The sequence below is a fragment of the Monodon monoceros genome, unplaced genomic scaffold (assembly GCF_005190385.1).
Source record: "Monodon monoceros isolate NGI ecotype Baffin Bay Population unplaced genomic scaffold, NGI_Narwhal_1 Super_Scaffold_8, whole genome shotgun sequence".
In the NCBI taxonomy this organism is placed as follows: domain Eukaryota; kingdom Metazoa; phylum Chordata; class Mammalia; order Artiodactyla; family Monodontidae; genus Monodon; species Monodon monoceros.
In genome coordinates, this window is record NW_021703785.1 from 32953361 (window position 1) to 33025449 (window position 72089).

A 72089-nucleotide genomic window follows, 5' to 3' on the forward strand; every position below is an offset into this window, starting at 1 on the left:
TTCTGTTTCTCTGGAGAACCCTGACTAATACAGACCCTTAATTCTCAATACTTTAGAATGTGACCTTATTCAGACATAGGGTTGTTACAGATGCAATTAACTAAGCTAAAATAAAGTAATACTGGAGTGGGTTGGGCTCTTGATCCAATATGACTGGTGTCCTTGCAAGAAGAGGGAAATTTAGACACCGGCACAAAGACAAGACATGTAAAGACAGAGACACACAGGAAGAACACCACATGACAATGGAGGCAGATTACGGAATGATGCATCTACAAGCCACAGAAGGCTAAGGATGGATGCATCATCAGGAACTAGAAAGAGGCAAGGAAGGATCCTTCCCTAAAATTTTCCAAGGGAGAATAGCCCTGCTAACACTTTGATTTTAGATTTCTAGCCTCCAGAGCTATGATACAATAAATTTCTATTATTTTAAGCCACCCAACTTGTGGTCCTTCATTACAGCAGCCCTAGGATGCTAACACAGAGAATAGTCAGGAGACTTTAAGACCAGATATTTTCAATATGTTGTCACCATCATTGGTTGTCCCGTTACTTTTAGTCATTTTTGGGGGCCACATGCAGCAGTGTACTGTGAATGAAAGAGGAAGAGAGAACAGGCCCTGACAAGTTTGTGATCTGAGGGAAGATCACCACATGGAAGGAGCCAAAACATGGACATCAAGTATTCCTCAAGGTGGGAAACGGGAGTGGGAGGGGACCAGGGGGACATAAGACAAGCGAGAGTACTCAGATATATTGGAAGGTGGGCCCCAGGCATCCTGCTGTAGGTGGAGTGGATCCTTAAAATGTTGTTGTAAAGAACAACATTTTAAAAGGCTGGAGGGCTAGAAAACACTTGTTCACACATTTTAAAATGTTCAAAGAAATGTGTGTGTTTCAGAGATGGCAATAAGAAAGAAACTGTAAGGAATTCTGGTTGAAATCGAGTAGTAGCTTTCTTGCAGGGACAAGAAGAAAGGCTCTCCTTGGTACTTAAACAAGGAAATAACAGGACTAATGGAGAGTCAGCTTAAGACAGAAGGTCTAAAGGAAACTGAAGAAATTGTGATGGCCAATAGGCACATGAAAAGATGCTCAATGTCACTGATTATTAGGGAAATGCAAATCAAAGCTACAATGAGGTACCACCTCATGCTATCAGAGCGGCCATCATTAAAAAGTCTACAAATAACAAGTGCTGGAGACGGTATGGAGAAAAGAGAACTCTAAATGCCCATGGATAGAGAATGGATAAAAAGATGTGGTCGATATATACAATGGAATACTACTCAGTCGTGAAAAAGAATGAAATAATGCCATTTGAAGCAATATGGATGCAACTAGAGATTATCATACTAAGGGAAGTAAGTCAGAAAGAGAAAGACAAATGATATCACTTATATGTAGAATCTAAAAGATGACATAAATGAAACTATCTATGAAACAGAAACAGAATCAGGGATATAGAGAATAGGCTGGTGGTTGCCAAGGGGGAGGGGGATGGGAGAGGGTTGGATTGGGAGTTTGGGATTAGCAGATGCAAAGTGGTATATATAGAATGGATAAACAATAAGGTCCTACTGTACAGCACAGGGAACTATATTCAATATCCTGTGATAAAACACAATGGAAAAGAGTATGAAAAAGAATGTATATATATATATATAACTGAGTCACTTTGCTGCACAGCAGTAATTAACACAACATGGTAATTCAACTATACTTCAATAAAAAATAAATTTAAAAAAGAAACTGTGAAATCCTCACAGTGATTCCTTGGAACCTGGCCCATGAACCATCTCTCTGTTAGAGCTGGGGTGGCATTAGTGGGGGCCCTGTACCCACCGCCCACGAATGGGGGAAAAATTGACCCTCTGAATTTAGTGAGCTATATTCCTGTGCCCCAAAGGAGACACCAAATGCATTTTCTCTCAGAAACATCATGGTAGAAGTTATTAGACCTATAACTACCATGAGTATTCTGTTTTGGATAAATGGGACATCGAGGACTTTTCTAGAAAGACAAATTCTCTTCATCAGAATGTTTCAATAGGGAAAACGCCATCTGTTGCCAATGCATCTTTGTGATGTGACAAGCTCAGATGGAGCGTTCTCTGAGTATATGTTTGAGTTTGAGTAAGCAAGTTTTGTGGGCTCAAATTAGAGGGCCTAGGTGTTAGGTCTGGTACTGCCATGACTTTGGATAAATTACCTTGGTTTTCCTATCCCTAAAATGGGCTTAATAATTGAACTGTCGATTTCTTAGGATTAAGAAATTTGTCAAATGTGAAAGTGTTTCAAATCCTTCACATTTATATTAATTTTTTTTTTAATTCTGAGAGGATACTTTACAACAAAACATTTCTAGATTGCTCCACCTGAGAAATTTTAAATCATCTCTGTCAAAGTCTGACTAATTTCCATCAGCACTTGTTTTTGCTTCATCATAAGTCAGCGGCCCTATCACAGAGGAAAGTTCCAAATTGTAAGTAGGATCTGCACAAAGTTGTGTTTGTTGCAATCTGTACAAATGAGGAGCAGTTTTTACAGTCCAAGCACACCTTTAATCTTTTTAATAACAAATGTAATTGAATGTGGTTTTAACAGTATGAAGTCATCGAGGCTTTTGGAATAGTGAGGTAATGCTGGACTGCTAGAAAGAACAACAAAGAACCTATGAAATTCAAGATCCAATGAGGTTAACAACTAAGGAACTCAAGGAACCACCTTGACAAACATTATGTTCATGGTCACAGTACACCGACTTATATTAATTTCTCTTTTAATCACTCTATGCTCTTAAGCAGAATTGCACAGGCTATTTACATTGGAAGTTCCCCGCGATGACTTCAAAGTCAAAATTACACGACCTAATTCCCTAATTTGTATTTCATAAAATTTGGATTTCATTGAGAATTCTTTTTTAAAGTAAGACAGGCATAGCTCTATAAATTCAAAAGTAGAGAGAAATCTATTCAAGTTAAATAGCAAAGAAAGAACAAATCTGGCTTTGGGCTGATTTTATATTTCAATCTGGAGTCATGAACCACAAAAACAGCAATGTTTCATATGATGACCTTTTGACCTATGCCTTTTTTTTCTTTTGGTTATTTTTCACCAAGTGTAGTTTTGATGTCTGGCCCTCCGTACAGGTATTTATTCAGCTTCATTTAATTTCATATTATGTCCAGGTTTTCTGTCAATAGTACATTTGGAGAACAGATTTTCAAGATTGTGCACAATAACCTTCCTACTGCTGGCGTCTGGGCAGAAATTGGGATACTGGTGTCAGATTGTTCCTATCGATCCGTGTTTGTTTCTTTTTTGAACGAAGCATCAGAGACATCTATGCTTTTATTTATGAACTCTGTCCCCTCAGTTGTGATGGCAGGAGGTGGTAATTCAAATGGCAGAACTGAGCTCCTAACATCTTGGAACCAGTCACAAGTGCGCTCACATCTGGCGGGGCACAACCAGAAGATGATTCTGAAATTTCCGTTGCAATGGAGCTCAACTCCCAAGAGTTCTAGCTATATTTTTGTAACCTTCAGTAGTTTCTGTGTTTTTGACCTTCCTGAACAGCTGCTAAAGAAATTATTCTTTCATGCTTGGCAGTTTTGTTTTGTGACTATCTTAAAATTCCCCGTAAACAGAGATATAGTGATCTGCACGAGCCCATTTCAGCCGAGTGAAGTCTGACTTTTTATTGCAGACATTGTATTTTATTGTATTGTCCTAGCTTCTGTTATCATCCACCTTTGTAAAAGGATTGTAAATGGAATGCTATGCTGCTGTCTGTCATAAAATTATAACTTTGTATACATCCCAAAATGTGTAGGTGTCTCTCTGCATAGATTCTGCTACTGAAATGGAAGAATGTCTATTTCAACTGAATTATTAGGCTATATATTTATCATCCTCATTTTGGAATGAAAGGTTGAGATGGCTCAGGACAACAGTATCTCATCAGACTGTAAGAGATAAACAGAATAGAGATGACCTAGGGAATATAGGAATAGAAATATTGTTGAAAGTACTGTATAAAGACTGGTAGTATGATGATTGTATATTGTGTGTATGTGTATTGTATATAATTATGTATAATTCTGGTAAACTGGTAATATGATAGGAGCTTCTGGAATTCTGGTTGCAGATATTACCAGTATATAATCAGGATGTGCTACTATTTCTAGAAAGTGTAAGAATAAAGTCTTGGCTAATAATTTATTTGCCCTCAGAGTACTTTCAAATGGAAGACCTTTTAAAAACCTGACAACTACTGAATTTAGAGATTTTTAGAAGTCATTTATTTTACCCCAGTGCTCACGTAAGGCAGTACATGACACCTCACTGCTAGATAATATCGAATCTTCTGGGCCTCAGAAGAAGGGGGTTCTGCAGTGAAATACCCTATGCCAGCACACAGCAACCCTCCCTGCCAGCATGCCTTCACTGTGCTCAGGCCCCACTGCTCAAACTTCCCTAGATTTGGACACCATTGCTCTACCCATAAAACCTTTCATATTCCTGAAGATTTTTAAATCATCTCTGACTTCTCATTTAGAGGAGAAATAATTCTTGTTCTTTCAGCCTTCCCTCAAAGGTATTAGCCTTCAAATCTTTTATCACTTTCATTGCTCTCCCTTGGAACCACTCCAAGTATTTCACAGGCCTCTGAAGTTTTGGAACTTCGGACAAGAAGCCATGTTCTGACAAGTGAGAGGATGACCTCAAATTTAACATCACATACATTTCCAACATTCCTGGAGCAGTGCGTTTGCTCTTGTAAACTACAGTCGATGCAAAGCAAACAATCTCGTCTTCCACGTGACCCTTTGTGAATCTCTAATAGTGCTAAAATGTAACAGAGAGACATTTCCTGTCTCAGAGTTGTGTGTCATATTTTTCCCCCAGGAAACATAGAAGTAGATAACAAACATCCAGAGTCACCAAGAAAAGAGCAGATTTATTCTATTTATAGATACACGACAAAGATGATAAAATAGGAAACAAATAGGAAACAAGTCAGGGAAGGCCTGCTTGTTATATGGGATAAAAGAAGGGTGGAATAAAAGAGTGACAGATTGAAGTGATCTTTGAAAATTATTATTATAAAAATTTCAGCATCCTTTTCAAGAGTCCCATGTGATGCCATTTTCCATTGTGTGCGATGTGATCCCAGCCTTGGAGGAGAGAGCCCACTCAGTGGGTTGTGAGATGGCCACATAAATGTCCGCTCTGGTGAGCTCAGAACTGGGAAAACTGGCTCCATTCTATCTGCCAAAGGTTAATTTGCTGAAAATATGGCTTGGAACATGTAGGCGGGATCTAAATAAAAGTTAAACTTATTTGCACTAAAGAACAAGGATGATTCACAACATTTTTGTTCATTTAGTTCAGTGATTCTTGACTGTTTTTTTAGAATCTTCAAAAGTGCTGTACAAGCTAGTCTCTCTCTACCTCTCCAAGGATCTCCCAGCACCTCTTCAGTCACATGCCACTCTTAACATCCCTGCTGAACTACCTTCAGTTCCTTGGACCCACCGTGCTTATTTCCCTCTGTTCCTTCTGGCAGTGCCAGTCCCTCTGGGCCATTCCTCTTTTCCTTTCCCATACAGCTGACTCCACTCACCCTTCAATATCAGGTTAGTATCAGCTCTGCTAGAAAGCCTTTTCTGAATGCCATAGACTACTCCAAGGACTCCTGCTGTGGGCTCCAATGGCACCCATATGGCCTGTTCTAAAACTTATCCCTGTTGATTGCAACGGCCTGTGAATTTGTCTTCCTCCATAGGCTGGAAGACCTGGGAAGGTTGGATCATCTTGTTCCTCTTGTTTTTCATAATATGCAGAAGAATTAGCACAGTGCTTGGCATGAGGGAAAGTTTTATGCATTTGCCAAATAAACAACTACAAACACCAGCATTATCTCATTAAGCCACAAATATAATTGAGCCAGTTTTCTCTCTTAAAAACCTTGATCTTAAAAAAAAAAAAAAAAACCTTGATCTTCTTAATTGACTACAGGATCAAGCTGCTTTTACAAAACATTTTTTGGTCCTTCACAACATACCCACAACCTAACTTGGTAGATTTTCTCTCTGAATTTTACACCCACATTTTCTGTCTATATATCAGACAACTTATTCTTACCTTATATATTGATATATATTCTACTCAGCCTCACATCACTTTGATCTGACATTTTACTCCAGCCTCTATTGCAGCAACCAGCTGTGCAAAGTTATTCCCATCTCGCTTCCACTGCCCAGAATATCTCTTATTTCCACCCCGGGGTTTCTCTGCCACCTGCACTTGACACACCCATGAGAATCTGCTCAACCAAGGGAGTTAACACACCTGGGGCAACATGTGACCTTGGGGGGCACTAAATAGAGCCCTGTTCCACATGCTGAGAAGAGAAATCTGGAGTACAGTCCACAAGTTCCTCTGAGGGTCCAAAAGGGGCTTGAGCTCCCATTGCCCACGGTGGTAAGGAGCTTAGGAATGCACTTTAGGATTGGCATTTCCGCCTTCCCACTTTACAATTCCTTTTCTTCCACTCATGTTCCACCTATTTTCTTTACAAAATAAACTAGCTGCCGGTAATCTTTATTTGGTTTTGGAAAAACCCAGGGATAAAATATCTTCATAGGCCATGTGTACCTTTATCTTTACACTCCTTGTTCCCCCTTCCTTCTTCCTGCCCAGGCTTCTTGCCCAAGCTTTTTTCTCTTCTTAAGCTCCTAATCATCATGCAGACCCTAACACAAATGGTATCTTTACGGCGAAGCATTTCTTGACTTCCAGACTTAACTACTGCATTTGCTGAGCTCTGATTGCATTTTGTATGCATTTCTTTTATAACTCCCATTATAGTCACATTTTACAAAGCTATGAGAATGTGAAAATGACATATACTCAATCATTTAACAAATTTATTTATAAAATTTTTTTAATATCTTTTTTTTTTTTTTTTTGCGGTACGCGGGCCTGTTGTGGCCTCTCCCGTTGCGGAGCACAGGCTCCGGATGCGCAGGCTCAGCGGCCATGGCTCACAGGCCCAGCCGCTCCGTGGCATGTGGGATCTTCCCGGACCGGGACACGAACCCGTGTCCCCTGCAACGGCAGGCAGACTCTCAACCACTGCACCACCAGGGAATCCCTAACATCTTTATTGGAGTATAATTGCTTTAGAATGGTGTGTTAGTTTCTGCTGTATAACAAAGCGAATCAGCTATACATATACATATATCCCCATATGTCCTCCTTCTTGCGTCTCCTTCCCACCCTCCCTATCCCACTCCTCTAGGTGGTCACAAAGCACCGAGCTGATCTCCCAGTGCTATGCGGCTGCTTCCCACTAGCTATTTATTTTACATTTGGTAGTGTATATATGCCCATGCCACTGTCTCACTTCATCCCAGCTTACCCTTCCCCCTCCCTGTGTCCTCAAGTCCATTCTCTACCTCTGTGTCTTTATTTCTGTCCTGCCCCTAGATTCCTCAGAAGCTTTTTTCTTTTAGATTCCATATGTATGTGTTAGCTTACGGTATTTGTTTTTCTCTTTCTGACTTACTTCCCTCTGTAGGACAGCCTCTATGTCCATCCACCTCACTACAAATAACTCAATTTCGTTTCTTTTTATGGCTGAGTAATATTCCATTGTATATATGTGCCACATCTTCTTTGTCCATTCATCTGTCGATGGACAGTTAGGTTGCTTCCATGTCCTGGCTATTGTAAATAGAGCTGCAATGAACATTGTGGTACACGACTCTTTTTGAATTATGGTTTTCTCAGGGTATATGTCCAGTAGTGGGATTGCTGGGTCATATGGTAGCTCTATTTGTAGTTTTTTAAGGAACCTCCATACTGTTCTCCATAGTGGCTGTACCAATTAAAATTACCACCAGCAGTGCAAGAGGGTTCCCTTTACTCCACACCCTGTCCAGCATTTGTTGTTTGTATATTTTCTGATGATGCCCATTCTAACCAGTGTGAGGTGATAACTCATTGTAGTTTTGATTTGCATTTCTCTAATCATTAGTGATGCTGAGAATCCTTTCATGTGTTTGTTGCCACTCTGTATATCTTCTTTGGAGAAATGTCTATGTAGGTCTTCTGCCCATTTTTGGATTGGGTTTTTTGTTTTTTTGATATTGAGCTGCATAACCTGCTTGTATATTTTGGAGATTAACCCTTTGTCAGTTGCTTTGTTTGCAAACATTTTCTCCCATTCTGAGGGCTGGCTTCTCGTCGTTTATGATGTCCATTGTTGTGCAAAAGCTTTTGTTTCATTAGATCCCATTTGTTTATTTTTGTTTTTATTTCCATTTCTCTAGGAGGTGGGTCAAAAAGGATCTTGCTGTGATTTATGTCATAAAGAGTTCTGCCTATGTTTTCCTCTAAGAGTTTTATAGTGTCTGGCTTTACATTTAGGTCTTTAATCCATTTTGAGTTTATTTTTGTGTATGGTGTTAGGAAGTATTCTAATTTCATTTTTTTACATGTTGCTGTCCAATTTTCCCAGCACCAATTATTGAAGAGGCTGTCTTTTCTCCATTGTATATTGTTGCCTCCTTTTTCAAAGATAAGGTGACCAAAGGTGTGTGGGTTTATCTTTGGGCTTTCTATCCTGTTTCATTGATCTATATTTCTGTTTTTGTGCCAGTACCATACTGCCTTGATTACTGTAGCTTTGTAGTTTAGTCTGAAGTTAGGGAGTCTGATCTCTCTAGCTCCATTTTTCTTTCTCAAGATGGTTTTGGCTATTTGGGGTCTTTTGTGTTTCCATACAAATTGTGCAATTTTTTGTTCTAGTTCTGTGAAAAATTCCATTGGTAGTTTGATAGGGATTGCACTGAAGCTGTAGATTGCTTTGAGTGGTATAGTCATTTTCACAATGTTGATTCTTCCAATCCAAGAACTTGGTATATCTCTCCATTGTATCATCTTTAATTTCTTTCATCGGTGTCTTATACTTTTCTGCATACAGGACTTTTGTCTCCTTAGGTAGGTTTATTCCTAGGTATTTTATTCTTTTTGTTGCAATTGTAAATGGGAGCGTTTCCTTAATTTATCTTTCAGATTTTTCATCATTAGTGTATAGGAATGCAAGAGATTTCTGTGCATTAATTTTGTATCCTGTTACTTTACCAAATTCATTGATTAGTCCTAGTAGTTTTCTGGTAGCATCTTTAGGATTCTCTATGTGTAGTATCATGTCATCTACAAACAGTGACTGTTTTACTTCTTTTCTGATTTGGATTCCTTTTATTTCTTTTTCTTCTCTGATTGCTGTGGCCAAAACTTCCAAAAGTATGTGGAATAATAGTGGTGAGAGTGGGCAACCTTGTCTTTTTCCTGATCTTAGTGGAAATGGTTTCAGTTTTTCACCATTGAGAACAGTGTTGGCTGTGGGTTTGTCATATATGGCCTTTATTTTTTTGAGGTAAGTTCCCTCTATGCTTACTTTCTGGAGGGTTTTATATCATAAATCAGTGTTGAATTTTGTCAAAAGCTTTTTCTGCATCTATTGAGATGATCATATGGTTTTTCTCTTTCAATTTATAAATATGGTGTATCACATTGATTGATTTGCGTATATTGAAGAATCCTTGCATTCCTGGGGTAAATCCCACTTGATCATGCTGTATGATCCTTTCAATGTGCTGTTGGGTTCTGTTTGCTTGTATTTTGTTGAGGATTTTTGCATCTTATAAAATGTTTTTAACAGATGCTTGTATGTGTAGGTATTTTGAAAAAGATCTAAGTAAACAACAATTTCTACTATTGATATTCAGGATTAGATGTTGTATTAAATCAGCTCTCTCTGTAAATTTCCTTTGACTCAAGCTGAACCTATACAGAGCAGCTATTATACACTGAGCAATATCTTACTTTGATTATTTGGTGGGTAGTTCCTTTAAGGGGTCATTTTGTACCAGCTAGTATAAAAAATATTTTTTCCTCCTGGCTGAAGAAAACAGGTGCCTCTGGAGGCATTTGTGGATGCCCCAGTGGCCTTGAGGGAGAGTCGTGGGTGAGGTTGACATAGAGAGAGGTAGAGGGAGTACAGCCCCAAGTGCTGGGCACTGCACATGAGGCTCGAGCTGGGGGGTTATTTTCGTGTCACTTGTGTATGCTATGGTGAAAGATGCCGGTGTCCTTACTCTTCCACATTGCCCTGACACACTAATGGAATAGAGCAAAAGAAAACCACAGACCACAAGACCTGCGAGAAGAGACCAGTGCTTGGCAACACAGAAACTTTCCTGGGTACCAAGGGCTGCTTTGTAGGAGTGGCAGAAAGTGAAATTTCAGTAATGACTCTTTTTATGATGCTGTAGTATCAGTCTGGAGAGGTCCAGACACTCGGTACATACTCAATGAGGTTTACTACGCAGAGGTACAAATTTGATGGCAGAAAAAGAGATTAAAAATACATTTTTCTTAAATTCCTGAAGTATATAAGAAATAATAAAGATTATGTGTCATTTTCTTGATTCTAAACAGAATATGAAAATTTTGTTTTGGCTGAGAACTAGACGTGCTACTTTTAACCTTAAAAATGTTAATGTATGATGATTCCTTCTGGGTATATAGTGTGAGTATATGGATGTGTCTTTTTGTACTGCCTCTGTTAATTGGTACTTTTTAACTTCTCATGTAAAACCACTTGTGAGGCTACATCGCATGCAGAAAACCTGCATGCCTCTTTAAATTATGAAAATTTTATTCCTCAAAAGTCAATAATCTCAGGGCCCTTATGATAAATATTAAGCTTTGAATAATGTAAGCTGATCCTACCTGATGGGATTTCGTTCCCGTCTTCCTCTCACAACCTATTAGAACTACCAATGATCCTCTGGAATAAACCCTAGTGGATGAAAGGGACTTCGTGGGGTGGGGGGTTTCCTTTGGAGGTTTGATGTCTCAGTGGTTGGAGAGTCCTCTCCAGCTAGTTGGCTCATCCACTAAAATGACCTTGTTAGTTTCATAGGGGGTCTCAATCACTCATTAGCATGTTCTTTAACTGGATATTTTCTGAGCCACAGTACTTTGGATTAGAACCAGGAGTTTTAGAAATGATATTATGTCATTATTTGGAAATATCAGTTATTTAAGGTTTTTATCACAAATTATATTTTTGATAAGATAATATGAGATCTATAAATACCACAGAAATATTTTCTTCTAACAATATTATAACATTATCACAGTAATAAGTGCCTCATTACAGAAGCTCAAACACACTTATACATTATTTAAAACAGGAAAGAATATTTCAATAATTTATTTTTTCCTTTAATTGGCATTTTTCAAAACTCAGAGATATTGATTTTACAGAATAATAATATACTCTACACTCCAGGTTGGGAGAGAATGTATATTTTAATTTTTTTTAAATGGTACATTAAAGCATGTAAAAGCTACAAAATAATCCTTTCCACATTCCCAACGCTTCCTGGAATGTAGTATCCAGCTATAACTTCAAAGGTATCCGTGGACATTAGGGTTGTTAATGAAGTGACATAACTGAATCAAACAACATTAAGTTAAATTGGTTGGTACAAGTTTGCCTACATAATTAAGGCTTTGAGACAATGATGCTAAATGTCTTTTTCACTACTGAGTAGAGAACTGTCTACTATAGACTCTCAAAGTCATGACCACTATTCTTTGCACAGCTGTTTAGTCTCCAGAGTGGTCATGGTAAAAGGACAGAGGCTGACAGCTCTGGAATTCCTCAGCGGGACTACTGATCCAGGAAGGAGCATTAGAAGTGTCTGGTGAACTTTTGAAGGGAATATATTCCCAGTGAGAATAAACCCTGACCTACTGAATTCAGATTGCTAATGGCAGAATAAAAGATGGGCATCTTAAAAACATTCTTTATCCATTCATCTGTTGATGGACAGGTTGCTCCCATGTCTTGGCCATTGTAAACAGTGCTGCAATGAACATTGAGGTGCATGTATCTTTCTGAATTATAATTTTCTCTGGATATATGCCCAGGAGTGAGATCCCTGGATCTTACAGTAGATGTGGTATATATGTATATATACATACATACATACAGATATATATGTGTGTGTGTATATATATATACATATATATATACACAATGGAATATTACTCAGCTATACAAAAGAATGAAATAATGCTGTTTGCAGCAACATGGATAGACGTAGAGATTATCATACTAAGTGAAGTAAGCCAGACAGAAAAAGACAAACATTATATGATATTGCTTATATGTAGAATCTAAACAAAAGTGATATAAATGAATTTATTTACAAAACAGAAATAGACCTACAGACAGAAAACAAACTTATGGTTACCAAAGGGGAAAGGGAAGGAAAGGAAAAATAAAGAGTTTGGGATTCATGTATACACACTAATATGTATAAAATAGATAACCAACAAGGACATACTGTATAGCACAGGGAACTATACTCAATATTTTATAATAGCCTATAAGGGAAAAATATAAAAAAGAATATATATTTATATACATTCTTTATATATATATGAATCACTTTACTGTACACCTGAAACTAACACAATATTGTAAATTAATTATACTTCAATTAAGAAAAAACACTCTTTAGTCACCTAGATGAGACCTCTTGGTTATGTATTCTTGCGCTAGGGCTGTGCTTCTCAAACATTAATGGTCAACGGAAAGTACCCAGAGAGCTTCTTTATAGTGTGACTTCCCTAAATATCCTGATTCATAATATCGGGGTAAGGCCAGGAACCCAAATATTCACAAACAATCTGACTCTGAGACAAGTGCTCAAAGGCCACACTTCGAGGGACCAAAAGCTATGTGTCTCACAGAGGAGTGATTTAAAATGACATCCTGTGAGCACATTACCCACCAAAATCATCTTTAAATGACTTCTGTGCCTCAACTGCAAATTTAAGTTACTGTTGTCAAAAATTCAATGGACACTTTTCACTCTTTCCCCACTCTTTTTATTTTTTATTTTAATCAAGAAATTGAAAAAGATTCAAAGAATTCACAAGGTTTATTACAAAGAGAGAGAAAGAAAGAGACCACAAGAGGACAGTTCCTCACACCCATTCCCCCATCTCCATTTTCCTTGCACAAAGGGCAAACATTTTCACAGTTTTCAGCCAGTTATTTTACATCTACAATAGTGGCACTAAATAATATTCTTGTATTTCTATCTGTTCACTTTTCAGCTTTAGTCATTATTTGTTTATTTCCTTTCTGCCCCTACTTTCTCCACATATGTGCAACTTTCCTATCTACCCACCCCTATTCTCTCCATATTGTCAGATCATAATTTAAATTTGATAAATATTCTTGCACAATTTTTTCCTGGACCTATTAGTTGACATTTGTTGCTCCAGTTGCTATGTTTTTTTCACTGATTCTACTCCAAACACTTGTGCCTGTTGTCTAAATTTCTTCTCCATCCATTCCAATGCATCTGGGATATTATCAATTTAATCCTGTTGGAGACATCAGGAGCCTTTATGACGTGCTCCCCTCTGGATGGTTCCATATCTACACATCTGCACAGTTGTCATCTTGGGATCCCCTTCCCCAGCTTGCCCTTTGTTTCTGTGTCATGTTGGAGCTCCTGCACCCTATACTGTGCATCTTCCTTTTTCCTTGCTTTACTCACTCATTTTGAAGGAACGTATCCACAGCTTCTTGCACGGAAGATGCAAAGAAGGTTAGTGTTTCGAGAACATGCATATCTGAAAATGCCTTAATTCTGTCCTAAGAGTATTCATTTACCCCACTTCTAGAGCTGTGTGATACATCTAATCCCTCAGTCTTTTGATGTTTTTTTGTGGTACAAATTGAGTTTTGTTCTGTGTGTTTGTTTGTTTGGGCTTTTCAAATTGCCATTTAGAAGTCCATTCCATTGGGTATAATGATTCCTTATATTGTATACTTATTTCTTTCCAATTTCCAAACTGTTTTGCTGTTATTTATTATCATGTTATCTCCATCTTTGTAGGTTTTTTTCTTTTCCCAAAAATCCTTTTATTTTATAAACTCTCTAAAACGAAGGATGCTAGGAAGAAGTCAGAGTCCATATTGTTTTCTCTGTGCTATTGCTACATGGAAGCAATATATCTCTCTTGACCTCTCAACAGCATTGAACCCTGCTACTCATATTTTTCCTTCTAAAATTGTAGTAATTAATGGGGGTGGCGGCACATTGAGAGAAAGTGAAGACTGGGGAAAAGTCAGTTATCCATCAGGATTTGGTGAGAGGTCAGGGTGAGAAAGGGAGAAGGTGTATATGGGGGGGGGCGGAGGGGTTGGGTGTGGATGTGGTATTTGGATTAAGCTCTTCATGTAATTATATTCCTCCAAGTTGAGAACCTCTGTCTTATAGAACAGGTTGCAAATAAATCTTATTCTCCTCTGGGTTTGGTACAAGTTGTACTTTCTTCTGGCCGATCCTGGAAGCAGAGCACACTTTGACAATTCTTTAAGGTAATTCTTGAGCACAGCAGGGAACGTCTTCAGTGAAAGAAGCTTCTCCACTTTGCCACAGGCTCCAGAACTCTGAGGGACTGCAAACTAAGCAGACTGTTGACATAGAAGGCAAGGGCAGTCACGCTAAAGAGTAAGAAGCCATTAGGTAGAAAGCAGGGAAACCGACTCTAAGCTGTTTCATGGAATGTTTAGTGTAACTGTAAGAAAGAATTTAGTTCTCCTTCAATGTTTGTTGAATTTGAATTAAACTGTTAGTGAAAAAATGTCCAATCTATAGACGACTTCCTTAAAATCAAGGCAGATTTTCATGTGGCCAGTGTGGCAAAGTCATGATCTTGCCTAAAAAGACAAGAAAAGAGACTAACGGTCCATTGCTGGATCCACTGACCAACGGCATCAGCGTTGCCTAGAGTTTAACAGAAGTTCAGAAGCTCTGGCCTCAGCACAGACCTACTGCATTTGAACAAGATCCCCAGGTTACAAATAATGTACAAATACACACATTACCGTTTGAGAAGTACTGTTTGGACTAAACTCATTTTTATGTACCTCTGCTTTTCTGTAAAAAACAAAGCAGGTTTTAAACGGACCACTCTGCAGCTCGTGTGAATGTCTGGCCAGGTTAAACTCTGATCCTTGATTAGGAACATCAACCTTAATGAATTCCCCAGGTTGGCCCAAGATGGTCCTCCCAGGGTTTTGCATCGCCAAAAGGAAGGCTGTATTGGGCAATAAGGAGAACCCTTCAAAAGGGAAGAGTAAAGCTCTCTATGCTGTAGACAGTTTCATCAAGTAGGAAACAGGAGCCCATTCTTATTAAGAAATGATCCTACTGGCTTCTTAGTGAAACTCCCTTTTGCTGTATTACAGTTCTAAGTAACTTGGCTTTCATCCCAGTGTGTCTCCAGTGTTTGAGTGCAGGCTGCAGACACTCTGACCCACTCAATCACGATGCTTCTTTCTTTTAAAAACGGTTTTAGAATATAACAAAACCTCTCTCTTTCTCAGAACGACAGCTGTGGAAGAAAGTTATAGGATTCAGTTCTAGAATAACTGTACAGGCCAACCTGGCTGAACTTGTTTTGTTTAAGAGCTAATCAACTCTGTATCATCATACAAACTTTTCTGCTTGCTTGGTCTTGTTTTAAAAACACTACCTTCAAGCTGTTGAGACTAAATCCAATATTACACAACATGAAGGTGAACCTCTTAGAAAATATTGCTCAGTAGAAACATGAATAGTGGAATTAGGCTTCCACCACGAAGCATTTTCATCCTGAAGAGTTTCTCAATAATTTTTCTGTAGTAGTCATAATTTTAATTAAAACATTTTAATCAGCGTGTGCTTAGAGACAGAGGTAGAAAGCAATTCTAAATGAATCCATAAGAGAGAAGAGGTGATAATGGTCTATGGAATGTGAGGTTCAAGAGTGTTGTTACTTGGTTTATTGAGATGAAAAACACTGCAAAAGTAAAAAGAAGAAGGCAATACTTTTGGCCTTTTGACTTTGAAAATTTTCTAGACCAAGACTTTACTTTGTAAGGTAATAATAGGAATAGCACTTGTCATTGCCATTTGTTGCTCTTTAAATGTTTCTGAAAAGAAAGAATTTTTTTTTAATGAGAAATCCTTACTGATGAACTAATAATTTCATTTAATACAATTTCTAGAAATACAAGAGATAAATTATGCTTGCAAAACATATTTTAGTCTTCTGATTATCTGCTTAAAAATCTACGGAAAAAGGATGACTTTAGAAACAATTTTTGAATTGCCATATATTTTATCTCTTTAAAAATCTCTGTGTATAAAAATGAGGTCCAGAAATTGGCCTGGCAGCAAAGCAAAGAGGCTAAGAGTCCAGACTTTCTTATCAGATAAAACTGGTTTGGGCTCTCACTAAACCACTTGCTAGCTGTGTGACCATGGGCAAATTACCGAACCACTCTGCACTTAACTGACCTCATTTTTAAAAGAGATATAAGAAGAAGTAACATTATGACACATAACACAATGGGGTTTTTCTGAAGATTAAATGAGAAAGTGGCTATAATGTGCTTGGTAGAATGGCACTTAGTAAGTGATCAATATTACCTTACTAACGTGTACTATTATTTTGATCACTTACATAATATAACAGACACAAAAAGACAGGATTTTTAAAGTACATGAAAAAGTTAATTAACAAGTATCTTTTAATAAATGTCATATTCTAGTCTCTGATGGAGATGTTATGTAATAATTTCTTTTAGACCTAAGAAAAAAGAACCTATTTTTCATAAAGGGAAAAGAGCAGAAAAGCTACCTTACATGTTTAATAGAAGACTTTAAGCTGAAATAGAATTTAATAATTTAATTATATTCATTGTAGTTATATTTAAGTTAATTTAATTCAAGAATCTTATTTATGAAAGTGAGGTAGTCAATTAAAATAAAAAATATATAGATAGTTAATATATTTTCAACACTTCCTACATGCCAGACACAGATTACATAGGCTAACTCAATTAATCTTCACAAGGACCTTGTGAGATAGGTACTCATTTTACAGATAAGTAAACTGAGTGACAGGGAAGTTATATAACTTGCCTGAGGTCTCACAGCTAATAGAGGATGGGGTAGCTTTCATGCCAAACATCCTGGCACTAGAGCTTTGTCCTCACCCACCATGCTGTGACACTTGACTAACACCTACAGATTAACAATAGGAAATGCTTATGGAGGAATCAGTGTCACAATTGACTAAACCTCCCAAAATGTATATCCTGACATTTAATTATCTAAGGTTGATATATTTGCTATAGTTTAATAAAATAAGTATATTCCTAATTACAGTAGGTAAAATTTGATTCCTCTTTTCTTTTGTGGCTGGAGTGCTGATTTTAGCTTTGGCTGTAATTTGCCTTATCCAGCTCTCCCACTTTCTACATGTGTCCTACTGTTTTAGTAACATTTCTCAGTTTCAAATGTCAGTGTCAGTTTGTGATTCTCTGTTATCCAAGAATTACCACCTGGGCTGACATCCGATTGTTTCTGAATGCCCTAGCCCTGATCCCCAGCTTGGCCTCATATGCTGTTAAGAGTTGAATTGTGTGCACAAAAGATCTGTTGAAGTCCTACTTCAAGCACCTTAGAATGTGACCTTATTTGGAAATAGGGTCCTTGCAGATATAATTAGTTAAGATGAGGTCTAAGGATTCTGCACCCAGTTACAATGTTTTCCCCACATCTCCAGTAATTCTCCAGACACAGCTGGGTGTTCTGCAATTCAACTCAATTCTGACACTATCTATCCTGAAACAGCATCATATGCCACAGGTTAAACATTCAGTCCCACAAGACTACCCCTCCCCCTCACACACACTTCAGACACAAGTCAAAAGTCCAGGATGTCACCTGTGCTTCTGACCAAACAGCTTTAGCTCAGAGCTTCCTACAGCCCCCTTCCTGGGTTCGATTAATTTGCTAGAGTGGCTCACAGAACTCAGAGAAACATTTAACTTACTAGATTACCAGTGTATTATAAAAGGGTATCACTCAAGAACAGCCAGATGGAAGAGATGCACAAGGCAAGGTATGGGGAAAGGGTATGGAGCTTCCATGCTCTCTCTAGACATGCCACACTCCCCAAATCTCCCCATGTTCACCAACCCAGAGGCTCTCCAAATCCCATCCTTTGGGGGTTTTATGGAGGCTTTATTACATAGTCATGATTGATTAAATCACTGGCCATTGGCAATTCATTCAATCTCCAACCCCTTTCTCCTCCCTGTAAGTTGGGCAGTGGGACTGAAAGTTCCAACCCTCCAATCACTAGGTTGGGTCTCCTGGCAACCAGCCTCCAACCTTAGGTCCAAAAAGTCTCCTTATTAGCATAACAAAAGGCTCTTTATCTTTTTTATCACAGGGAATTCCAAGGGTTTTGCCAGAATTGGGGAGGAACACCAATTTTCCTACTATAAATCATAATATCCCAGGTCATACTGGAATAGAACGGGCCCTTAATCTAGTATAACTGGTGTCCTCATAAGAAGAGAGAAATTTGGCCTCAGACACAGACATACAGAGAGAATGTCACGTGATGACAGAGGCAGAGACTGAAGTGATGCAAATGCAAACCAAGGAGCACCAAGGATTGCCTGCCGGGAGCAGAAGCTAGAAGAGGCAGGGAAAGATCCTACCCTAGTCTCAGAGGCAGAACTCCCTGCTGACGCCTTGATTTTTGACTTCTAGTCTCCAGAACTGTGAGAGACAACATTTCTGTCATTTTACACCACCCAGTGTGTGGTAGTACTTTGTTACAGCAGCCTTAGGAAACTAAGACGGATGCCCCCAATTGTTTTGCTCTTAACCCTGACATCTCATTCTTTTGGATCAAGGATCTCAGAACTCTCCAAGTAGAAAATTAGCTAATTTGAGAGTTGACATGAGAAGGGTAGAAGGTAATCTAAATATAATACTCTTCCTTGCCAGGTAACATAGATCGTTTTCAGCAATGCCTTTTGTTGGGAATGTTTACTCATGTGTCCTCTAATCTAAAGAAGCAGCTCTGATGTCAGGAATCTGTGGGTGGTAGGAGAGAGGCCAGTATCAGAGGAAGCAGGGAGGGAAATGTATTAACTCTCATTAGTCCCTGACTCCCGTTCTTCCAGCATTGATCTTTTAAGTTCACATGATCCGTTTTCAATATTCTTCCCTGGCCAACATTGTGGTAAGGATTTGGGATGAATCTCCAATGTCTTACCTTGTTGCAGAGCCTGGATTACAGGCTTTCTCTACACCTCTTCCCCCAACACCATCTTTAATATACATGTAGACAATATTTCCAACACGTGGACCTCACTTTTCCTTCATCTCCTTAATTTTAGCCACTCTCACTTCTATTCTGTGGTGGTTTTCACTAAGCAAGGCCATCTTCTTGACATTATCATCATTCAGAACCTTTTCTAAAATCTTACATCTTAAAATAATCTCTCCCTTGAATTCTCCAAATCCCTCGGGTTTTTTTTTTGTTGTTGTTGTTTTTTTAAGGGCTTTTTAAAATCCTGATTTCAAGCCTTCAATCCACTTCCTAGAATCTTAGAGATCATCACCCTTCTCCACAATCTGCATTCCTTCCCTTCACTGACTCATGGCCAATCCTTTACAAGACCCTTAACCTTCCTCCCTAATGCCTTCTCTCCCTTATCTTTTATACCAGTGTCTGCCCTGTTTGACCACAACACTGTTTTTCTGCCCATGCTGTTAGGTAGTTGATCGTTTCTGGAGAAAGCTGATCTATTATTTCCTGTATAAACTTATGTTTATCCGACTGAAACTGGGTCCTCACAGTCAGCATTCCTTTACAGCATGACTTGATTCCTAGTAATACTCCCTATAGCATCCTGAGAAATTTCTAGAATTTTGCTTGAAGCCAAAAAAATCCCAAAACAAAACAGCGCACCTTGCCCTCATGCATACATGCATGAGTTACATTGGGTACCTCATTTTTTATCTGGAGACCATAAATTTCCTTGTTCATTTAACATTAAAAACTTAAAAATTATACACATGATATAAATATATGCTGATTCACTCAAAGAGTGAAATGGATTTTGTAAGAAAGTATGGGCCCATTACGTTAATGCAGAGTTGTCTTGCTAAACCGAGAAGTGATAAAACTGAAATAAAGATGACTATAACGAATATTTCTAAGAAATTTATTTTAAACAGTTTTCACTCAAAAGTGCTTTTAAAAATCTTGAAAGACAATAAGGGAAATAAAATAAGACAAAATAATACCACCTACAGTTCTTCAGTTTCCCCTGCTGCAATTATGCTCAAGATAGCTGGTCATCCATCCTGTGGGCAACCATCATACTGATGGGCACAAGTTAGGAAATTAAAAGCTACATTGTGTGAGCACTTAAATGTGGCTTGGCACACCTTTTACCAAAGCCTGTCTGCTTAGTAATTAAAAGAGCAGTGTTTATTTATCTATCTATTTATCTATTTCACTACAATACTCTTTTATAGACCTGGCAGCCAAAGGCAGCATCTGGAACCTTACCTCATTCTCCCTAGGATCCCGGCCTCCACAGCTGTCCTCAATTTTTCTTAGAGTGAAAAATATTGAATAGTTCTCCCGGTGCTTTTTAAAAATACCATTTTACAAAAAACAAACAAACAAACAAACAAAAAAACAGGCTGGGTGTACTGAGAATTAGTATGCTGACTAGAAAAGAGAACTTGTTTTTTCTGTCACGCGTATCTCAAATACTTTGGAAGGAAGGAGTAAAAAATCATTAGCTAATGTCCTTAGAATTAAAACAGAACTGGTGGAGGGAGAACAGAAATTTTGAAAAAGAAATAATTATTAATTGTAGAATAATACCCAAAGAATGTATTCAATTACCATATAGATTCTGAAACAGTTTATAAACTGGAGGATAATATATCTAATCAGACATAGAAATAATTTCTTCCAAAAATAGTAAAATAGTAGATGTTTCTGTCCCTTTACAATGCTTTGCCTGGTATAGAATGACTTTAAGTCCTAATCTAGGCATTTCATTTAAGTATTTTGGCATTATGAGGCCATGCACAAAAAATTCTAAGTCTATTAAAGCCATTTTGTAATTCCAAATATATAAATTAAGAGGATATATCTTTTTCTCTTTTTTTTTTTACCTTTGAGGATTTTGTTATTATTTTCCTAGGTGTGAATTGAAAATTGGTTTGATTATGATGGGTATAAATAATTATGGTTGCCACATATTAAGCATTTACTTACACCAGGCCCTCTGTGAAGTACGTTACATGCATTGCTCATCTAATTCTCCAACAAGCCTATGAGGAAGTAATGTTAGTTTCCCCTTTATCAGATGAGAAAACCAAGTCTTAGGCTAAATTTCCAAAGATAGTTAACCAACCAGTGTTGGGATTTGAACCCATGTAGCCTATCTCTGGAGCCATACTCTTAACAATGATGTTTTCTTACCTCCATGCATGTATAGAGCTAAAGAAATGTATTTGGATTATGTAATGAATCCAGTTTTATCTTCACATGACCAAACAACTGATTTACTTAATATTTTTCCCCAACTGAATTGATGGCATGTTTGACTCAACTGCTTCTTGCAAACCTACTGGATCCTACACATGTAAAAATTTTCTCTCTCTCTTTTAATCTCCCTTCTGGGTGTTTTTTTGTTTGTTTGTTTTGGTTTTGGGTTTGTTTTGGTTGTTTTTTTGTTTTGGGGTTTTTTTTCCAAATGCTATTTTAGAATATTCACAAATTTAATTTTTAAATTCTCTTCAGAACACCTAGACATAATACTTGAGTTCCAGAAATCACTATAAAAGTCTAAAGGTTAAACCAACATCTGACTTAGACTAGAATTTGAAGACATAGGAAGGAACGCATTTTTCAGTCTCCTAGCTTTGCAAATAAACAATTGTTTTTCTCATCTACTTTATTATTAGTGTACTGGTTCCACCATATACTGCTGAGAGAGCAGAATCTGAGAGAAACTTTTAGCTTTGAATCATCAGTGAAGATCTTTGACTGCTATCAGGTTTCCCTAGAGCAGGTAGATCTATCTTCAGGTTAATTTTAAGTCTTCACCATGGTGCTGACTCTTCAAAATGGTCTACAATTTACATGTCTTTTTTTTTTTTTCTTACTGTGTTTTCTTTTTAACATCTTTATTGGAGTATAATTGCTTTACAATGGTGTGTGGCTGCTGTATAACAAAGCAAATCAGCTATATGTATACATATATCCCCGTATCCCTTCCCTCCTGCATCTCCCTCCCACCCTAACTATCCCACCACTCTAGGTGGTCACAAAGCACCAAGCTGAACTCCCTGTGCTATGTGGCTATGGGGCTTCCCACTAGTTATTTATTTTATATTTGGTAGTGTATATATGTCAATGCCATTCTCTTCCTTTGTCTCAGCTTACCCTTTCCCCTCCCCATGACCTCAAATCCATTCTCTACATCTGTGTCTTTATTCCTGTCCTGCCCCTAGGTTCTTCAGAACCTTTTTTTTTTTTAGATTCCATATAAATGTGTTAGCATACAGTATTTGTATTTCTTTCTGATTTACTTCACTCTGTATGACAGCCTCTAGGTCCAACCATCTCACTATAAATAACTCAGTTTTGGGTTTTTTTATGGCTGAGTAATATTCCATTGTATATATGTGTCACATCTTCTTTATCCATTCATCTGTTGATGGACACTTAGGTTGCTTCCATGTCCTGGCTATTGTAAATAGTGCTGCAATGAGCACTGTGGTTCATGACACTTTTGAATTATGGTTTTCTCAGGGTATATGCTCAGTAGTGAGATTGCTGGGTCCTATGGTAGTTCTATTTTTAGTTTTTTAAGGAACCTCCATACTGTTCTCCATAGTGGCTGTATCAATTTACATTCCCACCAAGAGTGCAAGAGGGTTCCCTTTTCTCCACACCCTCTCCAGCATTTATTGTTTGTAGATTTTTTGATGATGGCCATTCTGACTGGTGTGAGGTGATACCTCATTGTAGTTTTTTTGTTTTTTGTTTTTTGCGGTACGCGGGCCTCTCACTGTTGCAGCCTCTCCCATTGCAGAGCACAGGCTCTAGACGCGCAGGCTCAGTGGCTATGGCTCATGGGCCCAGGCGCTCCGCGGCACGTGGGATCTTCCTGGACTGGGGCACAAACCCATGTCCCCCGCATTGGCAGGTGGACCCTCAACCACTGCACCACCAGGGAAGCCCCCACTCATTGTAGTTTTGATTTGCATTTCTCTAATGATTAGTGAAGTTGAGCATCCTTTCATGTGCTTCTTGGCCATCTGTATATCTTCATTGGAGAAATGTCTATTTAGGTCTTCAACCCAATTTTGGATTGGGTTGTTTGTTTTTTTGATATTGAGATGCATGAGCTGCTTGTATATTTTGGAGATTAATCCTTTGTCAGTTGCAAACCCACATCTAACATCATTCTCAGTGGTGAAAAACTGAAACCATTTCCACTAAGATCAGGAACAAGACAAGGTTATCCACTCTCACCACTATTATTCAACATTGTTTTGGAAGTTTTAGCCACAGCAAACAGAGAAGAAAAACAATAAAAGGAATCCAAATCGGAAAAGAAGAAGTAAAACAGTCACTGTTTGCAGACGACATGATACTATACATAGAGAATCCTAAAGAGGCTACCAGAAAACTACAGGACTAATCAATGATTTTGGTAAAGTAGCAGGATACAAAATTAATGCACAGAAATCTCTGGCATTCCTATACATTAATGATGAAAAATCTGAAAGAAAAATTAAGGAAACACTCCCATTTACCATTGCAACAAAAAGAATAAAATACCTAGGAATAAACCTACCTAAGCAGACAAAAGTTCTGTATGCAGAAAACTATAAGACACTGATGAAAGAAATTAAAGATGATACAAACAGATGGAGAGATATACCATGCTCTTGGACTGGAAGAATCAACATTGTGAAAATGGCTATACTAACCAAAACAATCTACAGATTCAATGCAATGCCTATCAAACTGCCAATGGCATTTTTCACAGAACTAGAACAAAAAATTGCACAATTTGTATGGAAACACAAAAGACCCCAAATAGCCAAAACCATCTTGAGAAAGAAAAACGGAGCTAGAGAGATCAGACTCCCTAACTTCAGACTAAACTACAAAGCTACAGTAATCAAGGCAGTATGGTACTGGCACAAAAACAGAAATATAGATCAATGAAACAGGATAGAAAGCCCAAAGATAAACCCACACACCTTTGGTCACCTTATCTTTGAAAAAGGAGGCAACAATATACAATGGAGAAAAGACAGCCTCTTCAATAAGTGGTGCTAGGAAAACTGGACAGCAACATGTAAAAGAATGAAGTTATAACACTCCCTAACACCATACACAAAAATAAACTCAACATGGATTAAAGACCTAAATGTAAGATCAGACACTATAAAACACTTAGAGGAAAACATAGGCAGAACACTTTATGACATAAATCACAGCAAGATCCTTTTTGACCCACCTCCTAGAGAAATGGAAATAAAAACAAAAATAAACATATGGGACCTAATGAAACTTAAAGTTTTTACACAGCAAGAGAAACCATAAACAAGATGAAAAGACAACCCTCAGAATGGGAGAAAATATTTGCAAATGAAATTTGTATGTCTTTTGTGTTTATCTGAATGCTTCCAGAGTAGAGTCATCAGCATCCTAAACTTCTTAAATGCCTGTCACAAGAAATTTTATGACTCTTACAACACTTAAGTGGAAAACTTTTCTGAAAGATTGAAAATTCAGCCAAACAGTAGCTTTCCAGTTTCCTATTCCACCTGAAGTTTGTCTTTTTTTGGAAAGTGGTTTGTGTACACTTTATTTCATGCTGTCTAATAAGGTTTAGATAGATGGTACAAAATCTACTTTGTACCTGTCAGAGAAGATGGTGGCCAACAGTCCAATATGAGCTGGCTAAATAAATTGATATAGGGAGACCTTGATGCTTGACAAATATAATCTGATATATGGGAATTCTTTACAACACTGAAATTTGGACTATGTTTTTCTAGAGGTATTATAAGCAGAATTTGGTGACTTGCTTTTAAAACAGTGTGATTCAAATTTATCTTCAGTCTTCATGGTATAATAATACTTCAAGATTAAGGCTTTAATTTTTTTCTACAAACTTAAAGTAATAATCTCCTGGATGCTTGGTATTTTTAGCTGGTACAATGTTTCCCAGTTATCAGTAAAATATTTTCCATGTTATTCATCATCTTTGCCACATATACTCCTATGCTTAGAAAAAGTAATTAGTGGTTAATGAAAACAATTGGCTCATTAAGAAAGGAGAGGTTCCCTCCAAGGAAGTTTTAGGAAACATGGAAAGACTTTTAAGTCTGTCAAATTCATGCACTTGCCTTAGTTTAGACTTCCTGTGCAATACATTTTTGACAGTAAGACATACTTGCTGTTACATAAGGGTCAGAGAGTGGGGCTGAGTGGAAAAAAGAGGATGTAAAAGGGATAATTTACATATAAAATGCAGAGAAAATTCATAGCAGAAATGGTTGTGTACCAAGCATAACACTGGTTGGAAAATTATATAGAAGGAAACACAGCTTTTTCTAAGACATCATGACAGTATAATATAATATATCGTCATGCCATCATTATGACATCACAGTGGCATTATTAGGACAGTAACAAAACTGGCTTTCTTATATTAAACTAATTCCATTTCTTCTACGTATTTGTATTAGTCTTGTAGTGTTACCGTAATAATTACCATAATCTAGGTGACTTAAACAACAGAAATGTATTTTCCCACAATTATGGAAACTAGAAATTCAAGATAAAGGTATCAGCAGGGTTGGTTGCTTCTGAAGGCTCTTTCTTTGGCTTGTAGAAGGCCATGTTTTCCCTATGCTTCACATGCTTTTCCCACTTTGTCCTAATCTCTTCTTCCTGTAGGGTCACCAGTCATATCGGATTAGGATCCACCCTAATTGATTTTATTTAACCTTAGTTACTCTTTAAAGACTTTATCTATCCAAATACAGTCACTTTCTGAGGTACTGGGGATTAGGATTCAACATACAAATTTGGGTTGATACAATTCAACATATAAAAGTATTTAAATATGTATATTAATTTTGTATATAGATTTTTATTTGTAAAGCCTGTTCCTATCACTCATTTTTTCTTCATATCTTGTGTTTCAGTAAACATGACATGTTAAGTTCTCCTTGGTTTCATAGAAAATCCATTTTATACATAACAGATGTGTGATCATAGGAGAACTATTTGTTAGATTACAGCTTCAGTCATATATTAGATATCTGACATATTTTCCCAGATTTATTTTAAATATTTAATTTACTTTTATGTGTTTAAACCAAATGTTCTTCTTAAACCCTCAAAAATTAATGCTAGCCAATCACATACATATATTTCAGTACAATGGTACCAGCTAGCTTTTATTTCCTAAAGTAAGGTGCTTAATAAATGCCCAGTGAACTTTCAAAATAAAATTTTAGAAAACTCCCTCCAATTCTGTTTAAAAATTAAGTATAATATTCATATGTTGGACCTGTGTGTAAATGGTCTTGTGTGACCATAAAATTGTACTTAGATTTTTTGGTTCTCAGTGGAAAAAAATTGATGAACATACTTTAATCTTATTTTAAAATTAATTTTACATAAGCATTAAAAATATCGATTTTTAGTAAGTTTATTTTTCATATATTAATAATGAAATTTTGACTTGTGATAGTAAATTTTTAAACTGTATACTTTAGAAAAAGTAAACTTCAATGCTATTTTTTTTGTCTTTTTTTTCAATATAGTATTCAAACATTTTATTCAATGTTGTATCCAAACAACTTAAACTAAAAAAAAAAACAAAAAAACACTGAAAAAGTTTTTTTGTAACCTTGCACATTTTACAGATTCTGGAGAGATAATCAATTGTTTCCAGCAGATCTGAGAAATTTCTGCACAAAGCTTGCTAGCTAAAACACCTCTTTTCTGATTAATTTTTAACTCTTCCAGAAAAAAAGTGTTTATAAAACATTAATGGGCAATTTAACTTCAGTTCCCAGAGAGAGATTTCTGCTGCATCAGACCTTCTATTTGCCACAATACAGTATTCCCCATCCCAATACTTGTACTTATTTCCCAGTAGGTCCTACCATCTGCTATTTATGCCTGTCTGAAGTAGGAAATTCCTTCTCAAGCAATTCTTGTTCAAATATTACTCTTTAATACTACCACCTTCTCAGGTTACAAATTCTTCCTGTATATTTGTACCCCAGAGTCAAATCTGCAGATAACTATCTTCAAAGGTATTTAATGACCAAGTGCCTTTTAATCTATTGAACCCAAGAGCAAAAAGGAAGAGAGAGTAGTAGAAGTTTCAAAACTCGAAAGAAGAAAGCCACCTAGGATTTTACATATCACACATTTCTTAAATGGCCCCCCAAATTTTTTCCCATAATATCCTTTAGGAATGTGTTTTGTTTCTATGCAAATGTACATAATTTGAACTTTGGGGAATTCATGGCACTATATTGGATTTTTTAATCTCTCATTTCTATTTACCCTTAAGTTATATTATGCATTTAAAAATTGTCAATAGAGAAGATGTTTTATATATTTTTCTCATCTTAATGACATGGGATTTGTCAGGTGACCTTTGTTTTTGTGAATGCAAAAAAGGGAAAACTGTCATTTCAGGTACCAAAAAGGGAAAACTATCATTTCAGGTACCACAAGAAAGGCTTGTTATCAAGCTTAACTGAAAACAAGAAAGGCTTGTTATCAAGCTTAACTAAAAAAAACAATATTTTTTTTTATTATATGTGGAAAATAGTATGCATCCAGAGGCATGTCTTTACAGGCATAGGGTGAGAATTCCATAAAAATACACATTATTACTTTTGGATGAGATAAAAACTTGAGCACAGACATCAAATTCCACCAATTGAAATAACCAAGTAAATATTTGAAAAGGACAAATTTGTTTCATTACTGGAAATAAGGGAATAATACTACTATGGTCTGAATGTTTGTGTCCCCTCTAAATTCATATGTTGAAATCCTAACCCCCAAGGAGATGGTATTAGGAGGTGGGGGCCTTTGGGAGGTGATTAGGTCATGAGGGCAGAGAGCTAGCTTGTCCCTTCCACAATGAAGTAAAGTTGTGAGTCTGCACCCCAGAAGAAGGCCTTCACCAGAACCCCACCATGCTGGCTCCCTGATCTTAGACTTTCAGCCACCAGAACTGTGAGAAATGAATTTCTGTTGTTCATAAGCCACCCAATTTGTGGTATTTTGTTATAGCAGTTCAAATGAACAAAGAAACACTAACCATATATGTATCCGTTATCAATTGTCATAATAATGCCTGATAACAAACAACCTCCAAACCTTAGTGATATACAAAAATAAGTGCTGCTGTTTGGGTGTCTGGGATCAACTGAGAGTTTATTAGGCTTACCTGATCTTAGCTGGGTTTGCTCACCTCTTTGGGACTCCACTGGCCATTGGCTTATCCAGGCTGGTCTCAACTCAGGAGTTTGAGTCACTTAACCCTGCTTTATGTTTTTTCCATCTTTCAGCAGGCATTTCTCGTGATGACAGCAGAATCCAAGAGGAGAAGCAGAAACACACAAGGCTTTTCAGCTTAGGTTCAGAACTGGCACACTTTTGTATCTGCACATACAATTGCCCAAAACAGCTGGCATGACATTGCCCAGAGTCTGAGTATGAGGACACTAGAAGATTACATTTTAAAGTTACATGGCAAAGGGTGTTACTACAGGGGAGATTGAAGAACTGGTGCCATTTTTCAATCTACCAAAATATTAAAGAACTTTCAAGGAATTTCTGAAAGCATTCCTGGTTGAATAACCTCTTGGCATTTCATCTACAACAGAACTGGAACTTGTAAATATAAAATTTCTAAAAGATGGTACAAACGCAGAATGGCTATTATCAAAAATACAATAAATAACAAGTTTTAGCAAGGATGTGGAGAAAAGGGAACACTAATGCACTATTGGTGGGAATGTAAGTTGGTGCAGCCACTATAGAAAACAGTATGGACGTTCCTCAAGATTTTAATACTAGAACTACCATACCATCCAGCATTTCCACTACTAGGTATATAGCCAAAGAAAACAAAAGCAATAACTTGAAAAGATAGGTGCACCTTGATGTTCACTATGGCATTATTTACAATAGAGAAGATATGGAAGCAACCTAAGTGCCTACCAATATACGAATGGATAAAGAATATTCCATATTCTTTAATGGAATATATAATATTCCATTCTATATTCCATTTAAAAAAAAGAATGAAATCTTGCCATTTGTAACAGCAAGGATGGACCTAGAGGATATTATGTTAAGTGAAATAAGTCAGGCAGAGAAAGACAAATACTGTATAGTTTCACTTATATGTGGAATCTAAAAAACAGAATAAATGAACAAACATAACAAACAGAAACATAATGATAGACACAGAGAATAAACAAGTGGTTGCCAGAGGGAAGGGGGATGGGGGGATTAGAGAAAAGATGGTGCAAACATGGTTATAAAGCAGATTATGTTGCAGCAATAATCAGTTGTTTCCTAATATCCAGTCTTTCCTTTTTCCTTAGAAACAAAACATACCAATTTTTTCAGCAAAATGATTACATTACCTAAAAGATATTCACACCAAGAAACATCATAGTCAATCCTTTGAAAACTAAAATAAAATCATCTGGAAAGCATCAAGAGAGTATAGGCACTATTTATAGGGGAAAGTAATTAGAACACAGTGGATATCTTATCAGGACCCTTGGAGACCAGAAGGTAGTGACACAACATTTTTTAACTACCAAAAAAAAAAGAACAATGGCTCAGAATTCTATATCCAGAAAAATAAATTTCTTCAGGAATGAAGGGAAGATAATATTGGATCTTTTTCTTCTTGAGCCTCTAGAGATCTATATTAGGCCAAAACAATGATAAACACCATATAATTGTAGGATACTTTAACTTACAAATTAATTAAATCCTGAAGAAAGCCAGAACGCTTTAAGTATGACATATTAAGTATAAATCAGCAGGAAGAAAAAGAAGTCACCTAATAGAGAAAGACAATAAGGAAATTTTCCAGGCTTGGCCTTAGCTCTAGAAGAATGAGAGGAGAAACCAGTTGTTGAGTTTATGTGCACTGAGTTATTTATAGTATTTCCTTATCATCCTTTCAGTGTCTGTGGTATCTGTAGGGATAACACTTCTTCCATTACTATACTTTGATCCTTCTCCCTTTTTTGGTTATAGTCTAGCTATTATTATACTTCCCTCTTTAAAAATTTCCCCTCAAATTAGCATATCAGAGCTTTATGAAATCCCTTCTTTAACATAGTCCAGCATTTTTGACATTAGAACTCTTTTTCAATTAATACTGAGAGCTCAGGTCAAGCTGTTCAAGACTGACCCTATTGAGGGCTGGCTTCTGAAAGGACTTGGCCCAGAGTGCTGGAGGCAATCAAACCCAGCCAAGGGCAAGCCTTTGATTCCAGCTCTCTATGTCATCATGCCAGGAAGGGGTGGCTGATTGAAGTCATGAACAAAGATGCGACTCCTTCCTGTGACTTGCCTCTTCCCACAGCTGCAAGCAGCAGGTTAGAATCAGACACCTGATTAAGCCAGGAGAGAGGCTGGACAGCGCCATCCCCCAGCCCCACCCAAATGCTGAGCTGGCAAGAAAGGACCCAGCTAATGTTCCTCCATGTCCTATTTCAAACCCCAGTTCCTGGCCATGCCAGGGTGGGCAGAGCTTCCTCAGTTAAATAAGCTAAGAGGTCAGCTTTGACTTTCATACATTTCTGGTGCTGACCCCAAATGCCATGAGCAATTGGGAGTGGGGGGTATAAAAACTGCTACTTCTTTGTGTTCCTGAGACTGTTCAGATGGACTTATGAACAAGTTCTTTAACATCTTCCAGAAACACGTACTTCCTATGTGTGTAAACTCTTCTGTAGACTAGAAAAATATCTAAATCTTCTTGATTCATTTTAAAAGATAAGACTTTCCTGAGTTTTCTCTTTTTCAGCATCCCCCAGTGGACCACACTGACCCCCAATCTAGCAACTCACTTAGCAAACTTCTACCTTTCATCCTCATAAATTTCCTGTTCATTCCCTAAATCATGTTCCCTAAGAAACATTCCTGATCTCCAGAATGAGTTTTTGTTTTTTCCTTTCCATATTATATTTTTCTTTTGTATGTGGCATTCCTTCAACTGATAATTCAATATTATCACAGACTTAACAACTTCTGACATTATGTTACTCTAAAAAATGAATGTATAAATGCATAAAGTTACTTAGTTAATATCTGTTAGATTTAGGACTTAACAGCTTCCAAATATGCCTTATATATCAAAAAATTAGACCAGCACATAAGGAAGTTTGAATTCAGGAAAAATAGCAATATTTACCAAAACAAAACATAATATAAATACAGTATACATTTGAAATATAAGTACTTTCTAAAAAAATTATCAGCAACTTCTGAAAGTCAGATTCTGAAATTTGAAGACCAGCTTCCTTGTGCCAAGTTTACCCATTTAGAGTCCAAGGAACACTTTTTTTCTTTTCTGGCTAGGATTTCTTCTCATGAGCCTGTAGAAAGGAATGAAATACCTGTTTCTCTGAGTCCCTTGAACTCCCCCAGGAAAGAGTTAACCAAGAAAATAGAAAAGGAGATTCCAATATATTTTTAAAACAATTTTTTTACTTGATAATCAAAAAGGATTTTTTTAAGCCTAATCTAAATCCCATCCACTATTACACCTGTCATTCTATCAGTATAAAGAAAGGCACATGGTAGGTCAGCATAACCAGAATGCATAAGTTCTAGGATATATTATAAAACTAAATAAGTAACAGTGGGAAGACAAAAGCACAGCCCTGTCACTAAATGGCCCATCTATACCTTCACACCCACTATCAATGGAAAGTGATGCAAGAAGGTTGACTTTGGAAGGGTTTAATTTTTGGGGCAATCACCCATCAAAATTTTCTACTCCATGAGTGATACAGCCAGAATCTATTACACTAGACAGAACTTGCTCTTTTTCCCAAGCTTGGGGGCAAATCTTTCAGCCCACAGAAAAGAATTTATCAGTTCCCATGCCACTCAACATCAAGAGTTGCCATGAAATCCCTGTGCCCAGAGCCTGATTGAGCAGTACCACATCTACCCTTAGTCTGATGAAGTACATAATCTGTCTAGTGTTTTCCAGCTAAGCTATTCCTTCTGTAAATACGCATCTTAACATTCCCAGTCACTTTGGAGCTGTGGCCACCATGAGTGTAGGATATGGGGTCTTCTTTTTGTAATATTTGCTCCCCCACAAGTGATACGTGAGTCATATATATTCTATAGTCAACATATTTTCAGAAAACATAATGAAATGGCAGTTTTAATTTTATGACCTGGAAAATGATTAATAAGGTATAATGTAAATATGTAGTATATGAAAAATAAGTAAACCAATAAAAGCCACACTTTAGAGATTTATACATGAAGTGTTATAATTTTCAATAAAAAGCAAGCAGGTTCAGCAAAAATGTGCTAAGAAGAAATATTTTAATCTTGCACTCAAAATTATGGATCATGACATTTTTTCTTCCCTGTATAAGATAATCGATCTAGACATTAAAGATACCTCTGGATAGACCCTCTGGAAAGGCTGGGTTGACAAACATGAATACGAAAACTGACTCTATGGTACAGCAAGTTTCTCAGAAGTAACTGGTCACTCTAGTCAAATAAGGCTGGTGTTATATTAAGAGATATTCTAGGTTTTCCTTCAATAGAAAATGATTTTTTTTCACAAAAATGTACATGTTAATTTGGAAATACAATAGGATGATTTCAATCAAATAAATTATGCTTTTCTTGAAAGTTTCATTCCTGCTTTAGAAAAATTGATTTACTCTCTTGAACCTAAATTTGAAATTTGATGGCCCTTAATTTGAAAGACTGCCATTTCAAATCCACGTCTTTTTCAGAGGAAAGATTGCTTTGTTTTATTCACCTTATGTCTCCATGTTCTTTGATTATTTCAATTGACTATACATTATTTACTTTAGCAAATCCTAATTGCTGTCAGTTGTACATTCAAGCTGTCTTTTAAAAGAAGCAATTAGGGGATACAGGGCTGGCTACCTATAAGCAGTTGCTTAAGTATACACAAAATTATTATGCATTTAATAATCCTTTAGTTTAGTGATTAGACACGTATTCAAAGTACTTAAAGAGTTGTGCATGTTTCCCTAAGTAACAAGATGCACTGAACCCCTAGTGCATGCTCCAAAGTAAATTGGTACCATGAACTTTACACTTCTAGCCCGCACTGAATGCAGTTAGAAATTGAGGCTCATGAACTTCAATAGATAGCTATACATTATCTAACAGTCTATATCTATATAATGTATAACTGTATCTTACAAATGTGTATGTATATACATATCTATCTATCTACCTATTTATCTATCTACCTATGGAGAGAGAAAGAGACAAAGAAAGTTTCCAGTTATCTATTGTTGCATAACAAACAATATCAAAACTAATGGCATAAGACAGCACCCATTTTCTTGTGCCCATGATTTTGGAAGTCTGGAGTTAGAGCAGGGAACTGTAGGAGTGCCTCATGCCTGCTCCTTGATGATTAGGGCCTCAGATGGGGAGAAACAAATGAATAAGTTGGCCGTGTCTAGGAAAAACTGCACCAGAGTTAAGCAGGCAAGGGAGACTTTATTCAAGACTATTGCAATAAGGGAGAGAAATTGAACTCAACTCCACTGAAACAAAAGGTGGGAGGGTTTTTAAATGCTGAGGTGAGCTACTGAAAGTACTGGAGAATATTAAAAGGAAAGCTGGTCAATGTGATTGGCTATCTGTGCTTGCTAAGTTAGACAATTACCTTCCCACAACGATGAGAAGATAGGGGCTCTCTCATTCTTGATGTTTACATTTCAAAAGGATGGCTCCCCAGAAGAAACCTTTCTAATGTTTAGTCAAGCTGAGGTTAACGTTAAGGTTGTCTTGGTCATTTGTCATGATTTGTCCAGGGCCATATGTCTAAGGCCTTGTTTCTGGATGTCAGCTGGTTTCATTAGTTCTTCTCCACATCATGTCTGCTGGCCCTAGGCTATCCAAGATGTCTTCTTTACTCACATCCGGGCCCTGGCCTGGGACAGCTGGAACAGTGGAGGTGTTTGGGCTTCTCTCCTCACAGCCTCTCCATATGGTGGCATCTGCTTCCTGATAATGTGGTGAACTCTCAGTGGTCATATTTTTCACAGGGAAGTTAGCTTCCCCCAGAGCAAGTGTTCAAAGAAACACAGACAAAAATTGCAATACTTTTCATGAAGTCCCACAATGTCATTTCCATCACATTTTATTGGTCAAATGACTAAGTTAGCCTAGATTCAAGGGGTGGGGAATTATACTTCACCTCTCAATGGAATGAATATCAAAGAACCCATGGCCATCTTTACTCTATCACTATTACACATATGGAGCAACACAGATATACTTCCATATTTTGTTATATGTTGAAGGTTATATGATGTAAGTATATTACCTGAGCCTTCTGTACAAGTATGGAATCAGGTAAAAAGCATAACTGAAAAAGAACCATACTTCAGAAGTGACAAATGCAACAAGTGTTGAATGGGCAATTGACTGACCTGAATCCTAGTGCAGGGTTTGTTACTATTAGCTGTCTGACCTTAAGTAAATTAGTTAATCTTGAAGGCTCCTCTTTAGTCTAAAATTCTGTTACTCCAATTACCAGTATTGCCTTGATTTGTATTGTTAAGCATGCACTGAGAACACATATAAAAGGTCCAGCAACCACCCTCATTAATTCACCATTAAACCTTTGATCATGATAATTTAAGTACTTTGAAATCCTATGAAGAAAAACAATGTATCAAGGATAGATGTAGCTATTGTAAACAGTAATAGAAGATACACTTCTTCTTAATGAATCTGTTCCAGATGAGTTTCATCAGTGCATTCCTGCTCCTCAGTGGGGAGGTTTCTGTTTGGTTTTGACTTTATCAGACTGCCAGGTAGAGCATTCTCACCTTTGCAGAAGTAAGAGTCACCTCATTGATTGTCTTGAGTAAAAGGAAATGGCTCATGCATCTTTTCTACATTATAACAAATGTCCTTTTGCATTATAATCGAATGGTGATTGTTGTGTTCAATCAATGGGAAAGGTTAAAGGAGCTCCTCTGCCAGCATTTTTAATGGAGAAGTCGATTAAGATTCAGTTTAATCATTCTGGCTGCCTCAGAATTAAAGCAACAAAGACCATCAATGGCACTATAATTACTAGTCTTTCTGTAAGTTTACACTGCTATTTATGCAGCTATAAATTTTATTATAATGCACAATGCATCTTAGGTTAACTTGCTTTATTTGCAATGTAAAATATTTGCTTTAATTGTATGAAGAAAAGAAATAGTTCTGATAAGGTAGATAAAATTCAGCCCAATATTTTTTTTAAAAGCCTGAGAGTCTAAGTGAATCAGTATGATACTCTGTGTTAAATAGTTTAAAGTCATGGCCTTAACCTTGGGACACTTGAGACATATTTCAGTTTATTGAACATGGAGACTAACGTCTCTCCCAGGTGACTGTAAAGGGTCAAATGTATTATTCTAATCCCTGTTCCAAACAGAGAAAAGGTCATTATACAGTACCTACTGCATGTTGTAAAGAATGAAAAATTCACACTGGGGGCGTGGGTGCAAATCTATTTTAGACTTGGCCTTTAAAATGTTTTTTAAATTGAATGATTAAGTGGTGATGAACCAGAAAAAATACCTTGAAATTGATCCCATTTATTAATTAGTTTGCACATGTAAAGGTCTTTCTATAAATAGTCAGAAGACTGGAGAAAATTGTTCTTCTTGAATGGAGGAATGACTTTCAAATTAACCTTTTTTTGACTATAGAAATAATGCTTATAAATGTACTTATTACCATCCAATACTCTGCATAATTCAATATACATGTAGAGGGCTGTAGAGGAGTTTATTTCTTAAAAGTTTATACTTGGCCTACAGTTAACAAGCTGGTTGTAGGTAACAACACTAAGGAGAGGAATTAATTGAAGAAATATATAGAATTTGTATCCTTGCCTTGAAAATGTCAACTTTGCCATGATCTTTGTAGAGGTATTTTGAAAAGCAATGCTTTAGTGAATTTGGAAAATTAGGAAATCAGTTAAAGAGCTCAAAGAGCAAAAGAGAAGGAAATTTGTGAGGTGAAAATGAATATTATTTATCACTTAATTCATACTGGAGTAAGAATCCTACTGAAAAAAACAAGAAAGCACAAAAAAGAAAATAAGTTGCTATCATTCTCTAAGAAAAAAAATTCAAACTTTCCTAGCTGCTCATATCTTCCAGAACTTTGTTTTGACAAACAGAAAAAAAAAAAATTGAAAATTTTAATTTTTAGTGCTGAAGAGGAACCTCATTCTCGACACCTTCATTTTTTCATGTAATAGTTGGAAAAGCTGAGAGTCTGTGAAGTGCACCATTGTCTCAAAGTTACAGATCTAACTGGTAGAGAATAGGCCTAGAACCCATGTCTCTATCTAGTTTCTCTACTTTGCCATACCATTAGTGTCAAACTACATTCTCGAGTTTATGTTTGACTTCCATATGCTCCAAATTCTAAACATATTTTGCCTTGAGATATGTCCATTAGTCCTTTCAAAAGAATTTTTGCCTTTGATTTCTTTACAGGAAACCAAGGGAAGGGAACTAATGTTTTTGGTGGACCTTCTATAAGCTTATGCATGTGAGGTGGTTTAGATACACTGGAACTTTTAATCTTTTTAATAGCCCTATCCAGTAAGTATGATTGACTTAGTTTTTCATAAAAACAGGTTCAGAGGGGTAAATAACTTGCCCTAGTTTATTAATTCTATAGTTGCAAGACCATGGTTTTTCTGATTTAAAATCCATGTTGTTTCCATGAAAACATGTGCATCCTTGGAAACAGCAGTTGCAGTGCCTTCAAGTTTAGACAATAAAGTATTCATACTACACCTTTGATTGTCAGGGAAATCCATATCAATTGATTTTTTAAATTATGCATGCATTTTATGTTTTTTTCCCTTTCATTTGTGAACATACAATGCATTTCAATTTCACTAATAAAGTACTGTTTTTTTCTGTTGAAATTATGAAAATTGGATTTCATTGTAAAGTGTATTAGGAAATATAGATAATTAGAGTCATGGAAAAGCTCTTATAATAAATTCTTTGGAAGCATATAAACATTTTCCCATTACATCTAAATAATTTACTTCCAATATCTAAATGCTATTACAAATGACCAAAATTTCTACTAGAATGCTCTAAGAATTGTACATGATATATTATAATCTTGATGACTAGTGGATTCGGTTAACTTTGTTTTAAAAAATGAGTCTACTAACGCAAAGCTCATAAAAACTGAAAACATCAAAAACTGAAAACATTTGGCTCATAAAAACTAAAAACAATGTAGCATTAAGCTTATGCTAATTCATGTCCCTATCCTATGCAGAATTTGTGTTTTAAATTTGCAGAGCAATCTTATTACTTTGTAAAAACTTAATGCATTTACTTGAACCTAAATAAAATGTAGTCTTAGCTAATGGTGACAATTTAATACACACTCTTTCTAATTAGGGCATTGTAGGGTATAAATATAGAATTAAATAGAACTAAAGCAAAAAATTACCCCTTCTTATGTGTCGTATTTTATAAAGGCTTATTTACCATATATTTGTAGAGAGAGGGCATAGAATTCCAGTAAGAATACATTTCCTATTGTCATTTGTTAGTCAACTGACATTTTCATCAGTTTTGGATTAAATAGTAAAGGGCCATTATCAAACATTTTCAGTCCCAATGTGGCTCTTAGCAAGTTCCATAATTTCTTGCTCATATGAGTTTATCATTCCATAATAACACTCCACGGTGTGTAGTAACATCAGCCTGACCCAGAGCATCTCAGGACCAACTCAGTGCATTTTCTTACCAAAAATAAAATCAAGATCAACAGACATTTGAGGCAACCCATTGACAGTAGTCACAATGTGAATGGTACAAATACTCTCTACAGTTATATAGGGTACTGATGAGGCCATTTACAGAATACTTGGTCTTTACTAGATTTTTGTCTACCATATTAAGATGTTCAACTTTCTCCTGCAGGCAAAGGAGAAGTATCAAGTTTTAAGGAGTGACAAACCCAGACCTGTGTTTAGAAAGAAAATCTGGTGGCGTTATAAAGATTAGTTTGTTGAAAGGAGTTACCTAAGTCAGAGAGATAGATTGTGAGCTTTTTGCTTAGAGTAAGGTGAGAGAGAATGTTAGAAAGCAGTAGAATTGTAAGCGGGGACAGGAGAATGGGGTGGGGGGAGGAAGGGCGATGGTATATCTAGAACTGAAAGGAGCTGGCTGACTGGACACCAGTTGGATAACAGGGTTTACAGAGAGAAATATGACTCTAAGGGTTCCAACTTAGACAAATAAGTGTATTGAACTATCATCTCAGTGAATAGAGAGAGCTTACTCTATTATTTTTCTCTTTATTTCTAATATTATTTGAACATATTTGCTGTTTTCAAATTCTCCATTTTAATAAAATGCCTAAGGTAGTCACTTTTGTCATTTATATTAGGAAAATCATAACCAAGTTAATGAGAAATAATTATCTGGTAAAGCTTATCCTTTTAAGTTTATTCAATAAACTGTTTATGCCTTGACTTTCATCTTCGAACTCAGTCTACCAAACTCTAATTAATGATAGCCATGCTAGAGTGTTTAGAGTGATGTATACTGTCTATAACGTATCTGTAATGGATCCAAGACAAAAACTGATGTATAGATGTGTGGTAAAACCAACAAAGCAACACGTTAATAATTATAGAATTTAAGAGATGGGTATACGAGTGTTTACTGTGTAATTCTTTCTACTTCATGTTTGAAAATATTCATAATATTTTATTGGGAAAAATATCACTCTACCAGCCTTCCATCTTCCCAGCTCTGTTTCCAGCCCAACTCATTTTCTGGAAATTGATATATTTGCCCCCAACCATGAGGGTGGGCCTGTGATCTTCACTAAGTCAATCATGATACTTCATTGACATGGCCAGAGTTATTGGTCTCTGAGTACTCACATGATCTACCACAAATCAGTTGGAGTCCTTTTCAAACATGTTTCTTCAGGAGATAGTGAGGAAGAGTCTGCATCCTTCAGAGAAGGTGCAAGGTGGTGAACATTAAGGCAGGTAATCCCCAGGTTTCATAGAGAAGCATGAGAGAGTGAATCTAATGCCAAGAAAAAGGCAAAGCTAACACATAAAAAAAAAAAAAAGAGTCTCCTTATATGCTGAGACATCATGTCTCCAAAGATATTACGACCCTTGTTCAGGTTCTTAAAGTCATTTTCACAGCCCTGATTCCTGCAGCCCTGTTTTAAATGTTGTGAGCAACTCCAGAATACTTCCAATGAATCCTCCCTTTTGAAATGTTACTTTGATTACTCTAGTTTAAGTTGGGTTTCTGTGTCTTATAACAAAGAGTATTTGACTAATACAAGAGCTAACACATATATTGTGGTAGAACTCTAAGATGACCCCCAATGCCCCACAATCTCATATAACCCCCTCCTCCTGAACATGGTGCTACAGAAACCTGTAACTTTCTTCAAGTCAATCAACTATCTCAAAGGCAATGGGAGAATCCCTCCCTTGATTATGTCACATAATGTAAGACTCTGTCTAACCAGACAAAGAGATTCTCTCACTGGCCTTGAAGAAGCAAGCTGCCATGATGTGAGAGGGTCTGTGAGGGGACCACTTGGAAGGGAACTGTGGGTGGCCTCTAGGAGCTGAGTGGCTCTCCCATGGACAGTCACCAAGAAAGTGAAGAAGTCAGCCTTACAACTGTGAGGAATTGAATTCTGCCAACCACTAAGTGAGCTCAGATGAGAACTCTAAGCTCCAGAAAGCAAGGCAGCCAGGCTGACACCCCGATTGCAGCCTTTTAAGACATTGAACAGAAGTCTTGCTCAGCTGTGTCCAGACTTCTGTCATAGAAAACCTGTGAGATTAAAAAATATGTGTTGTGAGCTGCTAAATTTGTGATGCAGCAAGTGAAAACCACTAGAGATTTTGAACACATACCACATGCCAGGTACTTTGTTAGAAGTTTTAGTCCATTGTCTCATGTAAACTTTATAACAATATTGAATCTTACGTCTTAGTATTCCAACCATCTTACAGGTGATAAATCTAACAAAACAGACACTTAAAGAGATTTATAAATTAATTTTATATATATTTATAATTAATTAATTATAAATATGGGGTGAATCCCTGATTCAAACTCAGTAGTCTGGCTCTGAAGCCTATAGGCCTATCTGGCTCAGAATATCTTCCCTAGACCCTTTCCTAATTAATACACCAGCATCATATTATCTTAGTACAAGTCTAGTTTATGACAAATGCCTATGAATTGCTTTTGTATCACACTCTTGTCACTCTCCTACCTTCCCCCAAATTTTTCATCAGATCATGTCACCACATCATCTTGAAATACTTTGATGGTTCCAAAATGCCTATGGAGGAAAGGCCACACTAGTTGGGAGTATATTGTCAGGGGAGAGGAGGGAGAAATTTTTCTCTACCCTTCTAGGTTCTTCTGGCTGGTCTAAGAACTAAATTACCATGAGACAGATTAACAGGGGAAAATCAAAACCTTAATAACATGTATATATGGAAGAGCCCAAGGAAAACTGAGTAACTCACCAAAATGGCTGAAACCCTCACCTTAAATACCATCTTCCACTAAAGACAAAACAGGATGCGGTTTGGGACTTCAAAGGGGAGGAAGGTAATTCATGTGGAGATGGAAAAGCAGCTATTTGGTAAACAAATGTTTGCTGGACCATCAAGAGGCAGTGGGACACAGAGAGGAATTTCAACAAGCTGACTTTGCTAGGTTGTTCCCTGTCCACACACCTAATTCATACTATAGTTATGTATGGTGACAGCTCCCTTCCTGGAACAGGTCCTCCATCTACATTCTTTAAGCAGTTAAGCAGGTCAAAGTTTCTCCCTGAGTCTTTTTGGCTTTTCTTTTTTTCAGCTCAAAATAATCCACATACCAAAGAGATACTTTGGGGTGGCAAATTCTGTTCCCCTACAGAGTTCAAAGTTTTCTGCAATTTGGCTACTTAAGTTCAGCCAATGGAAGTTTAGGTGTGAAATCAAATATTTACTGTATTTGCTCAGTGGGGGAAAAACTGCAAAGGGAAGTTGCTTCAAAGTGTTTTTTCTTCAGGTTTAGTAGATGGCCGCTAAGCTGTGGCTTCTCTGTTCGTTGTAAGAATAAGATTGAATAATATATCTAAATGCTAACTGGCTTGTGAGTGCTAAGGAGATGAGTGTGCCAGAATGGAAATAATATGGGCCGGGAATTCCCCTTCTGTTGACCGCAGAAGGTATAGGCATAATCTATCAAGAACAGAATGCATGCCATACTTTGTTCATTAGCATTTAAAGAGGATGTTTGGCATCAGACAACAAACACAATACTTGCAAGATCTTGGCAGCATAATATTTTGCCAGTTAATGACAATCCACAGCTTTTAAGAAAAAGATTAATGCCCGATGTTAGGCTGAAATTGTTTCATTTTCACCAGTGAAAATAAAATGAAATAAAATTAAAACCCTTGCACTTCCAAATACCACACTTCCACTATGTCAATCAAACAGTAAGAAAAAAAACATGAATATTCTCTAGAGAACAGGGAGATACTACGCTTCAGAAAATCTCAGGAGCCGTCAAATCACAGTAACTTGCAAACCGACCAAAACAAGTGAAAGGTGTAGTAGATAGAAATAGGAGTTGAAGCAATTGTACTGTGTGGTTGGCTGACAGTCTGGGGAGAAGCAGGAAAGGAACAAGTATCATATGGATTGGATTATAATATATAATTTAATTTTATTTTGGCCTTTATCTGGTTTGTTAATCATAATGTTCACATTTGCATATATCAGGAACTCAACAGTATTCTTCGTAGTGTGATTTATATATAGGCACACAAACATATATATATTTAAATACACACACATACATATGTATATTTGACTTTGTTCTCTACTGTCATCTTCAAAATTGATATGATTTGTAAAAAACATTAGTTTCTAAAATTTGGTAGCTTAAAAAAGCAGTCCAAAAATTTTTAAATAATGTGATGGTTTTTCTTAACGTATATACATATGTAATTAAAAACACCACACATAAATGTGTTTGTATATATATTAAATTATAATCAGATTAACATGTATGTGTGTAAAGAAAACTATCTTGCATAAATATTTAAATCAATGTTAACAAGGATGAAGTGAAATTGAAGCTCATACATTGCTGGGAGTACAAAATGATACTGACTTTTTGAACAACAATTCTGTTATGGTTAATATTTATGCCTTTTAATTCAATAATTCCTCTTCTACTGTACAATCAAAAAAATGTAGAAAGATGTCAATTTACACACAAAACTATCTCCTATCAATGTTACTTATAAGAATAATTTGCTATAACATCAATATCTTAATGAATGGAGAATAATGAATTCTTCATGTTACATCCAAGTGATAGAATATCATCAAGCTATTAACATATTGTCTACAAAGAGATATTTATCCTGTGGCTAAAATAATTATGATTACTTAGTCATTTATTTACTTAACTAACTTGATAAAAGTCTAATATGTGCCAGACCACTGGGCTAGTTACTTGTATTAAAAATGCTTCCAATCTTTAAGAGGAAGACACATACATAAATAAATAGGTTAACTAGATTTTTATACATTTTTTGATAGAAGAATGTACTTTGAACAATTGAGGGACAAAGATAGTTACTGTGATTCTACCTGGGGTGGAGGTAGAGATGCACTCAGGAAAAGTTTTCTAGAGAAGACAAGTCTGGCAGTAAATCGTGAAAAAGCAGTTCTATGATGGTAAGTAGAAAGGTAACCAAAAATCATATAGAATATCAAGCTAATTATGTAAGTCTATAGCTGTATCTGTGTTGTGGAATTATCAGGGACTGTTAGTTGCTCCATTAAATTTTTTTTGGTATTTTCCATTCTTTTCCCAATGAATGGACATCACTTTTAAATTAAAATATCTTAAGAAATAAATATAAAGGAACATACTGGATACTTGATTGACTGAGGCTGGTGTTTGTGCCAACGTTGCAAACACAAGAGGTGCTGCCCACAGCAAGCTTTGTGGTGTCCTAGGGGCAAAGAAGCTGCTGTGTTGCCCTCATGCCTCACAGACATCCACACAAAAGCATTTTCTTTTTTTTTTTTTTTTTTTTTGCGGTACGCGGGCCTCTCACTGTTGTGGCCTATCCCATTGCGGAGCACAGGCTCCGGACACGCAGGCTCAGCGTCCATGGCTCACGGGTCCAGCCGCTCCGCGGCAAGTGGGATCTTCCCGGACCGGGGCACGAACCCGTGTCCCCTGCATCGGCAGGCGGACTCTCAACCACTGTGCCACCAGGGAAGCCCGACAATTAATTTTTTAATAAAAATCTATATATTGAAGAATTGAAAAGGTATTTCAGCACCAAAAATTCCTACAAGTGGATTTTCTGGATCAAAGAAATATTGATAGGTCATGAAAAAAATGGCCTTAAAAATATTTTACATTCCCAACATTTTATTAATGAAGAATATTATGAATCTATAAATCTTTGCTGTAGACCCACAGGAATATCTTTCATTGACTAATAATTTATTTTCTTCTGTCTTGAAAATTTTACCATCATAAATTTTAACTGAGCTAGAGTACTTCCTTGAATATTTTTTAAAATATGCTTTTAAAACATATTATTACCTGGCATTATTGAGTCTTTTGTATCTAAAATCTCACCTGTTCTTTTAGTCCAGGAAATAATTCTGTGCTCAAACCTTTCTTTCTTCCATCTCATCTATCTAGTATCTATGTCTTATCTTTCCTCTCTTAATTTGCAGTTCATTCTTTTTTACTCTACACACCGATATCATTGGATTTTAGAATCGGTAATTCTGATTTGAGCTACACCCATTCCACTATTTCCTCATTCCACTGAGGAGTTTATTTTTATGTTTTTGATTCTATGAATTCTTTCTTTCTGCTTCTCGGTTTGTCCTTGGTGTGGCAGTCTGGACCTAATCGATAAAACTGTTAATGCCATAATCATTCAATTGCTACTGAGACTGATATTTCAAGTGAGTATTTCAAGTTCTCATCTACCTACTGCATTACTATGTCAGTGGGTGACACTAGATCTAATTGTGAAAATCAAACCCCCTCTTCTTGTTGCTGACTCCCATTATATACCCAGTGAGTCTTCAATGTATGATAGGCATGCAGTTTTCAGCAGGGAAATTGTACATCCTATTTGGTTTAAATTCCAGGTCTTTACTTACTACCTGGATAATGTACCTCTGTTTCCTCATTTGTGATATAAAGATAATAATAGTACCAAATGATTAAATATATAGAACACTTAGCCAGTGCTTGGTACATAGTAAGCCTTCAAATAGTGCTAGCTCTCATGATTATTATCAGATGATTAGCAACAGTGTATTCCTTTGTTCCCTGTGTAGTGTAGGTCCACTTGTAGCATTTTCTGGGTGTTAGTTGCTATCAGATCTCTAGCAAATAAGGAGAATTTTCTCTCCAGGGATGCTGGACATGCATAAATGAGAAGGTTAGATAGTTTACCTAAATTGAGATAGATGGCTGCCAGAGAAGTTGTCTGGGAGAGCTTCCAGTTCCAATGTGTTAGAGGGAATTAGTTTGGTAGGTTAGGCCCCTCAACTGAATCAGTTGTTCACAGGTTTTTCCCAGGGCAAGGCAGGATGGTAAGGCTAGGTCTTCTGCCAGCCACATTAATTTGGATCAGTTCAGCTCAGGGGGCTGGGCCTTTTCAAACAAGACTGGCTGCTGGACGGGTGTTTGCCTGGGGCTGGCATAGAGTATGGGAGTCAGGGAAGGACAAACAGGCAGGAGGGAGGGGTTATCAAGAGGCAAGAGGAAACTTAGGTGGGCCGGGGTGGATATGTTCATTATCTTGATGGTGGTGTTGGTTTCACAGTTGTACTCATAGATAAAAACTTATCAAACTGTACATTTCATAAATATATGCAGTTTATTTTATGACAGTTATGCTCTTAAAATGGTTAAACCCTACATTCTTTCGCAGAAACTTAAATTTTTGCATTACTTTTCACGGTAATCCCCAAAACTGGCTTTTACGGAGCAAATCTTTTATCTCTCAAATAAATAATCTTTAAGAAAAAAAAAGACTGGCTGCTGAAGGGTCACTGGTCCTAATGAAGAGCTCAAATAATAATAATTTGGGTGTAAATATCTTACTGAGTGCGCCTGATGCCCAGAGTCTGTTTTCTTCCTCTGGTGCTTCAAGCAGCGAAGGAGCCCTGTGGTTTATCTGGATCCCTGCGGTCTATCTGGATCACACCTACTCAGTGAGAACACCAAACTTGAGGTAATTAACTAAACCCCTGCTTTGGGTTCCAATTGTGACACTAATTTTTCCCTCCCTGTGTGAATTTAGTAACCAAAACAGAAAACTACAGGAGAAACAATATGTTGAAGCAAATGCTTAGATCATCATTTTTGGTTGGAAGTTTTTTAAAAAGGGAAATTATGTGAGCAGAATTGTGGGTTTTAGAAAAATAACTCTGGCAGCTGCATGGAAATCAGTCTGGCTTGTTTTCTCCCTCCTTCACCAGCCCCAGTTCAATTTCTATATAGCCACCAGGCTTACTTTTCTGAAACCACAAATCTGCTCAGATAGTTTCCCTTTTTAAAACACTTCTGATGGAAAGAAGACAAAAGCACTGGCCATAGAAATAATCCTAAAGCTACTTGACGAAATTCTAATCTATGGCAGTGGTTTGAATGGAGAGAAACCCACCAAACTGAGAAATACTTGCCCTGTAGAAATAACAGGACTTGAAGTGGAGTTCATTTTAAAGAGTATAAGTCATTGGTTTACATAATTAAAAATTATTAAACACCTACTATTTAGAAGCTTGCTTTAAGAAGAGGTTAAAATCAGATTAGTTGCCTTCAAGGAACTCATGATATAATGGAAGAGACATGCAATCAAATAATTATAATCCTAAGTTATGAGTTCAACATGAGGATGTGTGCAAATTATTATGGGAGCACGACATTGGGCATAACGAATTCTCCCTAATGGGTCCCAGGAAAGACTTAATAAAGAAAATCACTTTGGGAAGAACCTTTAGGAGTAAATGAAGTAGGCAAAAAGAAAATGGTGTTCCATGCAGTAAGAAAAGAATGTGCCAGTGAAAGAAAGGATATAAAGTGTTCAAGAAGTGGCTACATGGCTGGGGTACCTGGGAACACTTTGGGAATATTGGAGGATCAGGTTGTAAAGGTGGCACAGGATATATTATGGAAGGTACTTAACTTGGACCTTATAAGCAAAAGAGAATAAATGAAAGGTTTTTAATATGGAACAGACATGATCTGGTAGCAGAGTACAGCATGGATTTGAGAAGGCTAAGGGGGTAAGCATAAAGATCTATTAGGAGACATTTATAAAAACTCTGATAAGTAATACCAACACCTGAAATAAATAAGAGTAGACACTCCGTTATGTAATTATAATGCAATTTGCAAAATTATTCAAAGAATATAGACACACACCACACATACATCTTAGTCTTAGAGGAGCATAAGTAAATCTAAACTCCTGAGGTCAACAGGAATATTGCTCCACCAAAAGGCTATGCCAAAATACTCATGAGCTTATAATACCAAATGCAATGAATCAAGTTCCTCAACCTATGGAATAACTGAACTTCAATGAAATTTAAAATGCCCCCCAGTTATTCCTGGGAGTTCCTAAAGGGACATGTCTACTGTGCTCACAAACCAGACTGGCAGCCTCGCTTACTACATGGTGTCTATTCTTTTGCTCTGGCTCTAGTGTGTCTTAATCTAGGGTCCTGCAAGGCCTCTGCTTCTGCCCCTGCTGATGTGACCCTTGTAAGAAGGCCAGTGGTCATGCCAACGATGTTGCCTCTGGACGGTCTCCAAACCACCAACCTTGAGAGCTAGAGATGGGGTGTGTTCTTTGTTAAGGTGCTGAGAATAGCCTCTTCAAACTCTGTCCACAATCTGTCACTTGGCCCAGAGCAGTTCTGTTGGTAAGCAAAATTTCACAATTTTCTCAAACAATTCCATTGTTTCTGACCCTCTTTTCTTACTTGCGATCTCACCAAGTTTCTCATAAAAATCTCTGTGCATATATATCCCTCTAGCCAGAGGCTCAACCATTGGCTTCTAAGAATCTGATGCAAGACATCAGGTTTCCTTTTTGTCCTCTCTCCTAAACTCCAAAAAATCTTTAGAAAAGTAAATTAGTTTACCTGTGATGCCACTCTTTCTTTCCAAAACTTGATTTTTTTGGTTACTTAAAGCTTAAAAGCTCTGTATTCGTAGCTGTTCCAAGAGGTATCAGTAAGGATCTCAATCACCTACAAATAACCGAAATTCAATATAACATCTGTTAATGATAAGAGTTATTTTCTGTCTAATAATAAGATGTCTGGAGATTGCTGGTCCAGGGCATGTAGAGTGACTCAGTGATGATCTGGGACGCAGTGTCTCTCCATCAATTTGTAGACGTCTCTCCTTATGCTTACCTCTTGATCACAAGAGGGCTGCTGTGCTTACAGCCATTACTTTGGGGTCATAGATAGGAAAAGTGTAGAAATATCAAAAAGTCTTTTCCTTGAGAAGTAGTGTCTTTTTACTCTGAAAGGGAGGTTTTCCTAGAAGACATCTTCATGTGTCTGGCCGTTATTGAGTCCTTGACTACTCCTGCAAAAAGATGGGCAAGAAAATTTAGTGCTTATCTCACCAAACTCCAAAAGTAAAATAGGGAGAAAATGACTGAAAATGAATCTTGAATGGATTTATCTATTGAATCTAAAATACCATGAAAATTAATCTGGGGGAGAATTTATTATATAATGAGGCTGGGTTTACTAGATAAAAATATGGGACACCCAGTTAAATTTGAAATTCGGATAAATGATGAATTGTTTTTTTTTATTATATAAGCATATCCATGCCATATTTTAGACATACTTATACCAATAAAATATCGCTGTTTATACGAAATTTAAATTCAACTGTGTCTTCTGTGTTTTATTTGCCCCTTCTGTGCCTCTCCCTCAGATAGCCTGACATAGTAGAATAGATACTCTGGTCTTTGCTGGTGTGCCTGGAGGATCCTTCTTTACTTCCCAGTCCAGACAAGCAGATCCGGTGCCTAATTGTCACCCTGTGAAACACACAGAGCCCTCTCTGTCCTCTCCACTTGGCCTAAGGGTGGTAGGAGATAGCAATAATTGGTAGATACCCTAATTGGTAGAAGTTAAGTATGTCTGTGTTCTCAGTTTAAGAGTATCCTTGAACTAAAAAAATCAGTCTTTGGCTGAACTAAGAAAAATCCACAGATACAATCTCTTCAGATGTTTTTTATTTAATTTTGAATACTGAAAAATTCACACAAGTAATTTCCCCAGCAAAGGAATCATGAGCACCAAATGTGAATTTAAGTCTCCAATTGTTACAAAAATAGAACCCTTCCCAAAGCTTTGAGATTGCAGTTTTCTACCCTCCCTAATCTTCATCAGCAGCCTCTATCCAGAGGCAGTTTCTCCATCCGGGACCTAGCATGGATTATCCAGTCCAGAGATGATGGCTGAGCTGCATATTTCCACTTTTTTTCCACTGTTACATATGTACTCTGGTCATGTAGTTCCCCGGGGGGAAAAAAAGTCAATCACTGTATGACAGGAAATCAGTGAGGATCTGAGTCAAAGAGAAAGAGGACAGACTGGTGCCTGGGAGAGGTGGCCATGCAAAAGAATCTAAAGGAACAGTAATTTCAGGAGTTGAGGATAGCTATTGAAAGTCATAGTAAGAAAACCCTTCAGCCCATCATAATACGTGGGCGGGGGGTGGGGGCGTCAGAGCGTCTTCCCTCAGTGAACATCTGTGTACAGCCTGGGCACAGGGATTAGATAGTTTAAAACCATCTCCAGAAGCTCTCTATGGTTTATTGTTATCCACAATTATTTTTAAAAAAATACTTATGCGGGATACTGAATTTAAACTATTTAACATGCATCCCTGAATCTTGTAGTGTAATGTCCTGAGTTTGGTACTCCTTCAAAAAGGTGAGGATACCAAGAACTTGTTAGATAAAACCACTAGAGTTAATTATATTATCTCATCCTAATCAGTATTAATGTCTCTCTCCACCTCTGCTGCATCGCCACCATGGTATCACCACAGCAACTGATGGAGATGACTCCAAGCTGGGCTGAGCCATCCATGTTTGACAGCAATACCATGTCTTAGAGAAAGAAAGAATGCCAGTCAAAAATAGGGGCCACACCAGGGAATTGACAAGGTTCTCCAGTTCCTTCTCTAGGAGGCAATTAGAAACAGAACTGGTACCTTTGGCCTGAGGAGCCCTCTCTTGTTCTTGTACTCTTTATGGATAGGGTTGGAGGCCCCAAGACACACTAAACATTTTGAATATTTTGCTAAATAGGTATCTGGGTAGATTTTAACTTGAAAAAAAAAGATGGGATCCTTTTTATACCTAAGGGATGGTACTGGTCATGCCAGTTATACATATGGTTATTTGTGTCTAAACTGTGAATGTCTTAAGGACAGGACTATGTCTTCATCTGTAGGATGTACCTGAGCAACCAGACATAGTGTATGTGTGTAATATATCCTTCTTGAATGAATAAATAGATTAGTTTCTGACCAATTTCTTTCAATCCTCTCAGGGGAAGAGAAGGAAATGTTATCATTTGACTGGTATGGAGAAGTTTGCTTGATGAGATTGACAACTGTTTATACTAGTCACATCTGAGGAATCCAGAAGGTCCTTACTCACACAAGTAAAACTACATTTGTAGAACTTACAGCAAAAATTCCAGATGTCCCAGAAACCATTTTAAACACCATAGTTTTTGCCACCTGGAAGTTAGCAAATGAAACTTTAGTAAGCAAGGAATGTTTTTAAAGCAATCTTTTAAAAAAAATTCCTATATATCACATTTCTTAATATTTCTCAACTTCTAAACTAAAAATCCAGATTTAATTATTTAATCTTCTTAGTATGTTCCTTTTCTCACAATGCTATATAAATACAATAGGCTCCCAAAGATAATTTCTTCTATTTGCAAGGCTATAAATTTGCCAAAAATGCTGCAATGGCCAGACCTGTACATGTATGTTTGTGCACAGAGATGAATATTCTTCTGTTGAATAGATCTATAAAAGTCAAATTGCAAAATCAAAGTATATCCTCAGTTAAAAATTTTGATCTATAGTACCAGTAAAGTGTATGAGATAGCCTATTTCCCCATATCCTCACCCAAACTGGGTATTATTTATATTTTTAGTTTTTGCTAGTCTGATGGATTAGAAACTATCATTTCAATATTTTGATTTTAATTTCTTAGATTGCTAGTGACATTGAGTATATTTTATATGTTTATTTATTATAACTTGCAAGTATTTTCTGAGAATTATCTGTTCTAATTTTTGGCCCATTTTTCCATTAGATTTTTCTCACTTGAGTCCATCTCCAGAAGCTCTCTATATTTCATGGTTATCTACAATTATTTTTTAAAAATTACTTATGTGGGATATTGAATTTAAACTATTTAACACACATCACTGAATCTTGTTGATGTACTGGTTCTGAGTTTGGCACTCCTTCAATATGGTGAGGATATGAAGAATTTGTTAGGTAAAGCTACTAGAGTTAATTATACTATCCTGATCATTATCACTGTCCTCCTCCATCTTTGTTGCACCATTTATTGAAAGGAAGAGGGAAAGTAGGTAAAAGAACACTGAATGGGAAGATAAAAATTGCAGGCCCTTGGGTATATGGGTAAGATGACCATCCATTGCTAATCCATATTAAAACTCAACCCTATTTAATATAAACTATCACTAAATTAAATCATCTGATGCACTTTATGTAAATCAAATATATTAAAATCTTTTATTACAAAACATAAATTGAGAGAAATTATTCACATTGTACCAAGTGTACAGACGACTATGATTATGTTACAGTAAGATTCAATTTACTAAAGTGTCACTTTATCAATAAGGGTACACCTATTGCATAAGGTAATATGGAACGAAGATTAAGCATTAATTTTCTTTTAATTTAGGGTACTTTTTCACCACTAAAAAATGGATAAGGATGTTACATATTTTATTATCCTTTCAACAAATACTTTTGAACATCTGGCTAAATTGTATGTGTGTTTTGTGTGTGAATTCCTGGACTTGAGAAAAAAGTCTATTCATTTTTTTCCCCTAAAATATCCATGCAGATACACTGTTGAGTTTTCATCCACTCTTTATTATTTCTCATTCATATTATAATGCTGCCTAGCATGATCCTGAAACTCAGAGCCTATAATGATGGCATGATCTTCTGAATGATCCTAATACTCTATGTCAATATTTTTGTTCCTGTTCATCACCTGCAACCAGCCAAACCATGGCCTCATGATTTAAAGGAAGTATTCTAGTTTGAAGAGAAAAATATATCTACTCCAACTTCTCTCACTGTAAAACTGTCTGTAATGAAGACCAGGGCCATCCTTTTCTTTTCTCTTCTTACCTACTCATTCATAATACAGAGTCTTATGATTTTTAGAATGAGAAAGAAACATACAGGAAACAAGAAAGTAATAATGAAGAGGGGAATCAGAATGAGTTCTGTAAACTAGCTTTCACCTACTTAGATAATCTAAATAGAACTTAAGTTACAAAAGCCAAAATTGGTGAGTAATTACTATTTTCTTTTCTTCCTTTGTCTGCAGGACAACCAATGCCATGTTCAACCAGATAGTGAAGATGATCTAAAATAACAGATGTACGCTGGTTGGGCCCAGCATTTAAAAACATAAAAACATAGGCAGAGGTAAGGTATAAGCAGATGTCTCCCCTTTTATATTATCCACTGGGTATCATACTGTGGGCTTAGATGAATGCTGGTCTTAGACAAATGTTGAGCAAGGTGAAAGAAATTGGATTTGAAACATGATTCTGCCATGGTCATACATCCAAAACACAAACTAAGTAAGGGAACCCAGCTGGCCACACAAGAATTTTTAAATCTCTGCTAACCAAAATAAAATGGAAAAATATTAGTTGGCAAAAACAATGCTTTAATCAGTCCAGAATCTTCCACTCAGGGAACAAAGAAGAAGCAGCCATTTAAAATGATGTTTTGTGTCAGTAAGTTTATTAAATAGGAAGTCTGGCAATCCTGGGTAAAAGTAGACTGTCCTTCCAATTAAATTACAGAATATTAAAAAGGTCAAAGCAATATAGAAGTCCTCTAATTCATAGAAAACACTAAAATTCTGATTTCTCATGCTCCTGACAAAGATTGTAATTGTGGTTTGAAAAGGGTAAAATATTTATCTAGTTCTCTGACAAAGATTGAAATGAGAATGAGACTGATCACAAATGTAACCTCACAAATGTAATGTGAAAACTAATTTTGGAAAAAAATAAGACTGAATTAATATACCTATTTCTTTTGTCTCTGCAAGGAGGAGTCACAGAATGATACAACAAAATCATTTTTTTAACCTTTTAGTATAAGCTTGAAGTTATCTTCTTATGTATGAAATTATATTCTTTATGTAAAGTCCCCTGAGCTTCTGTATCACATAAGCACTAACTCTTTCTCTAACCCTGGGTCATCTTGTGGTTTTCTATTACTATCTAGTTTACTTTACACATTGTTAAAGATATTCACGAATGGGAGCCCTGTATGTGCACCAAATCTTTCTAAAAGATATGGGGTATAAACTGCACCATGTGCAAAATAATGGTGGGACTTTGTTTGCAATAAACATTTAAAATGACCGACTTTCTCATAAATACACTAAGTAGGATGATCTATGAGATTTCTAATTTATTCTTGTTTAAAATTTAACCATGCTTTTTTAAAGCATATCAATTTTGTTAATACCATGTAATTAAAACATGTCAGTGCACAGCAAGTTTTAGTCTAAATTAATGACTATGAGAATTATTTTAATTAAATAACCAATTATAGAAAAATCGCAAGCATGAGAGCTGACATTTAAATGAATTTCATTTAAATTGCTTCTTAACGTTGTCCCATCTAGGACACTAATGCAAAATGAACTATTGTATCAACTTAGATTATCACTATTTTTGTATGCACATAATGTATTCATATTCAATCACTGGAACTGAGCAGAATATTTGGTATCGATCTAAAATTTCTGTTAATAAAAACACAACAGAATGAGCTGAAGTAAAAACAAACCATCTTTCTTTTTTTTCTTCCTCTTCTTTTTTCTTTTAAATATGGGCTTCTAAATGCTATTATCATTCTTATAGGAAAAAAATGTTTATGCATTTGGGAATTATAGCTAATTAAATCAGTTGCTTTGAAATCTACTTGTGAGAGTATATACATACATGACTTCAATGTCCTGCATATAGTGGGGCTCAATAAATGCTGGTTATCAGTGATAAGTATTTCTTTGTCTTTTCTTTTTCCAGATATGTTAATGCAGCATATAGTTTCCTCTTGGAAACTGGACACTTCCAGACCCTTATTAGATGAAGAGGTTACCTGTCCTGTGAGGATCCAGACAGATATCTGTTTATATGTTTGTTTCTATATAGCTCAAATAATACAATGTCATTTTCTCTACTTATGAGAACATGACATTGTACAGTTATTTTTATATTATGAAATTAAGTTTTTACCCTTCATTTCATATTCATCCTTCCACAAATAAAATTTTTATTTAAAAGGGCTAAACAATCTATAATAACCTTCCCCACTAAAAACTTTTAGCTTCATAATACTATTTCTGGTAGAAGAGAAGAATGTCTAAACACCAGGCAATTTATACCAATTGTGCTGCCTTATTTCTCACAAAATATAAGTGTGAAAGGAACTACAGAAAGAGCTGAAGTTTTGTCCATACACAAATTGAAGTTAAACACATTTGATTCATTGCCAAACTATCAATAAGATTTTAAAGGAGGCATTTTATCTATGTATAATTAGTCTTTTGTTTGTTGTCATATCACTCAGTTTGACACAGAATTTATGATTCTAAATGGACCATTAATGCCCTTTTAATTTATTTTTTCTAAGATGAATTTTATACATTTCTTTGGGAAAAAGTCTTATTTATTTAATAGTTTGCAAGCTATACTGAAAGGAGATTTCTTCATGTTTTTCTAGAAAAAGAAGCAATCCATATTTAGATTTGACTAGTTAATTGTTCTTCTTCATTGGAATGCACTAGGGCATGTGGTTTAATTATTATGTTCATATTTGTAGAGTTCACTTTTTTAGTCATCAAAGATTATTTAATATCAGAAAATTGAATGCTTTACTACATAATTCCTCTTGCTATCACTTTAAAAATAAAGAAGAAAAGAAAAGGCTACTACATTTGTTGTTCATTGATTAACCAGTAATGTTATGTATAAACAATGTATCTGACAGTATGGCAGCTCACTTGGGACATTATGCCATTTACTACAAAATAGGATGCAGCATACAACTGAGCAGTGAGAACAAATTAAACATCTTTCCTTGGTAACTTTAGCATTTTTATTAGGTGATAAACATCACAGTGAGAGGAAAGCAGATGTAGTTATTTCAGTAATATTAACCTTAATCGAAAGCTAACTTGACATATAGTGTAATACTTTTGCATTATAAAATTTTGTCTAGTAACAATGGAAACCAAAATTTCCAAGGTCATTATGAGATGATATCTGTAAAAATTAATGAGTATCTTGTGTGAAATTTCATCTATCGCTACTGAATTTTCTTATTACTATTGATAAAAAAATTTTAAACATAAATCTAGTGTCATATAAACATGAAAAATGTCCAAGTATTTTCAATGCTGTGTTACTTTTGCCTTAACAAATGTGTCTTATAGTGTTATTTGACTCTGCGTGAATTTCATTCCTTCAGGGTTCTATTCATATAATCTCCTAAATCTTTTAGAAGCATCCAAATTGTGAATGAAGTTAAGAGCAGTTATGTAATTAGCAATCAACATCCATCTTCCCTCCTTTCTTGTTCTAGTCCATCATTTACCCATGGGGACACAGAGCTGAAAAACTCCTATACTTAAAGGAATTTATAACTGAGTGACTGAGGACAACTGTTAAAGTCCATTTAATACACAGGATGCATTGTTACAACAAATCCTTCCTTCCTTTCATTCAAAAATATTTATTGTGTGCTTACTATATGTCAAGCACTGTTCTGGGATCTTTAATATACAGCAGTGAACAAAACAAAGATTCTGCCTCACATGATGTTTATATTCTAATAGGTGGAAATAGTCCATAAACAATAAACATAATGAATACATAATTTATATTGCATATCATAAGGTGAAAATGCTTTTAAAAAAAGGAAAAAAAGCAACTGGAGATAAAGAGCGTGGGGCAGGCAGTCGTAAAAGTGGTTGTCAGAGTAGGCGTCATTAACAAGGGGATATGTGAGCAAAGACTGAAGGAGGTGAGAAAAAGTTAATATTATCTGGAGGAAAAGTAAACCAGATGGAGGGAACAACCAGTAAAATGCTCCTAAATTGGGACTCTGCCTGGCATAACCAAGAACTGTAAGGAAGCCAGTGTGATTGGAACAGAGAAGGTTCAGAGAGGAGCTGGGATGCCAGGTCTCATCGGCCATTGTAAGGAACATGGCCTTTGTAAGAAATAGGGTTGTGAGCATGGGACTGATGTGATCCAACTTATGTTTTACAGGATCACTCTGTCTTCTGTATCAGGAATTCACGAATTCATTAGGAGATCAAGAATAAAAGAAATGAGACCAGATAGGAGACTATTACAGCTTATCAAGCAAGAAATGATGGTGCCTCAAATTAGGTGGCAGTGGAGGTGTGAAAAGTGACTAAACTCTAGAAATACTTTAAAGACAAACTCGATAGGATTTCCTGATTCACTGAAAGTAAAGTGTGAGTGAGAGAATGGAGGTAAGAATAAATCCAAGGTTTTGGGCCTAAATACCTAGAAGAATGGAATTACCATCACCTGCTGAAGGAATAGATTTGGGGAAGGAGGCAAACAAGGTTCCAAGTTGGATCTGTGGAGTCTGAACTATCTATTATATGGACTAGTGGAAATGTCAAGGAGACAGTTGGATTTATCAGTCTGGAGAGAGGTGATGGAATGGAAACAGAAATGTGGAAGTCTTTGATATCTGGGTGGTATCTAAAGCCATGAAACTGGACATACCAAGAGAGTGTGTGTAGATGGAGAAGAGATGGGTCCGAATACCTTTGCTTCATCCTTGAAAGTCCTGCAAAGGAGAGGAAGGCAAGAGGCCAGCAGATGGAAGGAAAACCAGTTGTGTGTAGAGGAAGCCAATGGAGGGAAGAGTATCAAGGAAGAGGGAGTGATCAATTATGTCAAATGCCACTAACAGTTCAGGGAGATGAAAGGTGAGAACTGACCAGGGAGTTAGCAACATGGCTTCTAAGCAAGCAGCATCGCTAGATGAAAGTCAGATCGGAGTGAGTTTAAGAGAGAATGGAAGGAGAGAAATTGGAGCAAGTAAAAACAGACAACTTTTTCCAAAGACTTTGTCCTCAAGAGGAGCAACGAAATAAGGTGGATGCTGAGGGCAGGAAAGATCAAGAGAAAATATATTTTTTAAATGAGAGAAATGACAGCAGAATATTTACTTGCTGATGGTAATGATCAAATAGAGAATGAAACACTAATGATGCAGAGGGAGGATTCCTAGAGAGTTATTCAGATGGAAGAGAGGTGGGATGTAGGCACAGCATGCGGGGCTGGCTCTAGATAGAAGCAGAGGTGGTTGGGTCTGTGGTGATCAGCAAGAAGCAAGGTGTGGAGTTGCAGATGCCCATACCATAGGTGGTCAATGTGGTGAAGTGTAAGGAAGTTCCCTTCTGATTACTTTGATCCTTTCAGCAAAGTAAGGCATAAATTATAGCTCTAACTACAGATCCTTTACAAAGCACTTGACCACAGTCTTCAGAGCAGCCCACTGGTGTTGTCTAGGTGAAGAAAGGATAAGAGTGGGCAAGGGTTTTAACAGGCAGAGGAGAGCATGTCTGCAGAGTGATAGTTACACAGCACTTTATTATTCACAAAATGCCTTTATATACTTTTTACCATTTATTCTTCACAACAGCCTTTTGAAAGTCTTCAAGGCTCCCATTTTACAGAAAAAATTAAGCCTCAGAAAAACCCACTGGCTGGGAGATACAAACTGTTGGTGTAAGATAAGCTCGAGGATGTATTGTACAACACCGGGAGTATAGCCAATATTTTGTAACAACAGTAAATGGAAAGTAACCTTTAAAAATTATATTTATTTAAAAAGTAAAAAATTAAAAAAATTTTAAAAACCCATTGGCCAAAAAAAAGGCAGCTGTAATCTAAACTTCCAGAAAGAATTCTTCCCAAAAGATCTATTAAATATTAAAGATTTTCAGATGTTGGTCAAACATAGTATTATTGGTCAGACAAGATAATTCATTATTATAATAAAAATGGGAAAGTATTACAAAAATGGGAAGATCTTGTTAATATAATTCATCATTATTCTTTCTATTTTACTGATGATTTCTTTGCCCAGTACATTCAGATAGCTCTGGGAATTTTATTTCACAGCAAGAGAAGAAAAAAGATAGGGTAAAGGAAAAGAGTGACCGACATTTGGGGAGAAGTTTTAAAGCGTTCCTCACTTCTCAGGAGATATTGCCGAGAAATTAAATGCAGAAGTACCAGACTCTGAGAGGCGGCTGACAAAGGGCCAAGAAAAAATAAATAAATAGTTTTCTAAGGAATCTCCACACTGTTTTCCAACAGACTTGTGGTTACCAAGGGGGAAGGGGTAGGGGAGGGAAGGATTGGCAGTTTGGGATTAGCAGATGTAAACTATTACATATAGGATGGATAAACAACAAGGTTTAACACAGGGAACTATATTCAATATCCTGTGATAAACCATAATGGAAAAGAATATTTTTTTAAAAGTCTATATAAGGATAACTGAGTCACTTTGCTCTACAGCAGAGATTGACACAACATTGTAAATCAACTATACTTCAATAAAAAAATAAAATTAAATAAATCCTGAGAAAACAGTGATGTGACTCACGTTCCTTCTGACTCTCTTTTGAATTCAGTTGTGATGATAAAGCAGATCATTTTCCAATCTTTCTTCTCCTTCATTTTTCCTTTATCCTGTTATAGAAGACCTTCTTATTTAAGGAAGTCAGAGATAATCCCAACAATCTTGGGTACAGACATTGATAACATAATCCTTATCAGAGAGAACAATTCAATAAGTTGTTGACAGAAAACAATTCAATAAATTTAATTCAGAACATTTAAGGAATCCCCCGTCCCTCCCACCACCAGTCGTAACTGGTTCCCTTCCTTGTACTCAGCTAGGATTTTCTTTTCCTTGATCAGTTCCCCAGTACTGAGCATTCCCCCTTAGTGCAGTGCTTCACAGGTTGTAAAGTGCATTCATACTGTTATCTCATTTCTTTCTCACCACAACACAGTAACCACAAGTTTAATTCGTTGGATTCCCAGTTAGTGTGGTTGGGTGGATGAAGAAACCACATCTGTCCTGTTCACCAATGTACTGCTAGCGCGAAGCTTGATGCAAGGGGAGATTCACCTGACAGTGAGTAGGAGTGCAGTAATCAGGCAAGTGTCATTCCCATTCTACAGATGACAAGACTAAAGCTCTAAAAATGTTTTAGAGCTGGTAAGCGGCATTTTGAAGTAAAGCCTTGTGAGTCTTAATCCACTATTATTTTCACATGTGCTGAGTCTCAGCACCTCTCCAAGCCCTCACCTTTCCTGCAGAAGACTGGAGGTCTGTAAGAAAGGGATGAAGTGAAGTAGGTGTGCCTAGTTTAAATCGTAATTAGAAATAAGGTTAAGTGGTAGGTTATGGTATCATAATATGCATTAAATGACTGAATGTCCTGCTATACTTCTTGAAGTGTAATCAAACAGACCTTTTACTAGCAAAATATAAGTGTATGTATACATTGAGGGAAGAATTAGATGATTTATTTCCCTTAAAAATCATATGCATAGATATAATGCTTTGAGAAATCAGTTGAAATCAATTGACAAGATTTCAAGAAATTTTTTAAAACTTTGAGTTAATAAAATTGTCCCTTTAATCTCACAAAATAGATATTTCTTTTTTAGATAAAAGTACAGTATGGTTTTGTACTAACTCTTCTTGGAATTCTTTCTAAAAATCTGTTTATCATTTTATATGTTATCTAAAGATAAAAAGCTAGCTAGTATCTAAAAAAAGAATAATAAAAAATATGAATTGTACTTATGCTTGCACTTCTATTCACAAAGGTAAATACCTTTCAGTGTTTTCCACTGGAACTGCAGCTTTTAAAAAATTAAAATTTTGATTTAGATTAATCACTAGCTAAAGTATACTAAACCCATGAAATTGAAATGAAATCATAGAAATCTTATGCTAATTACCTTTTAAAAAATAGAGATATTAATACAAACACTCTGCAATATTCTTTTTAAGAAACAGCCCAAATGTGGTAATTTGTCATCATTCTTTCAGCATTTCAGCTTGCATTCTTTTCTTTTTTATTTTAATTTAACTTATTTTTTATACAGCAGGTTCTTATTAGTTATCTATTTTGTATATATTAGTGTATATATGTCAATCTCAGCTTCCATTCTACTGATCACTTATTGGTCACTGACAACATCTAACACGGAGTCTACGTATGTGTGTCATCCATATAGCCAATGTGACTTCTCCATGTCACAGTGTAGTATCGGATCCTACCACTTGATGGCAGATACAGTAAAAGTCAGTCAAAAAAGGGGGAAAGCAAATCCCACAGTGAACAGAAACCCTACTGGAAACACAGAGGCACTAGAGCTGAGTCCCTACATGTTTCATGGCAGAAATTCAGAATTAAGAGGCCACCCAGGACAGTGTAGAGCTGATGGGGTGGGGACGTGTGCCAGCTGGGGAGCAAGACAGTGACAGGAGAAGAGGGAGAGAAGTGGAAAAGGGAGGAAGGAAGAAAAGGCGATGGAATTGGAAAGAATAGATCTGGAATTGAGCTACAGGTCATGAAATGACCTTCGTAGTGAAATAATGAGCATGGGACATTCTGTGTCTTAGTTTTATGATGGGGCATCTATACATAGATGGCAGAAACAATTTAATCTCCATATATCTATCTATACCACTTTCTCTTTCATATATATGTGTATATATATATATATGTATGTATACATACGTACATATACTAGTTTCCCTAACCTGCTGTAACAAATTACCATAATCTGGATGGATTACAGCAACAGAAGTGTATTCATTCTCTCACCATAGTTCTGGAAGCCAAAACTCCAATACCAAAATGTCATCAGTGTTGGTTCCTTCCGGAGGCTCTGAGGGAGCCTCTTTCCTAGCTTCTGGTGGCTGACAGCAATCTCTGGCGATCTTTGGCTTGTAGACACATCACTCCAATCTCTGCCTCTGTTTTCACATGACCTTTTCTCTGTGTCTCTGTGTCTCAAAATTTCCTCTGCCTTTCTCTTTAAGGACACCTGTCATTGGATTTAGGGCCCACCATAAATCTTGGATAACCCCATCTCAGGATTCTTAACTAATTACATCTGCAAAGACCCTTTTCCCTAGTAAGGTCACATGCACAGATTCTGAATTGGGGGCCACAGTTGAACCCACTAATATATATATATATATATATACACACATATGTGTGTATATATATATAATAGGTATAATATACAAAATACATATATATATATAAAATAGGTATAATATACAAAATACACATATATGCATATGCATATAGTATACATACTAGAAACTTATGTATATATACTTATATATGCAAAAGAGGGTTATATCTTTTCATAAAGAAATATATTTCAGGTATTTTTAAGAACAGTTATAAATTTTATAATATGTCATATCATAAAATTTCTTCAGAGCTACATTTGTTTACAGAGCTGCTTTATAAGTGAGAATTTCTCCATTCCAGGAAGAGTTCAGTAGTTTTTGTCGGTTTGTTTTATTGTTGTCTCTCACACCATTAGAATAACTCTTACTTGTCAGGGTTAGAAATAAAGAAAAATGAAATGGAAATAGAAAGGTTTGAACTTGAGGTTATATTTATTTGAGTCTTTAAAAATTCCTTCCCCTTTCCAGTTGTGGAGGGCAGCCTCTAAGATACCCCCAATCATCCCTACCTCCTGATATTCAGATGCTTGTGTAATCCTCTTCCCTTGAGTGTGGGAGGAGCTAGAAACTCACTTCTGATGAACAGAATGCAGCAAAGGTGATGGGCTGTCACTTCTGAGATTAGGTCACAAAAAGACTATGGTTTCCATAATGGGAAAGAATATATATATATATATATAACTGAATCACTTTGCTGTACAGTTGAAATTAACACAATATTATAAATCAACTATACTTCAATAAAATAACTTTCTTAAAAAAACTGTAGTTTCTCTCTTGCCTCTCACTTGCTTATTCTCATGAAAGCAGATGCTCCTCAAAGAGCCCTAAGCAACAAGGAAGCGAGGAAGACCTCCTTTCAAAAAACAACCAGTGACTGAAGCCCTACGTGCAACAGCCCTAGAGGAACCCAGTCCTGCCAACTCCCACAAGTGACCTTAGATGTGCATCTTCCCCAAGCAGAACCCTTAGCAGGTGATGAAACTGCTGACACATTGATTGCAGCTTTGGGAAGACACGGAGCCAGCACCACCGAGCTAAGCCATACCTGATACCCGACCCACAGAAACTGGGGAATTGGAAATGTTTGTAGTTTTCAGCTAACTTTTCTGTAATGTTAACTTTCCCGTAATGTGGAGTATTTTAAGTATTTTAACACTGAAAGTCATTTGTTGATCTCCTTATTGTGCTTCTCTCCAACAAAATTGTCTATAAATTAGGGCTTCCCTGGTGGTGCAGTGGTTGAGAGTCCGCCTGCCGATGCAGGGGACACAGGTTCGTGCCCCGGTCCAGGAAGATCCCACATGCCGCGGAGCGGCTGGGCCCGTGAGCCACCGCCGCTGAGCCTGCACGCCCGGAGCCTGTGCTCCGCAACGGGAGAGGACACAATAGTGAGAGGTTATTGTTACCTTTGGAGTAATCCTAAAATATTATAAATTATGTATTTTATAGGTAATTATTAAATACAACAAGGCACATTTTTATTGAAAATGCAACTCTTAAAGAGCCAGTGGTGCTATTTCTCATATCCGTGGATGACTGTTATATTTAGTATGTGATAATGTTAGAATTAATTTCATTCTAATCTTTCATATTTATGAGTAAAAGCATGATGAACTTTGCTTATTTATCTACATAAAGAAGTAGATGAAAGCAAGGTTTTGTTGTCCTTATGTTTAGGACCAGCTAAATAATTTGTTGGACCTAGTGCAAAATAAAAATGTGAGCCCTTTATTCAGAAAGCAGGAAAAAAATTGATGTTAAATTTATTAAAATATATAGCTTTTAAAAAAATTTATTCCAGTCTTTCTTTTGACTTATCATGAAGTTTTTTTATTTGCTATTTAATGTCATTCTAAGTAAAGACAAATTAAAAATGTCAAATATTAGCATGAATTTTACCATTCACCTTTATATTATGTAAAGACAGTATTTTGTTTCTTTTGTTTGTTTGCGGTACGCGGGCCTCTCACTGCTGTGACCTCTCCCACCGTGGAGCACAGGCTCCGGACGCGCAGGCTCAGCGGCCATGGCTCACGGGCCCAGCCGCTCTGTGGCATGTGGGATCCTCCCGGACCGGGGCACGAACCCGCGTCCCCTGCATCGGCAGGCGGACTCTCAACCACTGCGCCACCAGGGAAGCCCGTAAAGACAGTTTTATATGCAAACACAAAAATATTTCACTTGTAAGCTGAATCACATAAATTATACAATTTGTACTTTGTAGCTCATAAGTACATATATATTTTGTTCTTACAAGAATAGTGGAAAAACTATACAAAACTAACTCAACTGTTTTTGTTTTGTTGCTTTGTTTTGATATGCACACATGTTCTACCTTTGGTGTACTGGGGAGGAAGGAAAGATGGAAAGGAAAAGTGAACTCTGGGTTGTCCTATCTTTCCCTTTTCTTCAATGTCATCATTTTAAGCTTAAATGGTTGGTCACTATAGAGAAGTAACACAAATAAGAACAGATATAATAGGGTTCCTTAGTCATTTGCTTTTGTTAGAATGTCCCTTTATCACCTTCTTTCTTCATATGAAGCAAGTCGTGATTCAAATGGAAACTGTGTCCTCCTAGAGTCATCAATGGCCCCCATTTACTCAGCTGTCCTGTAACACACTTACCCTGTAGTTGTTTTGAGTCTTGCTGAATTCCCAGGCATCCTGGGTCCACCAGAGCTCATGGCACAACAAAAATGATAAAAAAAAAAAGATCACAGGAATGGTAGACACACATATTGTGTGTGTATCTCCTCGACTCATTTTCATATTTCACCATTCCATCAGACTTCACTTTCAAAACACAAGTTCAAAGATAAAATTATTAAAATTTTTAGTGAGGGTCAAGGCCAGTGAAAGATATGCCTACCTTCGCAAAGCAAGCTGAGGGGAACTGTGAAAGGGGAGATGGAAAAGAAGAACTTGCCCTCCTTCATAGGCATTTTTTTTCTTTATATTTGGTAGTGTGCAACTGTTAATCCCATAGTCCCAATTTATCCCTCCCACCACTTCCCCTTTTGTAACCATAAGTTTGTTCTCTATGTCTGTGAGTCAGTTTCTGTTTTGTAAATAAGTTCATTTGTATTGTTTTTTAAATTCCACATATAAGTGATATCATATGATATTTGTCTTTCTCTGTCTGACTTAATTCACCTAGTATGATAATCTCTAGGTCCATCCTTGTTGCTGCAAATGGCATTATTTCATTCTTTTTTATGGTTGAATAACATTCTGTTGTATGTGTATACCACATCTTCTTTATCCGTTCATCTCTCCATGAACACTTCCACTTCATAGGCATTTTTCAGGCAAATCAATTGTAGCAAAAAGTATGCATGGAAGTTGAGGACCTAGAAATTGATTCCCTTAAAACTATCTGCATTTTCACTCTTAGAAAGTCCTTGCATTACCCCAGGGAAATACAGTTCCTCAGTTAGAAGCTTGGTTAGAGAAGTGAAAACAAATTCATAATTCATAAAAAGAGCCATTGCATTAAAAAAAATAAGTTGTATGAAAAGCTTTATTTTAGTCTTATTCATTTAGATAAAGAATGATGCAGATTCTCAGGTTTCTTAAAACTCCAGTGAATATGGTTGAGGAAGGTAAATATGTACTGAATTCTCAGAAACAAAATCTCTGTTTTTCTTGGCTTAATAATATAAATGTTATTCCTTTATGTTTTAGACTCAGGTTGTTTGTTAACTGAGAACATTCTTTATATATGGCATCTAACTTAAAATTTTAAGTTAAAGTTTCTTGGTAAAAATCTTAGCTTTAGAATTATTAAAGATTCACATTCACTGATAGGTATCATCCTGGACAATTTATCTGCCCTTTTCACCCTGTGGCTAGGATCCCGTGGAGATGGACCTAATGCATAATCTGTCCTATATGTTAAAGGACTATCATTTACTATTCTTCTGAAATTAAAAAAAAGTTTACATTGTTATTTCTAAACTTTGTTCCCATATTCTCTTTGATAAAATAAAAATCTGAGTTTCTCAAGATAATAGTCTCTGTAAGAAGAAACTTCAGACTCAGTAATCCACAATTTATCACAGGGCCCTTTTTTTTTTTTAAATCAGCAAAGCAAGATTGAACACCAACTGTGTGCCAGATGCTTTGCAAAGCACTGATATTATACTATGGCGGTAGCACTGAGAAACTTTGTAGCTTGGAATGTAGAGGACTGGGGTGACCTAAAAATGTTTGCACCTTGGAGTTAGTGAACAAGTGAAGCCATAGCAGCTCATGGTAAAGGAACTGTTCATGGTTTATTGCTCACACAGAATTGCCATCTTAATATCCCTCAAGTGACAAAGTCTGTAGGCATGGCCTCTTGAGAGACAAGAAAAATCATTTCAAATGAGATAAAACAACAATGGGTTTTAGATCTTATTCTTTGTATTTCAGTGACTTGAATCTGGTTTGGGATAAGATTTCTACATGCCATCCTGGTATTGAGAATGGGGGGAAAGTATTCTCTTCTACATTGATGATGATTTGATTGTCATGTACTAGAAATGACCTCAGCATATAATTGATCCTGCCTTTTAATTATTGTCAGAAATAGTGGCATAAGATCAACTATTCAAAACTCAAATCATAAGTTTTGGCAGATGTCCTCCAGCAGTAATTGACTTATAGCCAATACTTCTATGTAACAGGTCAAATCATTCAGTTATCTATGGATACATTTTGCCAATTAATCTATCTCGAAGGTTCACCAGGAATTACATTGTTTAAAATAAGATATGTTTTATAGATACTTTGTGTGAGATGTTTTATGGACATGATGGGAGGGGGTTAGCGGAGGGAGAATTAGTAACTACCACCTTGAAAATCATCTGGGCTATATGTCTATTTGTTGAAGCAGAGACAGAAAATGTTTTTGAGAAAATCTCAACTCTTCTCACATTCACTTCTTTGGCCAACCTCCAAGCAAAGGTGGTACAGCTAGTTTTCAAAAATATATTTCAATCCTCTCCCCTGTTAGTCAAGTGTCAAGCATATAACACCACTTTAAAATTGCAACACAGAGTTCTCATATTTCCTCTTTTTTTTCAAACAATATTAATCTTGAACTCTCTAGTGTCCAAATCTTCTCAATGATTCATTTCAAGAAATAATATTCATGAAAGATATATGATCCACAGTTTACTCTAGGTATACTAAATTTTATTCTGGGGTCAGTCCAGTTACATATTTATAAAACATTGTTTTGGGATCATAATGATTGCTTTTACTGCATTTTCTCAGGAGAAAGGCACTGACATCATTAGGGGACATAATAAAAAATGTAATAAGAAACAACAATCATTAGCAGGGCTAACCCTAGGGATATTGAGGACATTTCCACTTTTATCACACACAAAGGAGATTGAATAATGCTGTGTTTCCCTTACAGGGACTATGATCAAATTTCCTTCTTTATTTTGGGAATCAGCTCACCTCTAGCAACCAGAATTTTTGGTATATATTCTTGTATACTAATCTTGCTACAGGCTTTATTTTATTTTCATCTCATTTCCTTTTTGATTCCCTTTCCTAATCTCCATTTTTGTCCTATTTTGTTTCATGTGTTTTAGTAATCTGATAATATTTAGGTTATGTAAATTTTAAGCAAAATATTTTCATAACTGTATGTGAAATAAACAAAAGAAGTCAAGATTTCAGAAATGGGGAGTAGAAGGACATGTGCTTACTCCCTCTTGTGAGAGCACTGAAATCACAGCTAACTGCTGAAAAATCATCGACAGGAAGACACTGGAAATCACCAAAAAAGATATCCCACATCCAAAGACAAAGGAGAAGCCACAGTGAGAAAGGGGGGTGCAATCACAATAAAACCAAATCCCATAACTGCTGGGTGGGTGATTCATGAACTGGAGAACAATTATACCACAGAAGTCCACCCATGGAGTGAAGGTACTGAGCCCCATGTCAGGCTTCCCAACCTGGAGGTCTGGAAATGGGAGGAGGAATTCCCAGAGAATCAGACTTTGAAAGCTAGTGGGATTTGATTGCAGGACTTCAACAGGACTAGGAGAAATAGAGACTCAACTCTTGGAGGGCACACACAAAGTAATGTGCCCATCAGGACACGGGGGAAGGAGTAGTGACCCCACAGGAGACTGAAGCAAACCTACATGCTAGTGTTGGAGGGTCTCCTGCAGAGGCGGGGGTGGCTGTGGCTCACCATGGGGACAAGGACACTGGCAGCAGAGCTCTGGGAAGTACTTCTTGGCTTGATCCCTTCTGCCATTAGCCCCACCAAAGAACCTGCAGGCTCCAGTGCTGGGTCGCCTCAGATCAAACAACCAAAAGGGAGGGAACTCAGCCCCACCCATCAGGAGACAGGCAGATTAAAGTTTTACTGAGCTCTTCCCACCAAATCAACACCCAGCTCAACAAACCACCACTGTCTCCTATCAGGAAGCTTACACAAACATCTTAGATAGCTTCATCCACCAGAAGGCAGACAGCAGAAGCAAGAAGAACTACAGTCCTACAGCCTGTGGGATGAAAAGCACATTCGCAGAAAGACAGACAAAATGAAAAGACAGAGGACTATGTACCAGATGAAGGAACAAGATAAAACCCCAGAAAAACAACTAAATGAAGTGGAGATAGACAACCTTCCAGAAAAAGAATTCAGAACAATGATAGTGAAGATGATCCAGGACCTCAGAAAAAAAATGGAGGTTAAGATCAAGAAGATACAAAAAATGTTTAACAAAATGCTAGAAGAATTAAAGAAGAAACACCTAGAAGAATTAAAGAACAAATAAACAGAGATGAACAGTACAATAACTGAAATGAAAAATACACTAGAAGGAATCAATAGTAGAATAAATGAGGCAGAAGAATGGATAAGTGACCTGGAAGACAGAATGGTGGAATTCACTGCCACAGAACAGAATAAAGAAAAAAGAATGAAAAGAAATTAAGACAGCCTAAGAGACCTCTGGGACAACATTAAATGCACCAACATTTGCATTATAGAGGTCCCAGAAGGAGAAGAGAGAGAGAAGGGACCCGAGAAAATATTTGAAGAGATTATAGTCAAAAACTTCCTTAACATGGGAAAGGAAATAGCCACCCAAGTCCAGGAAGCACAGACAGTCCCAGACAGGATAAACCCAAGGAGAAACACACCGAGACACATAGTAATCAAACTGACAAAAATTAAAGACAAAGCAAAATTATTAAAAGCAACAAGGGAAAAATGACAACATACAAGGGAACTCCCATAAGGTTAACAGCTGATTTCTCAGCAGAAACTCTACAAGCCAGACGGGAGTAGCACAATATATTTAAAGTGATTAAAGGGGGGCTTCCCTAGTGACTCAGTGGTTAAGAATCTGCAGGTCAATGCAGGGGACGTGGGTTCGATCCCTCGTCCAGGAAGATCCTACATGCCATGGAGTAACGAAGCCCATGTGCCACACTACTGAACCCTGGGTGCCTAGACCCCGTGAGCCACAACTACTGAGCCCACATGCCGCAACTACTGAAAACAGCAGGTCTAAAGCCCGAGCTCTGCAACATGAGAAGCCACCACAATGAGAAGCCCGCACACTGCAACGAAGAGTAGCCCTCACACACCACAACTAGAGGAAGCCCACACACAGCAACAAAGACCCAACACAGCCAAAATAAATAAATTAAATAAATAAATTTATATTTTAAAAAGTAAATAAAGTGATGAAAGGGAAGAACCTACAACCAAGATTACTCTACCCAGCAAGGTTCTCATTCAGATTTGATGGAGAAATCAATAGCTTTACAGACAAGCAAAAGCTAAGAGAATTCAGCACCACCAAACCAACTCTACAACAAATGCTAAAGGAACCTTTCTAAGTGGGAAACACAGGAGAAGAAAAAGACCTACAAAAACAAACCCAAAACAATTAAGAAAATATTAATAAGAACATATATAGTGATAATTACCTTAAATGTGAATGGATTAAATGCGGCAACCAAAAGACGTAGGCTCGCTGAATGGATACAAAAACAAGACCCATATATATGCTGTCTATAAGAGACCCACTTCAGACCTAGGGACACATAGAGACCAAAAGTGAAGGGATGGAAAAAGATATTCCATGCAAATGGAAATCAAAAGAAAGCTGGAGTAGCAATACTCATATCAGGTTAAATAGACTTTAAAATAAAGAATATTACAAGAGACAAGAAAGAGCACTATATAATGATCAAGGGATCAATCCAAGAATATATAACAATTATAAATTGTTATATATTCATGCACCTGGCATCATAGGAGCACCTCAATACATAAGGCAAATGCTAACAGATCTAAAAGAGGAAATCAACAGTAACACAGTAATAGTGGGGAACTTTAACACCTCATTTACACCAATGGGCAGATCATCCAGAAAGAAATTAATAAGGAAACACAAGCTTTAAATGACTCAATAGACCAGATAGATTTAATTGATATTTAGAGGACATTCCATCTAAAAACAGCAGATTACACTTTCTTCTCAAGTACACACAGCACATTCTCCAGGATAGATCACATCTTGGGTCACAAATCAAGCCTCAGTAAATTTAAGAAAATTGAAATCATATCAAGCATCTTTTCTGACCACAACACTATGAGATTAGAAATCAATCACAGGGAAAACAAACATAAAAAACACAAACACATGGAGGCTAAAAGATACATTACTAAATAACCAAGAGATCACTGAAGAAATCAAAGGGGAAATAAAAAAATACCTGGAGACAAATGACACTGAAAACATGATGATTCAAATCTTACGGGATGCAGCAGAAGAAGTTCTAAGAGGGAAGTTTATTGCAATACAATCCTACCTTAAGAAACAAAAAAAATATCAAATAAACAATCTAAACTTGCACCTAAAGGAACTAGAGAAAGAAGAACAAACAAAACCCAAAGTTAGTAGAAGGAAAGAAATCATAAAGATCAGAGCAGAAATAAATGAAATAGAAACAAAGAAAACAATAGCAAAGATCAACAAAACTAAAATCTGGTTCTTTGAGAAGAAAAACAAAATTGATAAACCTTTAGCCAGACTCACCCAGAAAAAGAGGGAGAGGACGCAAATCATTAAAATTAGAAATAGAAAAGGAGAAGTTACAACGGACACCATGGAAATACAAAGCGGCATAAGAGACTACTACAAGAAACTCTATGGCAATAAAATAGACAACATGGAAGAAATGGGCAAATTCGTAGAAAGGTATAACCTTCCAATACTGAGCCAGGAAGAAACAGAAAATATGAACAGACAAATCACAAGTAATGAAATTGAAACTGTGATTAAAAATCTTTCAGCAAACAAAAGTCCAGGACCAGACGGCTTCACAGGTGAATTCTATCAAACACTCAGAAAAAAGCTAACACCCATCCTTCTCAAACTCTTCCAAAAAATTGCAGAGGAAGGAACACTCCCAAATTCATTCTATGAAGCCACCATCACCCTAATACCAAAACCAGACAAAAATGTCACAAAGAAAGAAAACTACAGGCCAATATCACTGATGAATATAGATGCAAAATCCTCAACAGAATACTAGCAAACAGAATTCAGCAACACATTAAAAAGATCATACACCATGATCAAGTGGGATTTATCCCAGGGATGCAAGGATTCTTCAATATACACAAATCAATAAATGTGATACACCATATTAACAAATTGAAGAAGAAAAAACATATGATCATATCAATAGATGCAGAAAAAGCTTCTGACAAAATTCAACATCAATTTCTGATAAAAACTCTCCAGAAAGTGGGCAGAGAGGGAACCTACCTCAACATAATAAAGACCATATACGACAAACCCACAGCAAACATCATTCTCAATGGTAAAATACTGAAAGCGTCTACTCTAAGATCAGGAACAAGACAAGGATGTCCATGCTCATCACTATTATTCAACATAGTTTTGGAAGTCCTAGCCACTGCAGTCAGAGAAGAAAAAGAAATTTGAAAAATACAATTTGGAAAAGAAGAAGTAAAAGTGTTACTGTTTGCAGATGACATGATACTATACATAGATAATCCTAAAAAGGCCACCAGAAAACTACTAGAGCTAATCAATGAACTTGGTAAAGTTGCAAGATATAAAATTAATGCATTCCTATACACTAACAAGGAAAGATCAGAAAGAGAAATTAGGGAAACAATCCCATTCACCATTGCAACAAAAAGAATAAAATACCTAGGAATAAACTTACCTAAGGAGGTAAAGACCTGTACTCAGAAAACTATGAGACACAGATGAAAGAAATCAAAGATGACACAAACAGATGGAGAGATATACCACCTCCTTGGATTGGAAGAATCAGTATTGTGAAAATGGCTATACTACCCAAAGCAATCTACAGATTCAATGCAATCCCTATCAAATTACCAATGGCATTCTTTTTACAGAATAAAAAATCTTAAAATTCATAGGGAGACACAAAAGACCCCAAGTAGCCAAAGAAGTCTTGAGGGGAAAAAAATGGAGCTGGAGGAATCAGACTCCCTGACCTCAGACTATACTACAAAGCTACAGTAATCGAGACAATATGTTACTCGCACAAAAACAGAAATATAGACCAATGGAACAGGATAGAAAGGCCATAGATAAACCCACACACCTTTGGTCAACTAACCTATGACAAAGGAGGCAAGGATATACAATGGAGAAGAGACAGTCTCTTCAGTAAATGGTGCTGGGAAAACTGGACAGGTACATGTAAAAGAATGAAATTAGAACACTTTCTAACACCATACACAAAAATACACTCAAAATAGGTTAAAGATCTAAATATAAGACTAAACACTCTAAAACTCTTAGAGGAAAACATAGGCAGAACACTCTGACATAAATCACAGCAAGATCTTTTTTGATGCACCTCCTATCGTAAGGGAAATAAAAACAAAAATAGCAAATGGGACCTAATGAAACTTAAAAGCTTTTGCACAGCAAAGAAACTATAAACAAGACAAAA